The sequence below is a fragment of the Microcaecilia unicolor genome, unplaced genomic scaffold (genome assembly GCF_901765095.1).
Source record: "Microcaecilia unicolor unplaced genomic scaffold, aMicUni1.1, whole genome shotgun sequence".
Taxonomy (NCBI): domain Eukaryota; kingdom Metazoa; phylum Chordata; class Amphibia; order Gymnophiona; family Siphonopidae; genus Microcaecilia; species Microcaecilia unicolor.
The window spans coordinates 1-60,442 of record NW_021963093.1 but is presented as its reverse complement, the minus strand read 5'-3'; the positions used below and the strand labels follow the sequence as shown (position 1 = coordinate 60,442).

Sequence of the window (60,442 nt, the reverse complement as noted above, 5' to 3'; positions counted from 1 at the left end):
CAGTTCATAAATATGTCTTTTTCTCTTCCTTTGGAATGGAAAACTGACAAACCTGTTTGGGTAGAGCAGTGGCCGATTACCAGAGAAAAACTGTTGATTTTACATCAATTGGTGGAAGAACAATTACAATTAAATCACATTGAGCCTACCAATTCTCCATATAATACTCCGGTATTTGTGATCAAGAAAAAATCCGGAAAATGGAGATTTTTACATGACCTACGAGCTATTAATGCGATTTTAGAACCAATGGGCCCGTTACAATGTGGTATTCCAAATCCTAATTTGATTCCTTATGATTATCAATTAGCTATTATAGATCTGAAGGATTGTTTTTTTTCAATTCCTCTCCAGGAAAAAGATTATAAATACTTTGCTTTTACTGTACCTGTTTACAATAATGCACACCCTACTACTAGGTATTGTTGGAAAGTTTTGCCCCAGGGAATGTTAAATTCACCCACTATTTGTCAATACTATGTTCATCAAGCCTTGCAACCATTTCGTGCCTATTTCCCTCAACTTTTGGTATATCATTATATGGATGATATACTAATTGCAGGGATAACTCTTCCCCCTTCTTGGAAATCTACTTTAATTTCTATCTTGGCCTCCTCAGGATTAACAATTGCCTCAGAGAAGGTTCAAGAAAAGGAACCCTATTTATATCTAGGTTTCCGTATGACTAAAGCTGCAGCCCAACCTGTCGCTCCTCATCTCAATTTACAGTCTCCCACGACATTACATCAATTACAAGAGATTTTAGGAAATCTCAATTGGTTACGTCCCTACTTGAAACTTCCTACAGAATTTTTACAACCCCTGTTTCTCGCATTAAAAGGTCATAAAACACCTGCTGAATTAATTACACTCACTGCATCGCAACAAACAATTCTGTCACAATTGGATCAAATCTTACAAACAAAATGGACAGATAGACGAGATGCATTTGCCCTTTTTTGTTTTTGCGTTCTCAAAGACCCCACCCACCGACAACCGTTTGGTGTCTTATATCAAGATACAACTCCTCCGAAATTGATAGAATGGGTCTATTTACAGAATACTCTCCATTCTACTATTACACAATGGCCCCAGCAACTAGCCTTGCTGATTACTAAAGCTCGAGAGCGAGCAACATTCATGACTGGTTTCGACATTCTTAAACTCATCATTCCTCATTCTTTGTGGCAGTGGGAAAAAATGATTCAGTTCTCCGACGACTTGCAATTTATTTTAGCCACTTATGTTGGTATTATAGATTGCCACTATCCTAAAGACCCTCGCATACAGGGCACATCCATTTTGCCAATCACTCTTCATGATCCCATTTCTTTACGTCCACTCCCTACTGCTCTCACCGTCTTTACAGATGGTAGTCCCACTCGTGGGGTGGTTACTTGGTACAATCTGAACAAATGGCACGTCAAATTTACCTCTCCACAAACCTCTGCTCAACGTTCAGAGCTTGCTGCCATCATCCTGGCTCTTTCTTTATTTTCAGATCAACCACTGAATCTTATTGTTGACAGTCAATATTGTGCTAATCTTGTCCGTCGCATGCCCGACAGTTATGTATCATTCAAAATGGATGCCTCTTTTTATGCTTTACTGTTAACCCTCCAAGGTTACTTGGAGAATCGCCTTTCTTCTCTCTTTATAGGTCATATCCGCAGTCATCAACCTTTTCCTGGTGGTCTGTCTGAAGGGAATGCTCGAGCGGATCGCCATCTTCATTTTTTCTCCACAGCACACTGCAGTCATGAACTTCATCATCAAAATGCACCTAGCCTAGCTCGCCAGTTTCAAATTTCTTTAGAAGAAGCTAGAGCTATTATCAAAAATTGTCCACAATGTTCCTTTTCAGCTCCTACTACCTTTTTTCCTGGAGTTAATCCTCGTGGTCTGGAAGTTAATAGCCTCTGGCAAATGGACGTTACTCACTTTCCCCCTTTTGGTCAATGGTCTAAGCTTCATGTGGTTGTTGATACTCATTCTGGATTTTTGTGGGTCACTGCACAAAAAGGGGAAACTACATCTCATGTCCGCTCTCATCTTCTCCAAGCTTTTGCGGTCATGGGTGTTCCTAAAACTCTCAAGACAGACAATGCCCCTGCTTATACTTCCACCTCCTTACAGGAGTTCCTGACCCTCTGGCATATTGAGCACCTTTTTGGTATCCCCTATAACTCCACTGGTCAAGCTATTGTTGAACGTGCTAATCGCACACTGAAAACTGCTTTAAGTAATCTGACTACAAAAAAAGACGGTATTCTCCGTCATAGAGTAAGCATTGATGAATGCTTAGCACAAATCCTTTACACACTGAATCATCTCAATCTCATCAATAATCCTGCTACAAAAACTTTTTCTTCCAGATTTGAACAACATTTTCGTACTCCTGCCCCACCTTTATCTCGTCCTTTGGTCATATACCGACAACTACCTTCTGATCAGTGGAGTTCCCCTGTGCCTCTCCTTACCTGGGGTCGTGGTTACGCTGCTGTTCAAACAGATTCTGGCCCGGTGTGGATTCCAGCAAAGTGGGTGAAACCTCATGTCGTGGCATCAAGGTCTTCACAACCCAATTCCCAATTTCACACTCACCCTTCAAGGACCGCAGATGCAAACACGCAAACGGTCAGTGACTCGTCAACCTAATGCTCCTGTTACTTGGGGACAATTTAAAGCCTTGAGTCAACAAGCTACAGAGACTTTAGAAAAAGCTCATATTGAAAAGACTGATGATAACTTCGTAGTGGCTATTATTGCAGCGCTTAATGCTAATTCCATTACATTGCTTCTACTGTGTTGTTGTTTGTACATACCTTGTGGACAGTCACAATTACTTCCCACAAAAAATATTTGGGAAGCGTTTGCAATTTCACTGAACCAAACTGATTTCTGTCTTTCTCATCAAAAGGCAGTTGGAGAAGTTTTGGCAACTTGCCTGATTCCAGTATGTCATGATCCTAAAGATATGCAAAATGATACTTGGTTTTATTCACAGCTTCCTGTTAATTCATCCTATCGAAATGCTTCTTATGAATACCATAATTGGGGAACACAAACCCTGTTGCCGCCTACTTTGGCAATGCATGTGAGAACCAATCAAATAGCTAGTATCAATATGACATGTGCTCGTATGGTTAATTGTACCCGATCAAATTGTGTTAATTTTGGACCAACTTTGTTAAATTGTAGCTCCTACGAAAATGTTTCATATATTTATAAATTTACTCATTTACCCCCTGGCTGGTTTTGGTCATGTGGAATGTATACCTTTAATTATATTCCAGCTAATATATCTGATGGTACTACATGCTGTCTAAGTCGACTCACTATGGTACTTCCCAGTAAACATATTTTATTTTCTAACTCCTCACATATGCGATCCAAGCGTATGACCCTTGCTGCCAATTGCAATGATAATGTTAAATTTCTGAGTCAAACTGAATATCTGGCACTTGCATTTTCATTAATAGGTGTCCCTGCATTGGCAGCGGCAAATGCAAAAAATATTCGTGAATTAGCCTGTTGGGCAATTAAATCAATCAATGCAACCTCCACTGCTATTAGTTTACTTAATGCTGAGCAACAGCAATTACGTCATGGAGTTTTACAAAATCGAGCAGCCATTGATTATCTTTTATTACTTAACCATCATGGTTGCGAAGAGTTTCAGGACATGTGCTGTTTTAATTTATCTGACAATTCAAAGGCCATTGACAAACAATTAGCTTTCCTACGGAATTTAACTACTCATATTACTATTCATAATAACCTACTCTCTGATGTATGGGATCAATTGTGGCAATGGATCCCTTGGACCTGGCTCCGCCCTATTATCCAGTATTTAGTCATTGGTATTTTTGTTTTCACTATTTTTTGCTGTTGTATACAATGCATTCCTAACCTTTTTTCTTTATGTTTTCCTCGTCCATTCGCTCCAACACGTCACTCTGCTCAATATGTTTATAAGCTATTACAAACATCTCCACCTCCATCTCCAGCTGGCACACCACGGAGATTTCATTAAAAAAAAAAAAAAAAAAAAAAAAGGTGGAGATGTAGATAGAATGTATTTGGATACAGGCAGCAGATGATGTTTTGTATATTCCTGAGAATCTAGCATGTGATGTTTTTGTTCTTTCCTGAGAAAGTAGCAGAATAGCAGGTGATGTTTGTACATTCCTGAGCAGGTTCACGAGCTGTTCATGTAGAGTTGTTCTTGTAAGCAATGCATGATCATGGTTGTGTAAGCAAAATGTAACCAATAGTAATGATAATACATGTAATATCCATGAATATTCATAGAGTATATAAGAAGGGGATTGACTCCCAAATAAAGGGTTTTTTGCCCAGACACACGAGAGGAGAGTTATTTTGCAACAGAAAACAAAAACAGAAGTCATATAAAAATAAAAACAAAGCAATAATCTAATTTTCCTTTATTTGAAATGAGTTATTACACACCAGACTGCTACCCTCTAAGCTTGTAATCATGCAGCTATGGATAAACAGCAATCGCACCCTGCAATTACACACAAATATTTTCTGCTGGCAAGGATTTCATATAACATACAAGGCCCAACTAAAATGGAGAGAGACATTCATTATGAATAGCTGAGATTGTAGCGGTAGAGAATGTGAACTCTGTCCCCATCCACAGAAGCCTCAGTTGATTTTATATTTAAATCTTTTTATTACAGTATAAGACTGAACAATATTCTGAACTGGCATTTATAAAGCAAAAATAAAAGATACAACACTGCTTATTTCTAGGATAAACAGGATAGAATGTATTGTACTGTTTTGGGATCTTGTCAGGTAATTGTAACCTGTTAGGAGCAGAATGATGGGCTTGATGGACCTTCGATGTGTCCCAGTATGGCAACACTTATGTTCTTACGATTAATGGCAATAGCATTCCCAACTGGGCATTTAAAACAGTCTGTCCTTATGATGCAGCATCATACGTTCAGAAACAGGGCACAACAGGCATTCATATTCCATATACACAAACTTCAAAACTTAGTAAACAAACCAGCTTCTACAGAGACTCAGAGTACATCCAAAACTTAATTTTTACTTTCACATTTCCATCTTCCAAAATTCTAGACAGCAGATATACAGATCAGTAGGAGGGAGAAACCCAAAGCAGTCCAAAACATGTGAAGTCAGAAACAACACAGTTTATACCTAATTGTTTAACCATCCTTAAGATTTACCTTTGGGTTTAAAAAGCAAAACCATGTGCATGTAAGGACTGAATAAATGAGTTAAAATAAAGCTTAAAGCAAATGCCCTTAATATGTAATACACTTCAGCCTTGAAGATTTGTAAAAGCAAATCATATGACCATCTTGGGTACAGTGAATCCTGTTTGGAGGCAGCAAATGAATTAAATGACCGAAAGTTCCTTCAAGTCCTATTATTTATTTATTTATTTATTTATTTATTTATTGCATTTGTGTCCCACATTTTCCCACCTATTTGCAGGCTCAATGTGGCTTACATTGTTCCGTCATGGCGATTGCCATTTCCGGAGTGAGAGATACAAGTGGTATTACATTATTAAACAACTTGTTTAACATAGTAGATTCTGTTTTATAAACAGAAAAAAAATATCACTTACTTTCCCAATAATTATTTGTAAAGAATGCCGAACAGATAAACATTTTAGTTGGTATAAAATAAATCTCATTGTAGAGTTCGGAATTTGAATCCCTTAAAACATCTGTCACTCTGTGTTAAGCCCTGATGCATTACATTTTGGTGCAGCTACCACATGGCCCACGTTCCCAGTTGTGAATTTAATTTTATTTCCTATTAAGCACGCAAACTATTTGATTATTTTAGTTGTGAATTTTATGTTATTTCCTATTAAGCACGCAAACCATTCGATTATTTTAGTTACAGAAAGAAAGGGGAAAACAGGCCATATTTAAGTCAACCAGGGTCGGAGAGCTCAAAATTTAGTTTATATGCTACAGCTACTAAACATCCCCATGTGGAACCAAATTTAACTAAAACAGCACTTGTAATTAGGTGCCAGAAAGAAAAAATAAAATCACACACACAAACTATGTTCTTAATTTTCTAATCTTTCTTGCACTTAAAGTTCTCTTGGACACAGACATTGCAATAAGCAGCTTAGTGGCCTTCAGAAAGGGCTGCCTGTAAATACTGCATCTCCGATCTCCGGCTCCTGGCCTGGGCTCACGCACGCTAACTCCAGCTTCCGAGGACCTCCACCTCACTTGAGTCCTTGCAGTTGCTGAGCTGTTTGAGTCCTGCGCGAATGGGTTTGGGAATTAAAGTGGAAAACTCGAGAGGCCAATTGGGGATCCTCTCTTCTGGTGTAACGAGATGTACTAACCTTTTCCGATTGGTTTAACGCAGGAAAATCTAACAAAACACTGTGAAATCTAACGAGAGGTCTGGACCTCTCGTTGTGGCTGTGCGGGCTTGGAAAAACAAAAAAACAAACCTTATAGGATGGCAAGCTCGGGAGGGGGCAAAGGTGCTCGTCAGGAGCGTCCTTCACAGACGGCCTTGCCCCCCCCGCCCGAGTTCGCCGCTGCTCCCCGCTTCCCCCTGCATCAAAACAAAAATCAAAACAAGGCTGCCCCGGCCCCCCTCCCTTCCTCTCTTCCCCAGCTCCGCCTCCCTTCATCCTACGCCCTGTGCCCCGCCCCCACCCCCCCTGAGGTCATCGCCGCCGTTCCCCCCCCTCCACCAGGCCCCCCTCCTTCTTACCGGGCCCGCGCAGTGCCTCTCACCTCTGTGTGAAGGCGCTGCACGAGCAGAAAGAACAGCTGATGCCTCTTCGCCCAGTCTTCGCGTCTCTCCTTTCGTCTTGGGCCCATCCTTGTCTGACGTAATGATTGTTTATAAATAGGTATTGCTTCTTTTTAGTTATATAGCTAATCATTGTATATGTCTAAATCATTGTATATCTTAATCATTGTAGATTTTAGCACCTCTAATAAAGGTCTCATTTACCTAATACGAATCCAAAAGAATCCACAGTAATTATTGAGTAGTCTGTGTTAGTGAAGCAGGCTGTAAATCCATAGCAGTACACTCCTCAAACAATGCATTGACAAATGCACAGAGTTCCTGATTTTCGAAAAATGTTCTAAAACAAAGATTTTTAATAGAAATAAATGTGATGATGTCAGTGAGGGGGGGGGGGGGGTCTCTGTCAGATATGCCGGATAATCAGATTACCAAAGGTCAGATAGACTACTGTATTGCTGATGTCTTCTGTTGAGGTCTGCAGGTTTTGATAAAGGAAAATTCTAAAACACTTGGCTTCCGAATAGCAAAGAGTACTTTATCATCTGCATTAGAAGCCGTGCTGTATAATTCATCACTTTCACCTTCATTATCGTTGTCATGCTGACCAGTTACAGGAAGGCTTTCACAAAGTTGGAATCATTGTCATTCTAACAAATTTTCTTCTAATGACAAACTCTGAATATCTTTGAGAACTGATACAGGAATGTCAAATATGTGGAACCCTTCAGTCTTCAGGCCAGACAACAAGACTTCGTCTAATGTCTATCAAGCAAGTGGACAATCACCCCAATGTAAAATTTTCTATGGGATGACCAGTAGTCTGTTGTAATAGAGATACATGTCTCTTCCATAGCGTCCTACAGATCAATCCAGAGACTTATGGGTTATGTGCCTCTACCAGCAGGTGCAGATAGAAAGAACTTCAGAGGTTTGCTTTGTATGGTCATGTGCAGCCAAGCTAACCTCAGTATTCTCTCTATCTAGCAGGTGAAAGGTCATAGCTGTGCAGCTCTGGATTGATCCGGTTCCTAGCCCATCCCCCGTGCCCTGTTCAGCCTGGATTGAGGTTGAGGTTTCCTTTCTTAAGATTTTGTGGGTACACCTGGTTGTGCCAGGTTCCTCCCTCCAACGACCCCTCCGTTTTCTGGGCTCTGTGCCTCTGTTGTCTGGCTCCAGCTGTCTCTCTCCTGCTTCTCAGTTAAAAAAAAAAAAGACAAGTCAGACGGAGGAGCGCTTAGCAGGGGGGGGAGGGGCGAACCGCTTGGGGAACCCTGCCCTTTGATGTTGGCACCATTGGAAGCCATGAAATGCTGCTCCTGGTATGGGAGCTGGACAGCAGTGTCCGGGGGTTGTGATGCATGCATTAATCAAACTGTGCTGGAAAAGCCGCTTGCTGCGAATGCTCTGACTTCGGGAGACAGAAGTCCCGGTTCCCGCTTTAGCAGGAACCTCTGGCCCAACAGTGGTGCGTGCTCCTGCGGGCGCTATATTTTCTGTCTTGCTACATTCAGGGCAGCACGTGGTGGCGGGACAACACCAGGTGGAACAGTTTTCTCCAATGTCACATCCCAGCTTGCAGGGGGAGCCCTGGCAGGCTGCTTGGGGTGAGGAAGCTCCCTTCTCGACGGAGTTTGTGCTTTTAATGCACAAAGCCTTTCTGTTGAAATGGGCAGGGAGCCCTCAGGGCACTGACACCTCCCCCCCCCCCTCCGCCCCCAGGACTTCTTTCCTGTCAGCAGCTATTTAGGCCCAAGCAGCCCCGAGTGGAGGCTTTAGATTTGGATGATGTTTCAGTCGCATTGGATACAGAGGATGTCCTCATTCCTGGGAAATCCCCTCCGGGGTCCGTGGACCCTATGGAGTAGGGAGAATTGCCGCCAGAGAAGAGGATGACCCCACGGCAGCATGTCTATTTTGCAGGGATGAACTTCCTGTTTTGATAATCTGGGTGGAGATTTTGGGTCTCTCTTCACCTGAGTCTGCAGCTGGTCTACCGCCCACCCTCTCTATTATGTCTGGAACCAAGTACTCCACGAAATCGTTTCATATTCATGAGGCTATGAAGACCCTCATCTTGGCGCAGTGGGATACACTGGACATGAGGCTGAAAGTGGCAAAGGCGGAATGGACCAGAGTAACTGCAGATGAGTGGGTTTTGGAGGTCATCCGGGATAGCTACAAGATAAGAGTTCACGCAACTTGTGGAGGATTTTTTCCTAGAGTCGCCCTGCAAGACCGCCGCCACGATGGAGGCAGTTTGAGAAACCCTGGCAGACTTACGGTAGCTGGGGGCGTTACGTCCTGTACCCCCAGAGGAGTGCAGCCTAGGCTGTTACTCCATCTACTTCGTGGTCCCCAAAAAGGGGTGGCTCTCTTCGGCTTATCCTGGTGTTTGGGTCCATGGCGGCCACGTTGGATATGGTACTATGAACCAGGAGTTACATGCGTCCCCTTCAGTTATTCCTGTTCAGTTGTGGTCTCCCCTTTCGGAGGATTACATGGTCAAGGCGTCGTGGACTCCACGTGCCTAGTGAGTGACACGCTGGTGGCTGCTTCCACAGAATCTGCAATGGGGCTTTCCCCTAGCAGCACCAGACTGGTTGGTTGTCACCATGGATGCCTTTCTCACCAGCTGGTGAGTCCTTTGCCTCGGACATATGACCCAAGGGACCTGGTCCCCAGTGGAAGCGACCTGATCTATCAATTGGCTGGAGCTGCGAGCAATTCGCTTGGCACTGTGGGTTTTTTTTGATCCTACTGCGGGATCATCCGGTGCGGGTCCTATTGGACAATGCAACAGCAGTAGCCTACGTGAACAGGCAGGGAGGCACCAGGAGCATGACACTGGCAAGAGAAGCATACCTCATTTGCCACTGGGCGGAGGTGCACCTAGCCCTCCTTTCAGTGGCATACATCGTGGGGTTGGTGAACATACAGGTGGACTTCCTCAGTCGACACAAGCTGGACCCACAGGAATGGGAGCTCTCGCCTGAGGCTTTCGAACAGATCACAGATCGTTGGGGGATTCCTGTGATAGATCACATGGTGAGCAGGGCCAATGCCAAAGTGTCCCGCTTCTTCAGCAGGAGCAGGGAGGTCGGATCAGAAGGGATTGATGCCCTCCAACGTTGGCCCGTGGGTCTTCTCTACATTTTCCAGCCATGGCCCACGGAGAGGTGCATGGCGAGCCTCATCGCAAAGCATCTGAGTTGGGTGATACTAGTGTCTCTGGATTGCCCATGGCACCCGTGGTACGCGGATCTCATCTGACTCTTGGATGATGGTCCTCTATGCTTGGACAATCAACATGGCCTGCTCATTCAGGGGCCTGTCACGATGGAGGATCCCTCCCCCTTTGATCTTACAGCCTGGCCTTTGAAAGAGCACGTTTGAGGCAGAAAGGGTACCCTGACATGGTTATTGGTACTATGCTACGGGCGAAGAAGAGCTCTACTTCCACAGTGTATGCTCGAGTTTGGCGCACCTTTGAGTCTTGGTGCCCTCATCAGGAGTCTCGGCGGCTTCGGTTTCGGTGACGGCTATCCTGGCCTTTCTGCAGGAAGGTCTCAAAGTCTCTCTCCCTGAGCTCTTTGAAGGTTCTGGTGGTGACTTTGGCCTGTTTTCGAGGCCATCTTCATGGTGCCTCTCTTGCTGTGCACCCAGATGTGGTCCGTTTTCTCCAGGGGGTGAACCATCTTCGGCACCGCTTTTGCCAGTGGTTATGAATTGGAATTTGAACATCATTTTGCGGGCTATGCAGCGTCCCTCCTTTGAACCCTTGGATTGTTTGTCATTGAAGAACCTCAAATTGGAGACGGAGTTTCTAGTGGCTATTGCCTCAGCTAGACGCGTATCGGAACTGCAGGCTCTGTCCTGCAGGGATCCCTTTCTGCGGTTCATGGAGGTGGGAGTCTGTATTCACACAGTACCATTGTTTTTGCTCAAGGTAGTCTCACATTTTAATCTGAATAAGGCCTTAATACTGCCAGCCTTTTGCTGGGAAGACTAAGGGCACAGCGTCCTTATTTGTTACCTAGAAGTCACCAATAACTTCTGTCGCTCCAATTATCTTTTTATCCTTTTTGCTGATCACAGGAAAGGCGGCAAGGCCAAGGTGGCCTGCTGGTTGTGGGAGGCAATTGCTTCAGCTTATATAATCATGGGGATGTCTCCTCCCTTGCAGATTTGGGCCCATTCCAAGAGGGCACAAACAACTTCCCACACAGGGTCTCATTTGTTGTAATTGGAGGACGTTTGCAGAGCCACCACGTGGGTTTCGGTACACACCTTTGCTAGGCATTTACCTTGGTGGCTCATCAGGCTGTGGAGTTTGGCATATCAGTACTGTCTTCGGATTGGTTCTGTCCCATCCTACTTGAGGACTGCTTTGGTACATTGCACAAGTCTCTGGATTGATCTGTGGGACACTATGGAAGGAAAAATGTGACGTCTAGCCACCCGCCTGTGGTGACCCCGTAGCCACTTAGAGGGTCTATCCCCAGCACAGTTGAGGTACCCCGCAGTCACTTAGAGGGTCTTTCCCCAGCACAGCTGAGGTCCGCCTGCACCTGCCGCTTGTGCTCTACACTAGCACCCTCCTCACACCGTCTGGGTCCCAACCACCTCTGGGTGAGTCTCCCACTCTCAAACTATCCCCAGTGATTTATAGGTTACTGAGGCCACACTCCCAGTGGTTTCACAGTTCCCAGGTAACTGAAATATGGATCAATTATAACATTAATTGTTAATCTGCTCATGAGCCCTTGTGCCTATGCTGAGGCTTAGGAAGGACCTTGGCCAAGACCTAGGGTAGACCAAACAGGCACTAAGCAATACCACGGCCAAAAAACCCCACACACTCAGGTCAATCAACAAGCACCACCAGAAAAGGGAGACCACTCAGGCGGGCCTCATGGCTGAACCGCAACCCACTCGAACAGAGTCCAAGCGTACGGGCCTCACGGCCAAACTGGAACCGAGTCATACACTAGGGAAGGGAAAAGAACAACGAGGGGTCCCCAAAGGGACTGCAGCTCATGCAATGCACACAGCGCTAGCTACTGACACAAGGGAAGGGTGACAGACAAAAAGCTGGCAGATACAGACTACAACCAGAGGGAGAGAATGCAAACAAAGGCTACACAGAAACACAAGTAGCAGAGGGCAAAGCCCACAGGGAAAAAGGGAAAGCCGGGGATAGAATAGGACACTGTAGGCACAGACTCTACAAGAGCGAAGCTCCACAAGAATGGCTAAACAGGGGAAAACAGACTGAAGGAAAAAGGCTGCTCTTGAATAAAGACAGGAAAGAAGCTGGCACACAAGAGTACCGAAAGGGATAAGGCAGACACCAGAGAAAGGCTGCCTAACGGAGGCAGGGCTTACAGAGGGTAATACCAAGCTCTGCACATAAAGGGTTAACACTGAGGAAAGGGAAACTAAAACAAACAGGAACGATTACAACGGACAGAGAGGCTGCCTAACAAAGGCAGCACTTACAGAAGGCAAAGAGATTGGGTGAAGGCACATGTGAGTGAGAGAGAGGGACTGGATGTTCTTTGAGACTACTTCATTGTGTGATCCTCAAAAAGAAAGCGTGAGTGTGCATGTGTGCATATGTTTTGGCCCTCTGAGTGTTACAAATAAAAAAATGTGGCCCCCAATAGAAAAAGATTGGACAAGCCTCTGTTACTATATAGAGAGAGCAGTGTTGTTTAGTAACTAAGTAAATGTAACTAGTTACTGTACTTAAGTAAAAGTTTTGTCACTTTTACTTCTAAAGAAGTACAAGATAACATTTGTTACTTTTACTGAAGTAATTTGTAAACTTTGTACTACTTTTACTCAGTTACATCTGATGCTTGCAGTTAAAAAGCAGAAGTGAGATATAAATTGTCACGTCTGTGGCTGTGACCCCTCTCAGACTCACCTTATTTCTGGTGGTCAGCTTTTGAGCTGGCTCCTCCTATCTGTTCTTCCTGAGTTAGTTCTTTCTCTGTGTGCTGGCTGCTTCCAGCATGGCTCTGATTACTCCACTATACTGCACCTGTGTGTGTTAAGCCTCTCTGTGCTCCAGTATGCTTTCTGCCTGTGTTTTGGTTTGTGTTCCTCTTGCCCTCTGGTGGCTGCATTGGATTGTCTGTGTGCTGTTTCCTGTTCCAGACTTCAGCCTAGTCCAGTCCGGCTCTTCCGGCCTGCCAGACTTGCTTGGCTTCTTTGAGCCTACATAGCACCCGTAGCTGCCTTGTGATTGCTACAGCTGAATCTCAGCTGCTGCTGGGCTTATTAGCCATTTGGAAACTCTCTGCTTTGCCTTTGCATCACCTAAGGCCCTGGTTTGTTTTTGCTTGTTGCACTTCTGCCTAGTTTGGTTTTTATTCTAGTTAGTCTGTGTGTAGTTTAGCTTAGGGCTATTGTTTCCTAGTCTTGCTCCTTGTCTTTTTGTTTTGTTTCTGTTTCTTGTTCAGTGTCTGCTTGCAGCTTTCAGTTGTCTCTTGTCTGTTTGAGAGTCCTAGTCTAGTATTCTGCCTAGCCTCCCTGTGTGTTCTGGTGCCTGTGTGTATCCTGCTGGCCACCTGCACCCAGGGGCTCAATTCCTGGGGAAGGGTGGCTAGGTGCAGGTGAAGTCTAGCCGTCCCTGTCAGAGTTCTGTCTTATCCCTGTGTGGGGTAGTATTGCCTGCCACTGTCGCTCCTTGGCAGTGGCCCAAGGGCTCACGATCCTAGTTCCTGCGTTTTGGAAAAGCCTGACATAAATGACAATTCCTCAGTAAACCAAATGAAGCAGCAAAACCAGGAACAGGATTTTGCTATTGCAAACAATAGATCATCTCATCTTAAATTTTACTGTTCAGTGAATATAGTGGTTACTGGTCTCCAGCCATATAGAATAGTGATAAGTTGGGTCACTTTGAAGTGGGAAACTGGTTGCAATTCTCAGTGAATATTTATTTATTAAGAATTACCGCCTTTTTGAAGAAATTCAAAGAAAAATTAGTTCTTACATGACATTAGCCCCAACAGATCAATCCAGAGACTTGTGGGTTATGTCCCTCTACCAGCAGGTGGAGACAGAACTTCAGAGGTTTGCTATATGTGTTCATATGCAGCAAAGCTAACCTCAGTATTGTCGATACCAAAGCCGTGGAAGTAACAGAAATGCAAACAAGATGAACACACTCCTGCCTCCATGCAACCCAATAAGGAACCTGAACCGCACAAGCGGGAGTAGTAATTCAATTATTTGAGTGTCATTCTTCTACATCCTATGAAGACTTTTTTTTTTTAAACCAACTGAAGGAACCTGCACCGAAGTAGAGACTAAACAGAAACCTCGAACAACTGAAGACCAACAGGAACGTACAGAGCAGGCCTCTGGATTGATCCGTTGGGACTAATGGAAAGAAAATTATCAGGTAAAAACTAATTTTTTGTGAAGAAACAGTGTATTTTAAGCCTATAAAATGTACTAGATATTTTCCTGTTTTAATTATGTATGTCCTGAAGTGTATTTATTCTATTTGGCCAGCAGGTGGTGTTTCTTTGATATAACATTGTTATAGGGAACTGAATGTTCTTTTTCTTTTAACGCAAGCAGCTGTATACTTTTAAAACTTGTTGACTAGGCTCTGATTGGCCTGGAGTTTCAAAAATTACCCATAGTACTGGCTGTTGCTTCAGTTTCAGCCTGGGAGAAAAGAGAGATCTCTTTGCTGAAGCTCTGTGAACAGCTGTATGCCTTTATCTCCCCAGGTACTTTCTAGGAAGTAAGCAAATGTTTAGTTAGTGTTATGATTCTGCTGAGACAGGCACGGGAATGACTGGGACTCGCTTCTGATTGGCCTGTCGGGAATTGAGTTGACGTCTGAAGCAACAGATGTCGGAAGTCAGGTCTATTTAAACTTACCTCTCCCTACAACCTGTGCTCTAGCATTGATTTCCTGTCAGCTGAGCCTCATTCCCTCTCTGTCAGAGCTTGTAGCACAGTGTGTATTCTTTGGAGTTTGCTTGCTCTTCTCGTTGCTTGTGGTTTCTGTGTGTGCTGGTTGTTAACAGCGTGTGCTTGATTGCTTCACTACACTGCACCTGGGTCTGTTCTCTGCCTAGCTTTGGTGTTGTTTTGTCCGTGGTGAGCTCGTCCCTGCTTTGTTTGTTTAGTTCCCCTTTCCTCAGTATTAACCCTTTTTGTGCAGAGCTTGGTATTTGTCTTCTGTAAGTCCTGCCTCTGTTGGCAGCCTCTCTGTCTGTTGTAATCGTTCCTGTTTAAGTTTCCTTTTCCTCGGTGTTAACCCTTTATGTGCAGAGCTTGGTATTTGCCTTGGTAATACCTTATTGGACTAATTTAGGGGCCCTACTAAAGTGCACTTTCCCACGTGCTAAACCCAGATTTAACATGCCACCTTTTTAGGCCATTTTCTTTTCTTTTTTTGATTTGCAGGTCACATTAGCACATGGTACTTGGGAAAGGTTAACAGGGGAACACTTACCGCCTCCTATTTAGGAGGCGGTAAGTGCTCCTGCATTAGCACGCTAGCTGGTTAATGCTTCTGTGCCCATTCTCCACCAACATGTCCCCCCCCCCCCCCCCCCCAAAAAAAAAATATTTTTGAAAAATAGTTAACACGTGGTTAGCACTTTAACGTGTTTCGTAGTAGCCCATTTTCCTGTACTAACCACATTAAGGGCCTGACATGGTTTAGTAGAAGGGCCCCTTACTATATCTATCATTTTTTTTTTTTACTAGTTTCTAGAAACCAAAATCTCCTTCCTCAGTGCAAATTTTTGTAACAGACTTGAATTCCCCTTGTACGACAGGAATTATGTGTATTTTAAAAGTCTGCCCTCAGCATGCCCCCTTGAAATCAATCCTGCTGTGGATCTGCATATGTAAATGTAACCTTTTCTAACAACCGCTACTTACACAGGTATGCCCATTACACTTGAAAAATGCTGCCTAACCCTTCTATAAACTGTCTTCTAGTCTCACATACCATATAGAAATGTTGTTGATTTTTTTTTTTTTGGCAAAATAAAACAGCATTGCAGCACCTAGTATAACCAAGTTGATCAACATATTAAACTGAAAGGAACATAATTTCTTTTGAAACACAAAACACCTTTTGCTACCATCATATTTATTAATACAAAGTTGATATACTTTGTAGTGACAGATTAAAATCAAAACAATCTCAACCTGATTGAACCTTGTTTCACTAATATTTTTGATGTTATATAAAATATTCCTGTGGTATTTTAATCACTTAAATGAGTCCATTCTGTAAAGCAGGAAATACAGCTCGAATATGTAGAGGTAAGTTTTCAAAGACAGTTCTGTGGATAAATACTGATTTACCCAGGTACACTACCCTCTTCATAGCAGCTCGAAAGGACGTGAGGCGTTCACCGTAAGTGTACATTTATTTTCATTGAAGGAAGGAGTTTGAGCACTTTTAGGCCAGGGAGACAAAACAGCATTTGCATGTAAAATTTTCAAAAATATGTGATTTTACCCTTCCTACACTGCCTCCACAAATAGCAAATACAGAGAATGCAGGTGCTTTTAGCTTATGTACTTTATATAAAGTTAATTTTTAAAAGGCAGTTAACTGCAGTTTCCTCCTGAAAATTAGTTACAAAGTACATGCAGTTATAAAATATATCAATGCTTATACTATATGGGCTACTCCATTTTATCCCCTTGGAATCTGGTATGCATGCAATATGTTTTTATTCATTCAAACCCAAATTTTCAGGAGTAGAAACTGTTATAATTTGGAGGAAAAGTGAAATAGTCAAGTAATTATATATACGCAATGGTCATTACAAAATTGCAATCAATATTTTGACAAGGTAAACTAAGCTTTTATCTTAAAGCTAGTTTATGTAAATTTGGCCAACTTCCCATTTCAAATACACTTGTGTTCCTAAAACATAATGGCTCAGGACAACAATCACACAAAACATGTATGGAATGAATGATTACATTTGTTAACTGCCCTTTTCTAGTTTCTTCTCTAGCTAGGCAGAGTGAAGATTCAGTTCAAAGAAGCAGTAGCAGCAGTTACAAGGCCATGAATTGGGGACTTGGTCACTGCAAAAGCCCGACTCGTATGAGCAGTGTGTTCTGAGGATTTCAAGCTACATCCAAAACCAAGAGTATATGCTGACACTAAATAAAATAAAAGCAAATCGGGGAAAAACACGCATTAAAAAAAAAAAACAACCTTTGCACTTCAAGAATTTTATGATAGCAAGATGCATTATCCTGACCCCTGAATGTTTTTCAGTTATGTAGAATTTAGGTACAACTTGGAGCCTGTTTACTAAGCCGCGCTAGCATTTTTGCACGTGCTAATGCTAGAGACACCCAAAGGAATATATGGGTGTCTCTAGTGATAGCATGTGCAAAAAAACGCTAGTGCACCTTAGTAAAAAGGGCCCGTAGATTTGTCAGCTTGGCTAGGGAAATAAGTGGACCTGGTGTACTTGCTTGTAACTGTAGAAATATATTCATAACTCACCCTGAGCTTGGATATGGAGGAAGTAAGTAAATCTAAATCTAAAATTCAAATGCTAAAAGCAAGAGTGTTAGTTGATTTCCTTATATATGGACTGGACTATCTTTGCGCTTTCTTCCGTCTTGGCTTTTATCTCACTGGGAAGAAAAGATGTCCTAGGAATATATTTTACTCCTGCTTAAATGGTTTATTATGGCCAAACATCCATCTACTCCAGTTTTCATATTACATTCCCAGGTCACATGCATCACTGTGCAACCTGCATGGGCTCCAATACAGTTCAACACAAGGTACTTAGTTCCATAATAGTGTGAAATATGAAGAAGGAAGATCTTTGAAAAGGATAGCAATATAGCACTGAGAAATTATATAAATGAAAACAAATGAAGGACATCAACTGCAATTAACTATTTTTTATTATTATTATTTTGCTAGTGTTTCTACTTTAATCTGAAATGAAAACTGCGAAGTTGGATTTCCATTTCACACCTGCATCTGAGATGTAGACTTATAATAGTTCCAGGTGCTCTGAAATGTTTTTGGGGTTTCTGCATTATAGTGCTTGCTGGTCATCTTAGCTCCCTAGGTTTGTGTGTGTGTGGTGAGACTTCAAGAGATTGCAAAACATGGCTATTGTTCCCAGTGTGTGGGAGGAAGCGGAAGAGCAAGCGACAGTGATTCTCTTTGCTCCTAAGCTCTAGAGGTAATACAAAAGTCCCTAGGAGGAATATGCAGACAGGCAGCTAATTTTTTTTTTAGAAATTTCTCCCTTTATGAAACACGGCATATGCAGGACTAAGATCAAAATAGTTACATTAATTTATATGATTTCAGAATCTATTGAAGACTTGACTATTTAACAAGTACTTTAAATAAATTTATATATTATTTATTGTAATAGCTTTTTGTTGATTGCCTAAAGTAGAGTTGGTAAATAACACCTTTTTGGACACTGTCCAGATCTAAGGGTTGAGACAGTCTATAAAAATCTTGATGATGATGATTATTATTAGGGCTGTACTGAATATTCATATTCAATTTGGCCAAATAGTGATTTAAATTTGAATATGAATACCACTGTGCTAACTCCTAATGAAATAAACACCATCCTGGAGGTTCAGGACAAATATATTCCACGTATTAGAAAAAAGGGAAAAAAGACTAAACGTCAGCCGGCATGGCTAAACAGTAAGATAAAGGAAATCATTAGAGCCAAAAAACAATCCTTCAGAAAGTGGAGAAGAGAACCAACTGAAAGTAACAGGATAGATCATAAGGAATGCCAAGCCAAATGCAAAGCGGAGATAAGGAGGGCAAAAAAGGACTTTGAGAAGAAATTAGCGTTGGAAGCAAAAATACATAGTAAAAATTTTTTTAGATACATTAAAAGCAGGAAACCGGCCAAAGAGTCGGTTGGGCCGCTGGACGAAAATGGTGTTAAAGGGGCGATCAAGGAGGACAAAGCCGTAGCGGAGAAATTAAATGAATTCTTTGCTTCGGTCTTCACCGAGGAGGATTTGGGGGGGACACCGGTGCCGGAAAGAATATTTGAAGCGGGGGAGTCGGAGAAACTAAACAAATTCTCTGTAACCTTGGAGGATGTAATGGGTCAGTTCAGCAAGCTGAAGAGTAGTAAATCACCGGGACCTGATGGTATTCATCCCAGAGTATTAATAGAACTAAAAAATGAACCTGCGGAGCTACTGCTAGAAATATGCAATCTGTCCCTAAAATCGAGTGTAGTACCGGAAGACTGGAGGGTAGCCAATGTTACTCCGATTTTTAAGAAGGGTTCCAGAGGAGATCCGGGAAATTATAGACCGGTGAGTCTGACGTCGGTGCCGGGCAAGATGGTGGAGGCTATTATTAAGAATAAAATTGCAGAGCATATACAAAAACATGGACTGATGAGACAAAGTCAGCACGGATTTAGTGAAGGGAAGTCTTGCCTCACCAATCTAATGCATTTTTTTGAGGGGGTAAGCAAACATGTGGACAATGGGGAGCCGGTTGATATTGTATATCTGGATTTTCAGAAGGCGTTTGACAAAGTGCCGCACGAAAGACTCCTGAAGAAATTGCAGAGTCATGGAATCGGAGGTAGGGTATTATTATGGATTAAGAACTGGTTGAAAGATAGGAAGCAGAGAGTAGGATTGCGTGGCCAGTATTCTCAGTGGAGGAGGGTAGTTAGTGGGGTCCCGCAGGGGTCTGTGCTGGGTCCGTTGCTTTTTAATGTATTTATAAATGACCTAGAGATGGGAATAACTAGTGAGGTAATTAAATTCGCCGATGACACAAAATTATTCAGGGTCATCAAGTCGCAGGAGGAATGTGAACGATTACAGGAGGACCTTGCGAGACTGGGAGAATGGGCGTGCAAGTGGCAGATGAAGTTCAATGTTGACAAGTGCAAAGTGATGCATGTGGGTAAGAGGAACCCGAATTATAGCTACGTCTTGCAAGGTTCCGCGTTAGGAGTTACGGATCAAGAAAGGGATCTGGGTGTCGTCGTCGATGATACGCTGAAACCTTCTGCTCAGTGTGCTGCTGCGGCTAGGAAAGCGAATAGAATGTTGGGTGTTATTAGGAAGGGTATGGAGTCCAGGTGTGCGGATGTTATAATGCCGTTGTATCGCTCCATGGTGCAACCGCACCTGGAGTATTGTGTTCAGTACTGGTCTCCGTATCTCAAAAAAGATATAGTAGAATTGGAAAAGGTACAGCGAAGGGCGACGAAAATGATAGTGGGGATGGGACGACTTTCCTATGAAGAGAGGCTGAGAAGGCTAGGGCTTTTCAGCTTGGAGAAGAGACGGCTGAGGGGAGATATGATAGAAGTGTATAAAATAATGAGTGGAATGGATCGGGTGGATGTGAAGCGACTGTTCACGCTATCCAAAAATACTAGGACTAGAGGGCATGAGTTGAAGCTACAGTGTGGTAAATTTAAAACAAATCGGAGAAAATTTTTCTTCACCCAACGTGTAATTAGACTCTGGAATTCGTTGCCGGAGAACGTGGTACGGGCGGTTAGCTTGACGGAGTTTAAAAAGGGGTTAGATAGATTCCTAAAGGACAAGTCCATAGACCGCTATTAAATGGACTTGGAAAAATTCCGCATTTTTAGGTATAACTTGTCTGGAATGTTTTTACGTTTGGGGAGCGTGCCAGGTGCCCTTGACCTGGATTGGCCACTGTCGGTGACAGGATGCTGGGCTAGATGGACCTTTGGTCTTTCCCAGTATGGCACTACTTATGTACTTATGTACTATTTATGTTAAAACTCAAGGCCCGGTATTTGTATTCGACCAAATAGTAAAATATGCTATTTGGTACAGCTCTAATTATTGTCCAAGGAAAAATAAAAAGGAGCAAAGCGAGGGATTTTTCATCAGCTCACAGAAATGAGAACTTCAGCCCAATCTGCTGCAATTTCTTATTACTCTACTGTGAATCTGGTATCAGACATTTTCATGTCTCCTCTAGGGCACTGTTTCCCAGCCAGTGTACAATGACAGGCTGGTGTACCTTCAGGCCAGTTCAACAGAGTCATCACTGCCTGATGCTCGGTGCCAGCCCGGATCATGACTAGACTGATTTGGATGGGCTGGAGTAGGGCTTCGATGACAACTTCAGAAGCTGGCAAACAAGACTAGTGCCAGGCAGACTTCTACAGTTTGTGTCCTGAAAATGGCAAGGACAAATCAAGATCAGGTATACAGATGTAGTATCACACCATATCTTATGCTATGAGTTCATCTTGTTGGGCAGAGTGGATGGACCATACAAGTCTTTTTAACTGCCATCATCTGTGTAGCACATGAACTCTGTCTTCAGCAACAATACAAAGAAAAACAGAGAGGGGTTCACACTCTCCACAGCAATCAAACACAACAGAAAAAAAGGGGGTGGAGAGGGCCCAATGTCAAGAGATCAAGGGTAAGATGCTCCAGAAAAGCCTTTATTGGGACCCAACACAGTCCGTGTTTCGGCTGTGTCAGCCTTCTTCAGGGGTTAATCAATGGATGTTCTATAATATATTGATTGATGGAGCATTTACTGATCAATTAATAAGTCACATGAAGCCTTAACAAGCGCCTCGTGTATCGCTTGTTAAGGCTTCATGTGACTTTTATTAATTGCTTTCAGCAACAATACACCAGCAGTGGCGCTTGAACATGAAGGAACTCCTTTCTTTCTGCAGTTACACGTGCCTCTCTCCCTCCTATATACAGTCTGAACCCTGGAGTGTGATAATTAATAAGTAGAATGTAGGGCACAGATAGCTGAATCCCACTCCAAGTAGCACATAGCATTCCTCCTCTTTGCACTCCTGAGCCTCCTCCACATCCTTCCGACCTCTGCTCAGACTTAAAAATGTTTCCATAACTTTTCTTTTTGTCATACGAGTCCCCTCCCATATCCATACTCCCATCTCCACAGAGATATGGCATGCCATACAACATTTTTGAAAATATAGGCGTTTTAGTTTCAAAGGAGTTTTGTTGCTGTGGTATTATAGTACAAGTAAATGGCGGGGAGAGGGAAGAAAGTTGTTTGGAAAACTAAACCTTTGATGATAATGACCTAGCTGAAATCTGTTAGTTTTGAAATTGTAAGGATGTGGAATCTCTGTAATATATACATGATGTATTGAATGTATATCATCAATAAAAACTATTGAATATAATACAAGTAAATGTACTAACTTCACTGTGATAGACCTGTGGCTTTAGATTTATTTTATTTACAAAAACTCTTTGGAACCATTGCTCACCTTGAACTAACTATCTGGGTGAGGACTTCTTAATGACGAGAAGGTGTAACGGTGTCTATTACAGCTTTGGATCTGTGCTAAAAGGCAGTTGTGAGATCTCTTACAAAGAGGCCTAATCAGCCTTTTCCAGAGGCACTATTCACCATACTGGTCCACTACACCACTTACTCAACCACAACCATTTATAACCGAAGTGTCCATGTATACTGACTACCCCTAACAAAGAGGTACAGATAAAATGTTTAATAAAAAAAAATTTAAAAATTCCAAACTGACTTCAAACTAAACATAGTTTATGAAACAAATTGATTAACCTCCTCAAAAATATTTAAACAGAAATAAACAAAGTGCTTCTCAATATTGCACTTTACAGAATGCATTATAAACCAGACAAAAATTTCATGCTACGCTGAATGCATGCCCCAGTTTATGCATACTTCATGTGCTATATACAGATAAGAGTACAACAGAAAAGCACAACAATGCCCTATAATGGATACATGCTGGGTATCCCAAGGTACTCCAGCAGTTAATGTCCCACAAAAAACAACAGGTAAATCATAACCAATTACTGCTATATACAAAACTACAATCATCTGTGGCTTCAAAACTTTTTTTTTTTTTTTTTTAACTAAAGCAGCCCACTAACTCCTGTTTTAGTTGTGGTCATGGGGAGAGTTGTCGAAAGTGCTGAAAAAAAAAAGCATAATTAGTTTACATGTAACCACAATGTTTGGTAGACAGTGGGATAAAATCAGGCACAGCAGCAGTAGTGCCAGAACTCAGCTTTTCTGAGCAAGTGGAGGACTTCACACATAACTCACCTTCTTTTCAGTATGATACAGAGCTTAATCCTCAGCTTCTCGGGGAAGTGTGTGGGTATGTATGTTGGACTTATCGTACCAGCAACAGGGAGCCCTTGCTACAGATAAGCTACTATGCTTTCACAGTGAATAAACAGGACTAATCAGCCACAACAATGTGGAACTGCAAGCTAAGATTAGTCTTCTCTTCTCTGTATGCCATTTGGACACATACAGCAACCTGGTCAGTTGAATATCTAGGAAGACTGAATCCACTGTTTCTCCTAGACAAAATGTCTAAAGAAGTGACCATAATCACAGCTCCACACATCTCTCCCAGTGAATGCAGATGGGACAAACATGCCAGACCACAGCAGCAAAATGTGCACTGAAAACTCCTGTTTAGTTTGTGTCTCTTATCCGAATATGCTGAGGTCTGCACTATGTTGAGGGGATTTCTGATCTATTTATAAACCACTTCACTACAAATAGCATCCTGGATAAAAGTTCAACAAATGCAACAAAAATGTACAAAGAAAAATCAGATTAAAAATCTCGAGTGCAATAGTGGGTTTTTTTTTCCTCACTACGTATGCTATTGTTTTTTTCCACAGTCCAGTGTGTGGAAGGCCTGTTCATACTTATACATGAGGCATTGGAAAAAAAGAACGTGGTAAACACAATTGATTGGTGAATATGAAAAGCTGATTGCATCTTGAGTAAGAATTTTGAGCTAGTTTGAAAGACTACCTAATTGTGAAAAAATGGCAGACACGGAAAATAGGATACCAAAGCTTGAAGTTGACTTACTTCGACACTGAAGTAATTGCTCCTAAGAAGAGATTACTTCAGTGTCGAAGTAAGTCAACTTCAAGCTTTGGTATCCTATTTTCCGTGTCTGCCATTTTTTCACAATTAGGTAGTCTTTCAAACTAGCTCAAAATTCTTACTCAAGATGCTATCAGCTTTTCATATTCACCAATCAATTGTGTTTAAGGTATTTCAAGGTGAAATATTTTAATCCTGAAGACGTCACAGGTTCCCTGGGCTGAACTAGAACCATGCTTGTGGCCCAAAGGGACCAGTTGCTTTAGGTGCCACAACCCTTTCATTAACCTGAATACTAATGAAGTGATTACAGTGTTCCCATCTAGGTGTACCTTCACTGAAAAGACTGTTAGATTCAACAATAAAAAGGTAGAATAATTATTGTAACAGGCTTCATGGAGTGAATGTGAAAGTGTCCAACGCTCCCTTCAAACACTACAGAATAAATACTTTCTATTTAAAACTGTATGCTTTTCTACTTGATTACTTTCTCAATGGAAATCTCTTGAGCACCTGAAGCAAACCAATTGGTGAGTACTCGATATTCATGTTATAAAGGCTAGTGAATAGATTTTTTGAGTGAACACTTCTTAACCTTGAATTACTAGTGGTGAAGACTCCATCAGACATGATTGATGTACCTGTTGATAGGTGATACAGGCAAAGAAACCAAATTTGATGCAGCCAGGCTGGGGCTATGGGGATTCCCATTACCCTGTTCTGTGCTATTTTCAACAAAAAATATATAAATTAGAGAAATGGGTGGACAGACATAAACAACTCTTACTTCTCAGTGTACACTGAAGGAATCTACAGAAAAGCTGCATCAGAATGAAGGAGAAATGGGACTTGATATATTGCCTTGCTGTGGTTTTTGCAACTACATTCAAAGCGGTTTACATAGTATATACAGGTACTTATTTGTACCTGGGGCAATGGAGGGTTAAGTGACTTGCCCAGAGTCACAAGGAGCTGCAGTGGGAATCAAACCCAGTTCCCCAGATCAAAGTTCGCTGCAGTAACCACTTAGGCTACTCTTCCACTGATCAACTTTGTCACAAACAGATCTGTGGACTCCTTCAACATTTGAATATATTATTGGGTCTCTCTTAATTCAATGACTATTCATGTGGCTCAAGATATGGACTTAAGGGCCCTTTTACTAAACTGCATTACGCCTTTAATATGCATTTAGTGTGGGGAAAACAGGCTACCACATTCGAGTGTCTTGCAGCATTTTTCCCTTTCAAAATGCTAAGTGCACATTAACTATTTTGTATTTTTGAAGGGGGCATGTCATGGGTGAAAAATGGGCATGAAAGCATTAACCAGCTAGCGCATTCAGATTACTGTGCACTAACTGTTTAACACAGAGGTAACTTGGGAGTAACTTAAATAGGAGGTGCTAAGTGCTCCTGCATTAACCTTTTCCAGGTACCATGCGAACATTAGCATGTGACCTGAAAATAAAATTTAAATAAAAGGAAACGGCCTAAAAAAGTGCCATGGTACATCTAGTAAGCTTAGATTTCAGCATACTATAGTAGAAGGTGCCTTTAGTTTGTAAACATCTTTGATATTCCTGGTAAGATGAATTTTGCATTTGTCAGGTTGTTGCCCACTTCCATATCCTGTTTCCTTGCAGAGGAATTAAAATTTGCTCATCCCTTCATTATACAGTATAGAAAATAGCCATCCAGTTGTCTGTGCAGATGTTCTTACCTGACAGCACTTAGAACACTCTGAAAATAGTTTGACGTTCTATTGAATTGACCTGCTATAACGTATCTTCCCTTATTTATTTATCCTCTTTCCCTGTGCACAAAGTGGAAGCACATAGGTTCTTTAACCCATGATTAGCACATCAGTTACCTGAAATTCTTGAAATGGTATTTCTGTGAAAGTTTGGTGTATTGTTTCCACCATCATAGAGCTTGCACCATTGAGTTAGGTATGTGTAACTGGTATGACAAATGTCGATTTTTACAAGGTTCCACCGAAACTTGAAAGCCTTATGGAGGCATGTCAAGTTACGCATAAGTAGGCACATGTACTACTATAGCAACATAATCCATTAACAGCATGAGGGATTTTACTGAAGATTTCCTCCTGCTTGCGAGTCTTCCAGCAACATTCACAATATCATTTAGTTTAGTTCAGCAGAAATGTTTTTTCCCCACTTGAGTATCCAGGAAATAACCAATAAAATGAAGATAATGTAACTGCCTCAAATTTGCCTCTGTAGTTTATGATAAAAGCCACAACACACAAAATGCAAATGATCTCTGCAGGGCTCCCTAAGTATATCCCACAATCATCTAAGTATGGGAATGTGGAAAACCTCTCACAGATACTACCCACCAATAGGCAATTCGTGAAAACTCTTGCCATTAACGACAAATCGAAAGGCAGCACTTCAAACTGATAATGGAGAAACCATTTGTGAAATGGATGACTTGAGCTGTAGATATATATGAGGTAGATTGGAATAGAAGAGGCGCGGAGTATCTGTCTAGCAGCAACAGAAGAAAAAACAGAAAGAAGACACTGGAAGTCTAAACAGTTTCTTTATTCATACAGACCCGACGTGGCCACGTTTCGCCAATTAAGGCTGCAGGAGGGGTGGTAATATAGAATAACTAACCAGCGACAAAGAAAGGCTGCTCCACTTCTGTGACTGAACCATGCTGAAGTCATCTTGGATGATCAATTGTGCTATCCGGGCTAAGCCTTTCTTTGTCCCTGGTTAGTTGTTTTATATTACCACCCCTGATGCAGCCTTAATTGGTGAAATGTGGCCACATCAGGTCTGTATGAATAAAGAAACTGTTTGGTATATATGAAGTATAAAGAGCATAATCAGTTGTTCATGTCCAGTAGATGGAAGAATGATCTTTGAGGAACTGGATCTCCAGAACATAAATCTCCAAACCTGTTTACACTCCACTGTTAACTGGTTATAAAATCCATGCATGGCTCATAAATAGGCAACCTGCCCCTATTCTAGTACCAACCCTTCATAGTGTACCTATTTATTTGGTAACTCAATTTAAAATGTTTGGGGGTAATAATTGATCAACATCTTCCTTTTGAGCCTCAAATTAATGCCATGCTTAAAAAATGCTTCCCCCCCCCCCTCAAGACAGTTTTGTTGTCTCCGTTTATACTTGGATGTTTCTCAAAAGGCTCTACTTTAATAGCATCTCTAGGATATAGTATACACAGGTTTACCCAAGGAGTATTGATTAACAGGAGATGACATGATGTTGCAAAACTGAAGCCCCACCACCCAAGGTGGTTTTCATTCTCCCCAATGTAGCTGCCTCCATCCTGGTATACCAAACCAATGTAATTGATAAGGTGACAAGCTCCGCGCCTACTGCCCTCTCCTGTTAATCAAACCTCCTAAGGTTAATCGAACTCTACCCTTAGTGAACCGCAAACTGTACAAAACACACCTGTCACAACCATACCACTCCTCTGTTGCGGGAGAAATACTGGCTCCCTATCCAATATCAGATTCAATTCAAGATTTAAACTACTGCCCATAAGATGAATTATTATAATGATTCCTCCTATCTTGCTTCCAAGATCTCATTTCATGTTCTGTTTAGGGCTTTAAGATCATTATACAATAGCTGTTTAAATGTTTCATCGGTTTGGTCTGTGCGTTTGGATTCTACACAATAGTTTGCCATTTCCTACATTACTCCCCTATTATTATGGAATTTGTTGCCTCTCTCACTCTGAACTGAAGTTATTTTTTTTTTTAAGATGAAATTCAAAGCAGCTCTGAAGACACATTTACTTAAATTAGCTTTTTCTACTTTGAAAACGTCTGACGATGGGTTCGACCAAGACTGTGACAATCTGCGAAGGTTTTTTTTCCTTTTTTACCGTCTTTTTAATCTTTTCTTATTGCAAACTGGAGTTCTTGTTTATTGTTATTGATTTGTAAACTGCCTTGCTGTGCATTCAGGAAATGGTGGTATATTAAACCCAATAAATCAAACTCATCATGAAGTTTTCCCAAGCAAGAAATTAATTTAGGATTTGCAAGTCCAAGATTGGCTTCATAGCTCCTTATTTCTTGAGAATTAAGAAATACCTGTGGTAGAAGCCTTGTTGATCTCTTTCTCTGACACAGGCTCCACTGAATTTTCTGAAGAGAGAGCCTGTCTCTTCTTGCAACAAAGTAGTGTTTAGCAAGGGATGATTCAGAAGATATTCTGAAAATGGAGCCCACAATTCTGGCTCAAAGTTTTTCCTACCCATTTATATTTTGCTATTCAAGTCCAGGGTCTGCTGAAGGATTTAAGTTTACTCCCCTATAGCAAGGCTAGCTGGGTTGCTGAATGACTGGTTGTAGTCATTTTTCACTCAAAAACTGATCCATGGCTTGGGCTATACAGATGTCTGCAGTTTAGACTTTCTCCTGTGCATGGAATATCCACCAGTCTCATACAACCTTGAGGCCCTTAACCAACAGGAACTGCAGAGAAGCCTGATGACTCAAATGTTTCATAGGAAGATCTCACATGATGTTTTCTATGGAACTCAGCTGCTGCCATATACTGCATGAGTTTGTCCCTGCCCTCTTGTGCCAGAGCTACAAACAAATCATATTCTAGAAGTAAGAGTATATATACACTGCATCATGTAAAGCTGGCAGGCTTCAATTCTCAATGTTACCATAGTAACTTGGAAAACAATTTCTCCTCGCAAAATTAAGAGGCTTTTAATAGGAGTGTTGTTCAAGTGTTCTTTCAAAAACACTTCACTTTCTTTAATAAAAACTCAGCAACTACTGAGTGGTACAATACTAGGACTTTAATGAACCTTGGGCTTTGTTGCACCTTACACTTCAAAAGTCTAATTTTCTCACTACTGAAGTGCAAGAAATGGGGCATTGTCACATCTAATTTCAAGTTCTTATGGCAGTCAGTGTACCAGAACTGCACTGATCTCCTTCAGGGCATCCGTGAATCTCAATAGCCTACAAATGTCCACTCTGGTCCCCTGTTCCTTTTATAGAGCAAAGGGGACATTTCTAACCATTCTCTTTACGAACTGTGATAGAGGAAAAGAACTGTTCAATTGCCAAAACCTCACTGGAAATGAAAAGAGCATGAATTTTGCACCTGTAAAGGTACTAAACTGCTTCTCCGTTAAAAAAGGATATGACTGGCATAATCTATGAAGAAGTTTTTTTATGAAGAACTCAAACCATTTTTTAGATGTTCTCTTAGGAGCAATGTCTCCAAATGGGTTAAATTCTACACATACCATGATAATAATAAACCTCGCTCCTAAGCCAGGGTATGTGGAGTATAATCCTAGTTTCTCAAATTAACTGCAAGCAGGATTCCAGTTCTAGTATATATCTGCAGGGACGAATTGTCTGCTACACGGATGGCAGCAGAGAATTTCTGTATCAAAAGGATGTCTCAGCACAGAATGCCATCAAAGGAATTACTGAAGCTGAGAATAATTGGGGTACTAAAAGCTCCTATGATGAAGAATCTGTTGCACTGAAATTGAATGGTTGAAGTTCTAGTAACAGAATCAGCATCTACTGCCTTGGATGGTGAAATTTCCTGTACGGACAATCCCTTATCGAACTTGGCATCAGAAGACGAGTTGTTCCATGAAGTGAAACTCTATTATCTGGACTCCTCTTTTCTTGATGGCACCATGGCAGCTAAGCTACCATGATCATCCTGCTTCATGCTTTTCCAACAGGGCACATTCACTTCAGTCCAATCCCTTATTTAGTTTTTGCTTCGCTTAATCCTTTTCTGTACCCCGAGGGCAGAACGTCTTGTGCTACAGCTTCTCACACGTCTGCCAAGACATCTTTGCATCCCACAATTTAATGGGTGTCTACGGGGGGGGGGGGGGGGGGGGGGGGAGGGAATTTGAGCTGCCTAATAAAGCTTGCTTTTCTTTTTTCTAGAAATGAGAAAAACAGCGAGACTTGAGGATAAGGGCGTAAGAGAAAAGAACCCACAAACAAAAACAGAATATATCTCAGGATGCAAAAAGTATTAATGATGAGAGAGAGCAAAGAGCTGCATCCATATCACAAGAACATACCTGAAAAGACAGTTGTGTGAAGCCCTCGCCTACTCAGAAAAACCTAGGATTTTCTGAGGTTTGGAAATTGCTGTGGCAGCACTGTCAGATTTTGTCACTCACTGGAATGTGATGTTTGTAGAGAGCTAGAATGTCATGTGACCTTCAGGCTAACACTGTTTAAAAAAAAATAATAATGCTCATTCCTTTCAAAGGCTCGTAACAATCGGTCCCTTTGCTGCAAGATGCAATTTAACTTCTTGGGGTTTTTTTTAAACCAATTTGTCTGTACAGTTTGAAATGCGCTGATCCCCCAACATCACTTTCTTTTCCCGTTTACTGGCAAATCCAAAAGGAGGAGGATTTAGGAGCAGCCAATCTTTCTAATTATTAGAAGTATATATGTTACCTTATAGAAGGCTCCTGCCTAAAGTCTTTACTCCTGCAGTCTGCCCTGTTTAAATTCAGCCACCTGAACCTGACTTATAAATGGCAGAGCTATCCTCAGAGTGTAATGGAATCAGCACAGACCTACAAATCCATGTTCCCAGCAGCAACATGAAAATAAAAGCCAGTAAACCTGAAGACAACAGGGGATAGCTTTTAAGCATTAAAATGTGGTCCCCTTAAGGGAAAAAGAGTTCTCACTATGGGTAAAGCAGATGCACAATAAATATAAGAAGAATGTGCTAGTTACCATAAATCAGCTAAAGAATTAATACTTCTTTTTGCTGGATTTATGAAGCTTTGGTGTTACCTTTACAGCAGTTCTATTCCACTAGAAGTATTGTTCAGATGAAGAGACCTAAAATAAGTAGACATCACTGATTTTTAAACTTTTCATGTGGTAAACTAAAGAATGTTCAAAAACAAAAAGTTCACAAATGTAAAAACCTGTAAAACATTCAATTTATAGAAAATATTTCTTCTCCTTAAAAATGTTTAAAGCTTAGAAAAGTCAGAAGTTACCTTAAAAATAGAATTTTGAGCACCTGTTTTCTTCTCATAACAGCATATAAGATCATGGTGAAATAACAGCATAAGTGATAGCCTTCCATAGGTATCAGTTGCACTTATGCTCCCATTTTCTACGTATTATTATATTTCCAATTATGGTCATAGATTTCTAATTTTCTGTAGATTATAGGTTATTCTTGGGGACCAAGATAGATTCAATGGTAAAACACCTTAAGTAACTTAACAGTCAATTTGAAGTGCTTCGCCTGCATTTCCATGAAGATGAATCTTCATCCTGGAGCCTTGTAAATTTTGGGCCCAGAAAGAACCACCAACCAAAACCAAGGAGAACACAAACAACAGATTCCACGTAATAGCCATCCAGTGTAGTAACACAAGTGCCACCCAGCTGTGTACAAAGCTGTAGGAATGCAAAACAAAAGAAAAAAAAAACTGTGTTACACACTTGTGATGCGAAATATATTTTACACATTATTCAGTTAGGCCACTATATTCTGATCTGTCTTTCTGTTCAAACATCAGACCTAGTCCCTGGCAATTTTTCTCATGCACTCAAAAGATATGACTACAGTCTCTGCCCCTCAAATCAAACAGTGCTTACATGGTTATATTTTGCAGGATTAGAGGCCTTAGTAGAGGAGTAGCCTAGTGGTTAGTGCAGTGGACTTTGACCCTGGGGAACTGAGTTCGATTTCCACTGCAGCTCCTTGTGACTCTGGGCAAGTCATTTAACCCTCCATTGCCCCTAGTACAAAATAAGTACCTGTACATATGTAAACCGCTTTGAATGTAGTTGCAAAAACCTCAGAAATGCGGTATATCAAGTCCCATTTCCCTTTCCCATTATAATGTGAACATCAGGTTACAATGATAAGAAAAAAAAAAGTTATTACCTGCTAATTTTCTTTCTTTGAGTCCTCCAGACTAGTCCAGATGCTTGTGTTTGAGCTGTCCTGTCAGCAGGGGTTCTGGACTGGTCTGGAGGAGCTGAAGGAAAGAAATTAGCAGGTAAAAACTAACTTTCCCTTTCCTTATCATCGCACCAGACCAGACCTTACTGAAGGTGGGATATTAAAATCCCTGCTGTTAACACTTTGGCCACATCACTTCAAGCTCGAACATCTAATCTGTAGTGCATAGCTTTCCAGGTTGCTGCTTTGCAAATTTCATGAGGAGGAACTAAGGAGTGCTCTGTCCAAGAAGCAGATTGACCTCTTGTAAAATGAGCTTTCAAAAATTTCTCGAACTTCATCATGTGTCCCACATCTAATTTGTACTACCCTGATTTTTAAGATCCTGAAAAACAGATAAGAAGATGGTCTAACTCAGATGGAAGGCAATATCATTTTGGGAAGGAAGAATGGAACCAGTTTAAGCACCATTTTATCTTTTTTAAAGACCTAAAAAGGGTCTCTACGGGACAAGGCCTGCAATTCTGAAATTTGCCTAGACGAACAAATAGCTACAAGAAAAACATCTTAAGTGTGATATCTTAAAGTTATGGCATCCAGAGGTTTGAAAGGAAGCTGAACTAAGGTAGATAAAACCAAGTTTAAATCCCAGTAAACAATCAATGGACCACATAATGGATTGATAAGTTTAACTGTGCAGAAAAACATTATAACATCTGGATGTGAAGCCAAGATCTTTCCCTTTACTAGATCTCAAAAACAGGACAACCAGTTGTACCTTCAATAATGTGGATGGCAGTCTCTTGTCCAAACTATCTTATAAGAACACAAAATATCTGTAACAGAAGAATGCAGAGGAATACACATACATATCTTGACACCAATTCTCAAAAATCCTCCAGACTAAATATAAACTTTTCTGGAATGTAAGAAGGTGCTATCACCTTACTCAAATAGCCTTTCTTCGACTTCCCCCTCTCAAGAGCCAAGCTGTAAGACAAAACTGAGATGTATCTGGCATGCTGATCCTCTACTTTCAGATACATCAAGTCCCCATATCATGGCGTTCTTGGCCAGTCCAAAAGTAATCAACACTTCTAGACCCTGATGCTTCTTTGTTCCTTGAATGACTGCCTATGAGTAGCCACAGCAGAAATACATACAGAAGATCCAGCTGTGGCCATGGTTGCATTAAGGTATCTAGTCCTTTTGATTTCCAATCCTTTCTCCAACTGAAAAAGGTTGGCAACAGGACATGTGAAGGTTCCATCAGGTCCATAGATTTGATAGCCCCAACATGTACCACTTCTAAGAAGATGGACTCAATTCTCTTGGATCCACAAATTCCTGCCGAGACAATCCATCCAGATATTTTGGGTCTCAGCCACATGTGCCACTGAGATGTTTTTCCAGATTCTCCTCAACCCAATCCATCAACATCTCTTCTGCCACTTGCAGTCTTCTTGCTTCTCTTTGTTGACATAGGCTAACTCCATCACATTGTGAGGAGAGAATCTTTACTGCTATATTTTGAAGTTGCTGACTAAACTCCAGGCAAGTGGATTGCCCGTGCTTCCAGATGGTAGATTGACCAATGAGCTTCCACTGAGGACCATCGGACCTTGTGCCCATTTGTCGAGACAATGTGTTCACCAAACTACGAGTCTTTTATCCATCATCACAAGGATCCAATTTGAGGTTTCCAAACTCTTTCCTCTGGACAGATTGTTGCTATGTAGCACTAGTCGAGACTGTCCTCTAGTGCTAGTGATAGACAAGGTGGAAATCTTGACTAAGGAGATCATTGATAAAGGCCTCGTGTATCCCTGCCCACGGCACTAACTCTAAGGTCACAGCCATTGATCCTAACACAAAGGTAATGCCAAACCATGTGAGGTTTCTGATCTGAGACTGTAGCTTTTCCCTTCTCACTGAGGGAAGAAACATTTTTAGACTTGGAAAGTGTTTAACTTGCTCACAAATATTCCAAAATTTGGCTCATGAAGAAATTGACAACCCAACCCTTGTGAGAAATGCACCACTCGCTGTGTGACTATTTCGCTTTCCTTACTAACCAAGTCATCTAAATTATGGTGGCCCAAAATTCCCTTTTTGCTTAAGGCGGCTACCACCACCATCATCCCCTTGTAAATGTACACAGTGCCGTGGCCAGTCAAAGGTAAAGCACAAAACTGGAAATGCTGTCCTAAGATTGTATACCTCAGGTAATGTTGATGAGACTTCCTTATGGGGATGTGTAAGTAAGCTTCTGTTACTTTTTTAGATTTAAGAAACCATCCTTGCTGCACAGCCACAATAGCTGATCTTAAAAGTTTCCATTTGAGAACTTGGAACCTTGAAAATCTGTTGACTGCTTTGAGAGAAGAATCAGACAGAAGGCTGAGTGGAGGAGCAGCCTAATGTTTAGTACAGTGGCCAGAAAATCAGGAAAGTGGGTTTGATTTCCACTGCAGCTCCTTGAAACTCTGGGCAAGTCACTTAGATCTCCATTGCCCCAGGTACAAAATAAATACATATATATAATATGTAAACCGCTTTGATTGTAACCACAAAAAGGCAGTATATCAAAAACCCATCCCCCCCTCTATGGAAATATTCAATTTATTTTGTAAGGTCCTGTTCTCTCTTCTGGAGGCAAATTAGAACTACCATTTCTAACTGAAATAATCTGAATAAGGTCTGTCAGACTGCTGCCACTTTTAGGCAAGAACAGAGAATTCCAGAAAAACGTCGAGAAGAAGCCAAGCAAACTCCAGAGCACAACTGTCCCAAATAAAGATCTGTGGTAATCTGGGTCCAGCTCTGATAAAATGAATTTAGTTGATCTCCTACCAAAAGGCACCACAGAGCAGGCCCACAAACCTTCATTGTGAACTCTTGGTAGTACCCAACATTGTTACAGAGAAATCTCAGCCTTATCTACAGCTACTTTGAAAGGACTGACCTCAGAAAGGCCAAAGCAAGGTAGCAGACCAGATGGAAGTAGTCTGTAAATTAATTTATTAGGTAACTACAACACATGGAAGAGAGAAAAAATGGTCATTACATTAGTGGAGAATCCATTTTCAGACACTATTTTGGTTTTAATTGTCCCTGACATAGCCCACGTGGAGGGCGAAACATGGCTGCATCGGGTATTGTTTTTTAATCCTTCCACGTGTCGTATTTATCTAATAAATTAAATTTAAAGGTCAGTTATCTTGCTTCCACCTTGGTGTTTGGGGACCAACTGCCTTGTTGCTTTCTTGGACTGAACTCTGAAGGGAAATCTACTGTGCTGAGCAGCACCCACTCTTCCTGATCTCTAACTCCTGGACTCCCTTAATGCGTCTTACAAAAACATCATTAAAACCTCTAAAAGAAAGTTTGGGGTGATCTTTTGGAAGCTTGGGAAACGTGGACTCAGACTTTTAGACAATTTTTCTAAACGCTCACTAAAAAGCAAACCTCCTTTAAAAGGTAATTTACTGAGATGCGTTTTAGAAGTAACATCTGCAGACCATACATATATCTGAGCCAGAGATAGCACTAAGAATCTACAAGGGAGTGCCTTTTTTTTTTTTTTGCTGAATCTCTGATTAAATCATATAAAAGCATCCACTAAATAGGTCAAGCTCAAATCTAAAAAGGTGGTACCTGGATCATCCCCTGCTGACGTCTGCATAGCTTTTTCTACCAATTGCTCTATCACCTAATATATGCCCAAGCTACCTAGCCTTTACAAACAGCTGTCTGCAAAGATAATGCAGAGACTTCAAACACTTGCTACAAAATAGAACATTCTGTGGTCCTGAAGATGGTAAAATTATGTATAATCATACCTGATAATTTTCTTTCCATTAATCATAGCTGATCAATCCATAGACTGGTGGGTTGTGTCCATCTACCAGCAGGTGGAGATAGAGAGCAAACTTTTGCCTCCCTATATGTGGTCATGTGCTGCCGGAAACTCCTCAGTATGTCGATATCAAAGCTCCATCCGCAGGACTCAGCACTTAGAGAATTACACCCACGAAGGGACACTCTGCCCAGCTCACCACCGCCGAAACGGGGGAGGGGAATTAACCCAGCTCATCCCCACACAAGTGGGGGAGGGGAATCCGTCCAGCTCATCCCCGCGGAGCGGGGGAGGGACACCACACCCGCCGATGCGGGGGGATCTGGCTTATCCTGCAACCGCAACCGCGGGAGGAGCTGACTGACCCTAACACCGCCGAAGCGGGAGGGGTACAAAGCTGCCCTACAGCCGCACGAAGCGGGAGGGAGTGCCGGCAGAATTTATGTCTCAATCCAGCCCCGTAAAACGGGGGGGAGAGGAATGCAGCAGCTCACTGTAACACAAACTCGTCTCAACTCTTGAAGAATCCAAGTGAAAAAACTTGAACACGAAGTCTTTCTGAAGTAACTGAAGACTAAACTTGAACCTGAAATGCAACCAGAATAAAAACAGTACAGATATCTGGGAGGGGCTATGGATTGATCAGCTATGATTAATGGAAAGAAAATTATCAGGTATGATTATACATAATTTTACCTTCCATATCATCAAGCTGATCAATCCATAGACTGGTGGGATGTACCGAAGCAGTACTCACCCAGGGCGGGACATTGAAATCCCTGACCTCAACACTGAAGCTCCAAACCGGGCCTCCGCCCGTGCAGCCACCGCCAAACGGTAAGCTTGGAGAATGTATGAGCCGAAGCCCAAGTTGCCGCCTTGCATATCTCTTCCAAGGAGACGGATCCGGCCTCTGCCATCGAGGCCGCCTGAGCTCTCATGGAGAGAGCCTTCAGCTGGATAGGCGGCACCTTCCTTGCGGCCACATAAGCCGCTGCAATGGCTTCCTTGACCCATCTTGCCACTGTAGGCTTAGCAGCCTGCAGACCCTTACGAGGACCTGCAAACAGGACAAACAGATGATCCGATTTCCGGAAATCATTGGTCACTTCCAAGTATCTGATGATGACTCGCCTCACATCCAGATATTTAAGAGCAGAGTACTCCTCTGGGTAGTCCTCCCTACGAAAGGAAGGGAGACAGAGCTGCTGATTCACATGGAAGCGAGAAACAATCTTAGCCAGAAAGGAAGGCACTGTGCGAATAGTCACTCCTGCCTCAGTGAACTGCAGAAAAGGCTCTCGACATGAGAGCGCCTGGAGCTCGGAAACTCTTCTGGCTGAAGTGATAGCCACCAAAAAAGACTGCTTTCCACGTCAGGTCTTTCAGAGATGCCCTTGATAAGGGTTCAAAAGGCGGCTTCTGCAATGCTCTTAGCACCAGGTTGAGATTCCACGCAGGCACCACTGAGTGCCAAGGAAGGCGCAGGTGATTAACTCCCTTGAGAAAGCGCACCACATCTGGCTGCGAAGCCAGGGAAGCACCCTTCAGGCGGCCCCTGAAGCAAGCCAGAGCCGCTACCTGGACTTTAAGGGAACTGAGCGACAGGCCTTTCTCCAGACCTTCTAGCAGGAACGCCAACACTGAAGAAATTGGAGCAGTGAAGGGAGAAAGTGAGCCTGCTTCACACCACGCTGCAAAAATACGCCAAACCCTGGCGTAAGCAGTAGAAGTAGAGCGCTTCCTCGCTCTCAGCATAGTGGCGATGACCTTGTCTGAGAAGCCCTTCTTCCTCAGACGCTGCCGCTCAATAGCCAGGCCGTAAGACCAAAGGGGGAGGGATCCTCCATCACCACGGGACCCTGATGTAACAGGCCCTGCTCCACTGGCAGCCGCAGAGGATCGTCGACTGAGAGCCTGATCAAGTCCGCATACCAGGGACGTCTGGGCCAATCCAGACCCACCAGGATTACCCTGCCGGGATGCTTTGCCACCCGGTCTAGCACCCTGCCCAACATGGGCCAGGGCGGGAACACATAGAGGAGCTCTTGTGTCGGCCACTGTTGGAGAAGAACATCTACTCCCAGGGATCGAGGGTCCCGTCCTCTGCTGAAAAAGCGCGGCACTTGGCAATTGGCCGATGACGCCATCAGATCTAGGCTCGGCTGGCCCCAGCGCTTCGTGATGTCCAAGAACGCCTGAGCAGATAGCTGCCACTCTCCGGGCTCCAAGGTATGGCGACTGAGAAAGTCCGCCTTGACATTCATGACTCCGGCAATGTGGGCCGCTGAAAGCTGCTCCAGGTTCGCTTCCCCCCACTGGCAAAGATTCATAGCCTCCTTGGCTAGAGGGGCGCTCTTGGTACCTCCCTGGCGGTTGACATAGGCCACAGCCGTGGCATTGTCCGACAGGACCCGTACAGGCTTCAACACCAGTACCGGGATGAACTCCAAAAGCGCCAACCGAATGGCTCTGAGTTCCAGGAGGTTGATAGACCACTTTGCCTCTGCAGGAGACCAGAGCCCCTGCGCTGTCCTTCCCAAGCAGTGGGCTCCCCAGCCCGACAAAGAGGCGTCCGTCGTGACGACAATCCACTCTGGGGTCACCAGAGGCATTCCCGCAGACAACTTGTCTGTCTGCATCCACCAGCTCAGCGCCTTGCGCACTGCTGGGACCAAGGGAAGGCGCACAGCATAATCCTCCGACATCGGAGTCCAGCGCTGCAGCAAAGAGTGTTGAAGTGGTCTCATATGAGCCCTGGCCCAGGGCACTACTTCCATCGTGGCCGTCATAGAGCCCAACAGCTGCACATAGTCCCAAGCCCGAAGAGGAGAGGCTACTAGGAACTGGTCCACCTGAGCCTGAAGTTTGACAATCCGATTGTCTGGCAGGAACACTCTGCCCACTTGGGTGTCGAATCGAACTCCCAGGTACTCCAGGGACTGAGTCGGGCGCAGCTGGCTCTTCTCCCAGTTGATGATCCATCCCAGGGAGCTCAAAAGAGCAACTACCCGGTCCACAGCTTAGCCGCACTCTGCATAAGAGGGGGCTCGGATCAACCAGTCGTCCAGATAAGGATGGACTTGTACCCCTTCCTTTCGTAGGAAGGCCGCGATGACCACCATTACTTTGGAAAAGGTCCGCGGAGCAGTAGCCAACCCGAATGGGAGGGCTCTGAACTGGAAGTGTCGTCCCAGGACTGCAAAACGCAGAAAGCGTTGATGAGGAGGCCAGATGGGAATATGCAGGTACGCTTCCTTGATGTCCAAGGAGGCCAAGAACTCTCCTGCCTTCACTGCCGCTATAACAGAGCGGAGAGTCTCCATGCGAAAGTGCCGCACTTTCAAGGCCCGATTGATCCCTTTGAGGTCGAGGATAGGCCGGACAGAACCTCCTTTCTTTGGTACCACAAAGTAAATGGAGTAACGTCCCTTGCCAAGCTGACTTTCTGGCACCGGAACGACCGCGCCCAGGCGGATCAGATTGTCCAAGGTCTGCTGCACTGCCACAGCTTTGACCGGAGACTTGCAGGGAGAGAGTACGAACCCGTCTCTTAAGGGTCGGCAGAACTCTAGCTTGTAGCCGTCTCTGATGACTTCCAGCACCCACGCGTCTGAAGTTATTGTGGTCCACTTGCCCCGAAACGAGGACAGCCGTCCTCCAATCTGCACTGGGGCGTGGACCAAGGCCCCGTCATTGGGTACGAGACCCTGGGGGAGGACCGGAGGGAGCACCTCCGGGACGGCGGTCTCTGCGAAAGGAATGCTGCTTGGGGGAGAATTCCTCTTGAAGGAAGAGGGGGCAGAGGAACCCGACTTGCCCGGGCGGTACCGACGGGCTTCCTGCAACCGTCCTCTGGAGGTACCGGGACGAGTACTAGCCCGAGCCCTGACCTCTGGTAATTTCTTGCCCTTAGACGTGCCGAGATCGGTCACGATTTTGTCCAGCTCGACCCCAAAGAGCAGCTTGCCTTTAAAAGGCAATCTAGCCAGGCGGGATTTAGAGGCGTGGTCAGCAGACCAATGTTTCAGCCAAAGCCACCGCCGCGCAGAGACTGTCTGAGCCATGCCTTTAGCTGAGGCTCTCAAGACATCATACAGCAAGTCTGCCAAATAGGCTAAGCCCGATTCCAGGGCCGGCCAATCAGCCCTCAAGGAATGATCCGAGGGGGAAGCCCGCTGCACCATAGTCAGGCACGCCCTGGCCACATAGGAGCCGCAAACTGAGGCCTGCAAACTTAAAGCAGCTGCCTCAAAGGACGACCTTAAGGCCGCCTCCAATCTTCTGTCTTGGACGTCCTTTAGGGCCGTGCCACCTTCCACCGGCAACGCCGTTTTCTTAGTCACCGCAGTGATTAAAGAATCCACGGTAGACCACAGATAGGCCTCACGTTCACTCACAGCCAAAGGATAGAGGCGGGACATAGCCCTAGCCACTTTAAGGCTCGCTTCCGGGACATCCCATTGAGCCGAAATTAAGGTGTGCATGGCATCATGCACGTGGAAGGTTCTAGGCGGGCGCTTCGTCCCCAGCATAATGGCAGAGCCAACAGGGGCTGAGGGAGAGACGTCCTCCGGAGAGGAAATCTTCAAAGTGTCCATGGCCTGTAACAACAGGTTGGGCAAATCCTCTGGGCTAAAAAGCCGCGCTGAAGAGGGGTCATCCGCTCCATCCGAGCGGGGATCTATCTCCTCCAAGGAATCCGCAAGGACCGTTGGGAGACCTCAGACACGCTGCCCTCATCTACATCGGAGGAGACAAAGTCCTCCAAGGCCTGGGAATCAACCCGAGGGCGTTACCTCTGGGAACCTCAACCTCTTTACCAGACGAGGGAGCAGGGGCAGCGTTTTGCATGAGGAAAGCCTGATGCAGCAGCAAAACAAACTCGGGGGAGAAACCCCTCAGACTGTGCACTTCCGCAGCCTGGGCAACAGCCCTAGACGCACCCTCAACCGGCGCTCACACGAGCGGGGGAGAGACATGCTGCGCATCCAAAATGGCGTCCGGCGCGACACTCCGCGAAGGAGCCGTGCGGGGAAAAAACGGCGCTTAACTTTAGCCGCTTTTGTGCCGTCGCCCAAATTAAGGGCGTTCATGGCATTAATGTCTCCAACCTCAAGGGCGGCCCACGAAGAAGCCGTCCGAGCCGCGTGGCCGGCCAAGATGGCGGAGGCGAAGAGCGGGGGATGGGCGTTTATGGCGGGAAAAACTGCCACGCCGGAGGAAGGACCGGGACATTCATCGGTCACTAAACTGTCACCCATCAAGGGCGAATCAGACTGTAAAACCCCCGCATCCCCTTTAGAAGCGCTCCAGCGATCCGGGGAGCGACCCTTTGCGCCCTCGCCCTCCGACGCCATATGCCACGAGGAGAAGAATCGGGGAACCCCCTGCCCGCTATAAAAAGGTAAAATTACCTGCTTGCCGCTCCGAGCTGTAACGAACTGGTGTCCCAGTGAGTAGCTGCAATGAACGTTTAAATAAACGTCGAAATAAATGCCTTTAAGGACGTTTAAAATTTTTTTTTTTTTTTTTTTAACGGAGCCAGCGGGAGGGGGGAGAAAAGGAGGGACCTGGCACCACCAGGTTTGCACTTGCTCAAAAGAGCCCTCAACCCCAGGCCTCAACAAAACCTAAGGATTAGGCTTGGAGGCCTAGCCAGAGCTGCTGCTGTGTGTGACCACCACCTGCTGAGATAGAGAACATACTGAGGAGTTTCCGGCAGCACATGACCACATATAGGGAGGCAAAAGTTTGCTCTCTATCTCCACCTGCTGGTAGATGGACACAACCCACCAGTCTATGGATTGATCAGCTTGATGATATGGAACTTTCAATACTGTCTCTCACTCAACCATAGCAGTCTTCTTTGTCACAGTCAAAAAACCACCACATCTGCCTTAAACAGTTTGAATTTTTCAGACTGCTGAGAGGATACCAGGTAAAGAAAAGCCATAGACCGCTTAACATAAAAAACTGGCATCTGGAACCTCCCATTCTACAGAAATATCATCTTTCGCCTGAAGAATAGGGAATGCTATGGAAGGCTTTCCGATACCAAAGAAAAGGGGGTCCAAGGAACCAGAACTAAAATGGGGCTTATTCATTGAAATCTTAAGGGTGGACAAAATCCAGGAAATTAAAGTCCTCCTTACCAAAATATAGATCACAGAAAGATCCTCTTCTTGCGAAACTTCAACTCTCTCGGAGAGGATGTTTTCCTCTAGTCCAAACTACTGCTCTGCCAATTTAAATTTAGTTCCTCCTCTACTCCAGAGTCTACATAATCCTAATCTTCTTCCCTTCCCAACTGGGGCAATTATCCAGGGTTGTGGAGTCGGAAGCAATTTTGTGAGGAGTCTGAGTCAAAGTTGGTAAAAATGCACTGACTCCAGATTCAAAATAAAAACTTGCAACATTATAATATATGGTAAATGTAAGCTATAATTACCATTACTTTAGATTCAGCACAAAAAAAAATTAAAACCTAAATATCAGTAGGAGCTGGAGTCTGAATCAGACAGTAGGAAAATAGAGGAGCGAGTTGGAGTCAAAGGTTTGGTGTACCATTTCTACAACCCCGTGCTTAACAGCTAGGAGAAGCAGCAACATAAGGTAAAGCAAAACTAGTAGAGTAAATCTCTACCCATACAAAATGCACTATATAAGAAGAAAATACATTCAGGTGAGGAAACTTTGACAACACCTAAGTCCTGGGAACTACCAGCAAGAGAAGGCTCTATCTTTGCCAGCGAGGAGGGAGACAACTGAAGAGGCTCCTCTTTGACAACGGCCATGGGCACTGCAAACTTAGCAGTGATTCCTGCCAAAATTGTGTCTGCCACCACTTTAGCCATTAATTAGCAGCTGTGCTAGGCCAGATGAACCAGAGCACTGCTTATCCCTTTGACACCAAGAGAATTCTCCCATCACAAAAGGAAAATCACAGCTTTTCTCCCATCACAATGCATTTCCCACCCCCACAGTAGCTGACCCTCACAATCCAGTTGTTTTTATCTTGCAGCACTACTATAGTGAAAACACATCAGCAACCCTGCACAGAGGCTAGTCTGATAAAGAAAACCAATGGAGCCAAAAACAAAAGCCTTTCCATAGCAGATTCCCCCCGATAAACCACATTGGGTAAATAAAAATCAAAAAAACAACCGATAGAGGCAACTGCTAATCAAGCTGTCTATTGAGCAGCAATTACATTCAGGCACTCAAGGCTTTCTCTCCAAGGGAAAGGTCCAAGGCACAAAATAAACTTAGTCCCTTAAGAAAAGTGTTGGTTTGCTTTGGTTGAGGGACCTGGAATCCCCTTCACTTTTTTTTTTTTTTTTTTTTGATTACAAATAAGACTGACCAAGAGAAAAAGGAAATAAAGTCCTACCAAACTATACATGGAAAGCCTACCACCTGCTGGAGACAGAGAAATACTAACTGGCCAAGTGGTTGCACAGGGTTCTTAAGTGATGACATCATAGCTCAGTAGTTCTCAGTTTCCACCTGCTGGCTGGACAGCACAAACCCAAGTATCTGGTCTAATCTTGAGGGACAAGGAGAAATTAGATCTTACCTGCTAATTTGCTTTCCTTTAGTCCCTCCGGACCGGACCAGGATTGGACTGATGGGTTGTGCTCGCCTACCAGCAGGTGGAGACTGAGAAAAAACTCTGACTCTAGAGAGCCAATAGGAGCCCTGGCCATGTGACCTTAGCCTCAGTATTTGAATAACAAAGCAGGAAAGAGAGAAAGACCTTCTGTGCCGTATGGAATCCTAGCAGCCACAAAGCACTCGGCAATGCCAAGTATCAGAGCTCACCAGCAACTCTCACCAGAGAAGTGGTATGGCCCGATATGTATTACAGCTCACCAGCAACTCTCACTAGAGAAGTGGTATGGCTCACTTGTACTATAGCTCACCAGCAACTCTCACCAGAGAAGCGATATGGCTCACATGTAATATAGCTCACCAGCAACTCTCCCCAGAGAAGTGGTATGGCTCACGCATAATATAGCTCACCCGCAACTCTCCCCAGAAAGTGGTATGGCTCACGCATAATATAGCTCACCCGCAACTCTCACCAGAGAAGTGGTATGGCTCACTTGTCTTATAGCTCACCAGCAACTCTCACCAGAGAAGTGGTATGGCCCACTTAAGATTTTATATATATTCCATCAACTGAGCTTACCAGCAACTCTCACCAGAAAAGTGGTAAATCATATTTAAGGTTTTATAGATATTCCAGCAACTGAGCTCAGCCACAACTCTCACCAGAGAAGTGGTATGGCGTATTTAAGGTTTTATAGATAGATTCCAGCAATTGAGCTCACCAGCAACCACCAGAGAAGTGGTATAGACCACGTAAAGTTCTGTATATATATAGTATTGTTCCACGAATCGTAAAGGAATGAATACACTTCCTACTGAATACACTTCCTACTTAATAAAAGAAGCTAAAGAGTAGAGAGAACATGGGAGGGGCCTGGTCCGGTCCGGAGGGACTAAAGGAAAGCAAATTAGCAGGTAAGATCTAATTTCTCCTTCCTTAGCGTCCCTCCGGACCGGACCAGGATTGGACTGATGGGAAGTACCAAAGCAGTAATCTGAAGGGAGGGACCCTATGAAAACTGCAGAGAAATGTTCATGCTGCATAGGCCACCTGGCGACAACTAACATGTAGTGTGTCCCAATGAGCAAAATAAAATGAAACTAGGACTAAGTTGCCAACTTACCAATGTGCACCGAGAGCACCAAAAATCGCCGTAGTAAGAATAGAGCCCGCTTCTGAAGTTGTGGAATATGTTGTAATACGCTGTGGAACTGCCCTCTCAGCGAGAAGAGAAATAGACATTCTCATTTCCTTGATCCTTCGCGATATAGCGGGTTAGAAACAATGAAAAACTTTTACGCCTACTGGCTAGAAGGACAAAACCAATAAGAAAAAACCGATTGGGAAAGGTGAAAACTTTAAACTACAGCAGACCGAAAAGAAGTTACCAACCGTAGAAGTATTCCACACATAGATCTACTTGCTGCAATGGCTACTGGGAAACACTGCTTGAAGAGGAAAACTTTATAGAAAAAGTTATGGCTACTAGAAAACAGAACTTTAAGAGTCTGTTCACCTAGTTCACCTAGCTGGTGGACGAAGCGGGAGGTACAGGTGCAGGACTCCTTTAAGAAACCGCTTTGACAGTGGATGCTGCATAAGCGTGCGGTTGTCAACAGTATCATGCATCACTGATAGAGCTGCCAAATGAACTCTAATGGATGAGTAAGACAGACAAGATTTCGCAAGATGCAGAAGATATTCCAAAACATGCAAAATGGATACTATTTGTGGAATGAAGTGGCGAGAGGAGTACCACAGAGTGAACCGTCGCCACTTTGATTCATAGGACTTTAATGTAGATTTCTGTCTGGAAGCAATTAAAACTTGAAGTACTTCCTGCGAAAATATCAAAGATGTTGCAGACCCAGTAACCACGCCATAAGTTTGAGTGACTGGGGGTCCGGATGTAGAAGGGTGCCTTGGTTCTGCGTAAACACCTAGTGAGATGATGGAAGAAACGCATAAAGAAGGCTGAAAAACCCCTGCTGGACGTTGGCATCTGTCCCTGTCTCCGTCAAGACTGTTGCTGAACGGAAGAAGCAAGAAATGTTCGTGAGCCTGAAGGCAAAAAGAGATAGCCCTGAAGTGTCGCAGTGAGGAAGTAAGGCTGAAAAAATGAGAGTCCATTCACCTAAATGCAGGGTGACACAACTAAGAAAAAATGAGTACAAACTCAAGAGTATACTCTTAACTCCTCCTTGGCGGATGACATAACCCATTGCCATGGCAAGGACCAACATAGCTCTCTCCGCCTTGTTTGTCAGTAGGGAAAACAAAATTCACCCGAAGGTAAAACGAATTGCTGAGGTCCCCCAGAAAAAAAATATATACAAACAAGCTTCTGCCAAAAAGTGTACTGCACGAAGCATCCCAATGACAGAACTAAGGTTCTTGAGATAACTAGATGACACTTAAATAGTGCGATTGATGACCATGAGATTCGCAATAGGATGAAGGAAAATTCCTTCTTGGGCATTAGAAAGTAAAATTGCATTCTGCAGAATAGAGCGAGGAAATGGCCGAAGGCCCAAGGTCACCAAGAAAAATATAAACTGGGATGTTTGCAGAGGAGACAAAAGACTGTGCGCCAACCTGACTAAACAAAGAGAAAATCAGAGATATCTGATGAGAGATCAAATGAGAGATCAAATGAGAGGCCTGGCTACAATCACCACCCAACCTAGAGACTGTAAGAAATGCAACACCCGGTGCGTGACCTGAGAACTCTGCTGATAAGACTTTCTCCAATTAGGCAGTCGTCTAGGTAAGAATGAAATGACCCTAAGAGCGCAATGAACATCCTCTTAGATCTATAAAAGAACGGAAGAGAGAGTACTGCTGAAAATGACCGGTTAATGCATAAGCAAAAAACTAGCCATTCTCTGGATCCTGAGGAGAAGAGGAAGGGTGACCAAGGACACCAGTTAAATAGGGCTACAAACTCCAACCCTATCTCTATGGCGTTCCATAGTTGGGTAAGTTCTGAATATAGAACGTTCTGAATATAGGAGTCCACCAGCTATGGTAGTACGCTCCGGACAGAAAAAAATTGTCCCAGTATGAACGTCTGATTCACCGGCCTGTAATTTCTTGGATCTCCCTAATCCACATACCACTAATCCACGTACCACGGTCATGCGTCCTCCCTCACTGAGATGTAGATTGTAAGCTCCTTTGAGCAGGGAACGTCCTTCTTTGTTAATTTGTACAGCGCTGCGTAACCCTAGTAGCGCTCTAGAAATGTTAAGTAGTAGTAGTAGTACCAGACTCACACCCAATAGATATGAATGTTGAGCTTGTTTCAGGTTAAAACACCGAACCTAGGCCCAGGGTCCCCGGTGTTCCTAGTGGTGAACAGCCATGGCAAATATTGTATGCGTTAGTTTGCAGAATTACTGCAAAGCCTTGCTTTTGGAGCAGAGATTTCTGTTCGATACTCTCGTGAGAGGTTTTTTTTTTTTTTTTTTCTTTTCTTTAATGCTGTTCTGGCTGTAGAAAGGTGGACATTTGAGCTTCCCCAGAATGGCAAAACTTATGTACCTATGCCCATTAGATATGAATGCTGGACTTGATGGACTTTAGGCCTTACCCAGCATAACCATACTTATGTACCTATGGTATAAATACACAGGAAGTGAGTGAATCCCCTTCCAATTGAAAGAACACTCTGGAGTGAAGGCGCATAGAATGAAAATGAAAAAGGACAAACTTGGAAATTACCTGTAACGAAAAAAGTGAAGTTGTGCCACAGCCACTTGGTGAAGGCAGTGTAGACAAGACTGTATCTGAATTCAAGAAAGCTTGATATAACATCAGGTCTCTAAGGAAGAGGAAGAGATAGCAGATGGTATGTATAGGCATACTGGACCAAACCAGGATGTTTATAATCTGCCAATGCTGCACTGATAGAGTAGAGACAAACACGAGTAGATGGTTTGAGGACCGTCCACTATCTTTAAGTGAAAGGATGACTTTATTCTCTAAGTGACCATATGTCCTGTAAAAACCAGAAGAAAGCTAAAATGAAAAATGAGAGGCTTCAAGGCAGTTGGAAAAGAAGGGAAGACATGAATAAAGCATGCCTGCTAAGGCAGCTGAGTGATTGGGAGCTTGGTAGACAGGACTGTCCCTCAGAGAATATGAAAGAGCTGATATATCCCCATGGCATCTGAAAAATATAGTGTATGCCTCTAGAGAAGGCTTCTTAAAGTCGGAAAAAGAAAACACTGTATAACACTACAGCCATTGAGAGTGTCTGTTAAGTTCTTAAAACACTATATAACATCATAGGCATGGAGTAAAATGCTTGAAAGGAACTAATATATTATGGTCAGAATTGCAAAGTACCAATCAATTGACTCTTAGACAATGTAGTCCTATTCACCAGGGAATGAGAAAGACAGAAATTTACTCTATGCCTATAGAGAAAGTTTCTAAAGTTCTTAAAACACTGTATAATACTACAGCTATTGAGGAAAATGCTTGAAATGAATTATGATATTATGATAAGATGTAGATTTTCCACCAGGCAATGAAAAATGACTGAGCACCAGAAAAAACTAGTGTTAACAGCCCCGTGATACATAGAAATTTAAAAGAAGAAAAGCTTGTTATATATTCATATATGAAAGGAGCCCCCTTTCAACCAAATATTGCCTGCTGATGTGAAGAGCATTTTAGAATACGCCGTTCAGCACATACAAAAGTGTACACATCTTGGAGCCGAACTGCTCTATGAACTGCAGCCTTACCTTCAGCAGAGAGATCCCCGACTGATAAGATGGAGGGAGAAACAAAATGGCCGCCGTTCGCTCCACTGGCCCTGTAGCGATCGTCGACAGCGCGCCCGACACCTCCGAACAAGCGGAGCCCAGTGGAACGGCGAAGAAACAACAGCCGGCGAAAAAGGCCCCGAAAAAACTGGAGGCAGCACCGGACCCGAAGAAACCTTGAAGGGAGAGCAAAATTTACACGTTCCGGCTGCGTGAACTGCGCGACGCTGACCGACAGCAGCTGTTTGAACTTTTAAGCCATATCGGAAAAAACAGGTGGCCGCGCTTACGCGGTTCGCACATTTCTTTTTTTTTTTTTTTTTCTTCATTTGTTTAAACTGCCGCCGCCAAAACGCAAGAAAATGGAGGAAATTAAATCTGATGAGAAAAATCGCTGTTTAAAGTCACAGATACTGAATTATTTTCTTTTGTTTGTTTTTTTTGTTTTTTTTTTATAACCCCTCAATCATAATAAAACAATGGAGCTGCCTGCTCGTTAGAAGTCTGGGGAAAGAAAGGCTGCTTCTTTGAATTTCCTTTTATTTGATTTAATTCTTTTAAAGCAGCTACCTGTTAAAAGTGGCTGCCTCTCCTAAAGACGGTACACCTTTCCAGAGAAAGGGACGGCCCTTCCCTGCTAAGCCAGGGAGATGGGGAGGAAGGGGGGTGGACTCGAGACACCCGAGTTTAACACCCCCGAGGCTGTCAAAGAAAGAAGAGAAAGGAAACCCTGTCAAGCCTCTAAATAAGATTCCAGGCACAGAAGAATTATCACAAATATCTGTAATATCTAAAGAGAAAAGGAGAGAGACTAATGGGCTCACTTCCTACCTGCTGGGAGACTGAGAAAATACTGGGGCTAAGGTCACATGGCCAGGGCTCCTATTGGCTCTCTAGAGTCAGAGTTTTTTCTCAGTCTCCACCTGCTGGTAGGCGAGCACAACCCATCAGTCCAATCCTGGTCCGGTCCGGAGGGACGCTAAGGAATAACGAATTAACAATTCTTTAACATAGAAATAAAAACAAATGCTACATTTAAGAAGCAGAGCTCAACAAATCCTTTTATACAATGGATGTTCCTTGGATTCTATTGTGCTCATTTTATTATTTTTTGCAACAGATGACTAAATCAAAAAGTTAAACCTCAACCTTTCGTATGCTGCCCAAAGATGAGAACACGATTTATAAAATGGGAGGGATTGAGGAACTACCTTAGAACATCCTTCAACCTTTATATCACAAGTTTGGGCCTTGTTTTGAGTCCTTCTCATCTTGTATAGCCATAAGTTTGAAAACGAAAAGATTTATTGATTAAAGCAGTTGTCAATCAAAACAATGTTCCAAAGCACCTTTAATCTTAAAAAGCTAACCCTTAAGCTGTATTGTGGATGATTACAAAGCATGCATCATAACATTGAGCAAAAACATTTAAAATTGAAACTGTGCTATATAGCTCGACTAAACAGTTGTTGTTTTTTTTTTTTGAGTGAAAAGATTCTATATTCTCCTTGCAATGACATACAGGAAAGACTGCCCCTTGATAATGAAAGAATCATATTAGTAGTTAGCACTTTCAAATTATCTGTGCAAATGAAATAAAAAAATAGAAGGCAGGTTGGTAGTTAAAGTTACTGTTAATCTATTCATCTACAACATCATCTATATAAATAATTCTCACCGCCAACGTTCTGAACCTCACTGTGTGGCAGGGAAACACTGAAGCCCTGTAGTCTTCTAGGCTGTCAGCACCACTCACTTTCACTCATAGACCCGCCCTCAGCCACGCCCCATCCACACATAATTCACAACCCCAACATTCTAAATGCAAATTTGTAGTTGCAAGATCCCATGAGTGTATGCCCCGCCCTCGCGTCACAACGTGATGCCGTGGAGGGCGGGGCTATGACACTCAGCCAATCGCAAGTTCCACCGCCCTCCGACGCTACCCCCCCATGCACTGCGAGAAACACTGGCCTACGCAGGGCCTCCCCCCCTCCGCACAGCGACAAACACCGAGCTAAACAGGGGGAGGAGTGCCGTCCGAACACCTGATCCGCCGGGACCCCGACGCTGCCGCCCACAAAAAAAAAAAAAATTACCCACCTGTACCCTCCCCATGCTGCCGTCCTGCGCCCTCCCGACGCTGCCGCAGGTAAAGCTTGCTAGCGCCCGTTTCATTGCTCACAGAAACGGGCCTTTTTTACTAGTTTATACTACTGCTTAAAAGTGCTATTAATTAATTCTATGGTGCTAGTAGATACATGTAACACTGTACAGGCTGTAAAGTCCATGGGCCAGGGGCTATCTTGTAAAGAGGAATATACACAGGATAAACAAGAGGTAACAAGAAATGTATGTATTATAGAAAAAGTAATTTGTATCTAAAATTTATTTAATTAAAAAACAAATACGATATTTAAGAAAAAGAAAAGCAAATTCAACCCCATGACTTAATGGTAGCACTATGAGCTCTGATACAAGAGACACCATTGGCTCGATAACAATTAATTCCAAGCATGCCGTGACATATCAGCTTACATATTATACCTTACAAACTCCAGGAAGCAGCTCTCTGGCACACTGCAAGTACCGAGACAATCACTAGCAGTAAATTAAGAAAAACAAGATCATCCCTAACATACTCTCGTTTAGGGGTAAGGTTCATTCTAGTCATGGTTCGCACAAAACCAATCCATTTGTAAAGTGACATAAATAAAACTAAATGTCAGCATTCTGCAGTGAATAGAGCACAGATCCAACTATAAAACAGGGATGCTGGTCTTTCAATCTGAAAAAGAAGCATTACAGACAAACTAATTTTAGAAAGAAAATTGTCATCCCAAACACTTACTTCTGCAGCATTAGCAGTTCCACAGCTCTGACCCTGGGCTCCTACACATTCTTTCACTGTCAGAGGATCTACAAGCCAGAGAGCTACTGTGGCAGGCCAGTTTCCTCCAAGATTTGACACCGTATTTAGAAGAGTCATGTATGTTCCTCCTATTAAAGGATCACTAATTTTGGCATTGAAAGCCATAACAGCAACATACATGCTATATACAGTGACCTGTGGGGTAAAGAAAAAAAAAAGTTTGAAAACAGATAATGGAATAAGTCTATTGTTTACCATAAACCAGTTAAAACCTTGTATATCCTCAGAGTTCTAACATGCACTTTCCCTAATTTCAATTTATACTACAGGAGAGACATCTAGGTGCATAGTCTATTTTGAAGCAGAAGATGATTAAAAGAATGCTAATAGCTAGATAAGATTGCACAGTGAAATGCTAGGTATGCTAGGTAGGTAATGCTAGGTAGCAGACACAGGATAAGAAACAATACTAAGCAAGTTACAGTGATCTAAAAAAAAAAAAAAAAGTGTATACTATGGGCCCATGTCACAGAAGTACTGTAATCAATGGTTTCTTTGTAAACTAATCTGATCATAATATTTTTTTTCTTATGTAGTCACACTATTCTACTTCATTGAACCCAAAGATTCATACAACTCGGAACACACATGACCATGACAATTGCTACTCTGACATTGGTCAGTAAGTTGATGACCTACCAATATGTAAAGCTATGAATCTGCATTCCCACATAGATGGCACCACAGATAAAAGAAGGTAAAAGGGCAAAGTTACCATATAGCTTCATGTTCAAGGCGAGAAGCTGAGCCAGTCCTAGCTTTTACTCTACAGCATTCAGGGAGATATAATCATGTTTTTCTAAGGAACTCAGGGCCCGATGCACAAAGGCAGACATAAAATACAGCTGCCTCAGTAAAATTTAGCGACTCGCTGAGCAATGTACAAAGGGGATTACATGCAAATGAGCTGCATGGATCCCCCTTTGTGTATCGCTCGCTGTTTGCGAGTCTGAGTTGTCAAATCCATTTGAGAGCTCTGATGAGCAGGACCTCCTCGATTCCACAGTTTTTTTTCTCTCTTTGTTTTTCTTTTTTAATTTTCCCTGGTGGTTCAGTGGATCCTGACCCCTCCCCTCCCTGATGCCCTCCCCACGAATCTTTTTTTTCAAATGTTCCATGGTGGTCCAGTGAACCAGACCCCTTCCCCAGCGATGCACACACTTCCCTCCAGGTCCCAACCCCACTGCGCCCCTCCCTGTATCTATACAAGGTGGAGCAGGAAGGAAGGAGCAACAGCTCCTCCCTCGGGCCCGCCTAGAACACAATGGCGGTGCCCAGGCACTGCCCAGTGCATTCTGGGATGCACAGAACAGGGCTAAACCCATTTAAGGAGTTTCTTTCCTTGTTATCTTGTTTTCTGCTATATTATGTAAGCCACATTGAACCTGCTAATAAGTGGGAAAGCGCGGGGTATAAGTGTTACAAATAAATAAATAATAATATATGGTGCTTAGCCCTGCCCAGTACATCCCAGAAAGCACTGGGTAGGGCATGGGCACTGCCATTGTGTTCCAGGCAGCCCAAGGCAGGAGCTGTTGTTCCTACCCTCATGCCTATGTCTTGTAAAGGTACATGGAGGGGTGTGTGTGAATGTACGGGGGAAAGGCGTCCGGTTCACTGGACACCAGGGGAAATTTAAAAAAAAAAAAAAAAAAAAAAAAAAAGATTGGTGGGGGGGGGGGGGGGGGGGGGGGGGGGGTTCAGGCACCAGGGAACTTTAAAAAAATAAATTGGAGGGGAGCACCGGAGCTGCTTCTCTCCTCTCCGACAGCTCCAGAGCAGCCGTAAAATTTGCTCCTTAACTTACTGCTGCACATTAGAATACTAATGAGCTCACTAGAATTCATTTGTATGTGGTTCTCAGCAGCTGCAAATGGCACACATTAGAGCCATGGAAAACCCCTTTGTGCGTTACTAGCTACATAATCTCTTGCTTTAGTCTGGCTAGAACCAACCTAAAGCAAATGTTAATAGCACTTTAAGCTTTGTGCATCTGGCCATCATTAGGAAAATCAGAACACTCTCTCTCCATATATATGATGAGAAAACCAGAATCGACTGAGCTTGTTTGCCTGGACATGGAACAATACAGTCACCCTACACATGAACATGCATGGTAAGGTCTATAAATCATTATGTGGCCCTCTCTTTAGAGCTTTACATGACCATTTGCATCATGACATATTTCTGTAAGGGAACGAGAAGTGAAAAATACAGGTTCTGTAAGTAAAATATAGCAATACCTGATGCAAGGCATAACTCAGCAACACAACAATATAGTAGTAAATAGGGAATCCTCCTTCATGTGCTACTTTAGGAGTCCACCAAACAAGTATAGCAAATTCCAAGCCCATTAGAAGCCTGCATGGGGATGAGGACAAAATGGATCAGAACAGAGAAAATTATAACCAGAAAAATGAGAGTTTGTACATATTTACAAATGTCTCTTGGTGTCATTCGAGTGATTTTGTTTTTCAAATTTATCCAGCCTTCCCAGGACCCTCTTAATTAACTGTTCACATGCATTTCACTGCAAAGTGATCTAGCATGATTTCTGGTCCTTTGTTTTCTCCTATACTGCCACCCATATATTTGGGTGAGTACTGCTGCAGAATTCTATAACAAGCATTCTCAGAATACAATTTTTGGTGGTTTTGGGAGTACTGCTACCATCTTTTGCTAGTGGCCGCATGTAGCAAAATGGTGAATTTTCCAGCATGAGAATTATAAGAATATTTCATGAAGTGTTTTTCTCTAATTTGGCTAGCAGTTGATGCATGTTTATGTTTAAAGACGTTACACAAAAACAAATGACGGTTCCTTCTTTAGTTTAGCACAGAGAGAGAAAGTACCCTGCAGTGGATGTGACCAGCTACTTTTACAAACTTGTTTTGGGCTCTGATTGGCCCAGTAGCTCAAATTCAGCCTGGAAATACTAGATTTCTCTTAGTCTCAGATAGGGAGAGGAGAAAGAAAGATCTCTTCACTGAGGCCCTGTGAGCAGTTATATTCTGTGAGCAGTTATATTCTGTAACCAGTTATATTCTGTAACCTATGAGCAACTATATTTCCTGTACTCCCTGGGCATTATTCAGGTAGTCAATAAGTGTTACATAGCTTTAAAATTGATTCCTGTTTGTTTTAACTGTTATTGGTTTGCTGTACTTTTCCATCTGTTTTATATAGTTCACTGTTCAACTGCGACAATAAAACCTGTTAGTTTTTTGGCTCTGATGTCTTGGACTGGCTAAAAATCCTAGTGTTTTGTGTGTTGGGTATGTGGGTGCTTTCCAGGACTTGTGGGACCCCTGAAAATGTGGCCCGTGTCCCAGAAATCACCCAGGAATAAATTGTGAGTGGGAGACTGGCCCAGAGGCAAATGGAGCCTAGTGCGTGGGGGTGGAGGGTTGACTAGTGTACAGAACGTCTGGTGCAGGTGGGCCCGAGCAATGCTGGAGATAGACCCTCCAGGTGGCTGGAGGGTTAGTCCCAGGTGGGTGCTTGGTGTTCCGTGACACTGCATTGATGATTTTTCTACATTACTTGTTATTAGTGAACATCATTTGCAAAGGCTACAAAAAGTATGTTAGTTAGTGGCTACCTTTAAGAAATGCTGTTTTATCAGATGGTAAAGCCTATATGAGTGTTCTGATGCTAATAGAATTCTGCAATGTGTGGGACAGCAAAGAGGGGCAGAGCCACTCCTATAGCCAAGATTGTGTATAGCCCCCCCTCCCCTTGCCTCTAAGGGGGGAACTGAACAACTTAAGAAGAGACTGAAAGAAAGCCCTTCTGTCAAAGGAAAAACACTCCAGAGTTTAGTTTTGTTACAATAAAAATTATTTTATCCCAGTGTTACAGAAAATTGAATTCTTATTTGTATCAATCTAAATTTCAGTATAAGGAAAATAAAATCTCTCTCTGGTCTTTCTGTGTATTTCCCTGGAAGCTTAACAAATCTGACTGCCACAAGATGTGCTTGTCAGATTACTGAAGCTTAATTTTGTCCAATCACTTAATGCCTTATATTTTCTCTTTTACTTATCTGGTATTCTTCAACTCTGACCTCTAAGGTCACCTTCACATAATTCTGCTTCTTTGGTATTTTTCCCCAATTATCCATCATTTGCCCTTTGCAACCCCAAATCTCCCTGAATACCAACACTCATATTTCCTTCACTGAAAATGCTTCTCTGTGTTAGTTCAGGGTTTGTTCGAAGGGAAAAATCAACTAACAGCAATGAAACAATTCAAATCATAAAGTGTTTCCTTTGAGTTTTTGAAAAGTAAGAATTTTTTATTATTATTATTTACGTCAATATACTGCCCTTCCAAAGTCATATCACAGCAGTTTACAGAATAAAAAGATCATATTGGAACCTCTATTAATTACCAACATAAAGGGGCACAAATGAGAAAAATGCATAACACAACAATAATTAATCAGCAGACCAATAAATGCAGTAACAGAGTGAGTGTAAAAACAATTTATCGGACAATTAAAATATCTACATTCCTTACTAACCATATACAATTTTATAAAACAATTGCCATTTACTATGCCGCATTGATTAAGGGAGAGCTTGAATTTGGAGAGGTACTATGTTAGGTAGGGGGGGTTTCGGGTTGGGAATGGGGGGAGTAAAAGAAAAACTAGGTGGGACATTCCTTACTCTGTTATTATTCAGTTTGTACTGGTTTCTCTTGTTGTAAATTGAATTACTGCTTGTTAATCTTGCTGTCCCATCAATAAAGATTGTTGAAACATAAAACTATTGTCCTGGAACTTCAGTTCTTCCTTTATAGGTATGATTAATTTTCTATATGCAGGAGAACAATGGGTGGACAGAAAACCAGCAAAGGAATTGGGGCACATCTCAGCCTCAAACCTTGCTAAAGTGCTATGATCTCACCTCTGTTAGTGCAGAAAAGTTAACAGGAATGTGTGCTCCCAAAACAAGAAGATATGTTAACTCAGTTCTTTTCTTTGAACAGTGCTACATATCTGTTTGGTTACTGGGAAGAGTTAAAGAGCAATCTGATTGTACACCTTGCTTTCAAGCAAAGGAGGGGCATTTTCAAACCAGAAAATAATCCAACTTTTTGTTTCAAAAACAGCCATTTGCCAGTTGTTTTTGTGCTCAGTCCAGCCGATCTTCAGTGCTATTTAACTGGCTAGAAATGGTTCCTGGCCAGTTAAATAGCACTTAATCGGTTAAGAACTAACATTCAGTGCAAGATAGCCGGTTATCTCCGCTGAATATTACTGCTTAGTGCAAAGCGGCTTACAGGCTATATCATGCGATATAACCAGCTTGCTGCAAATATTCAGCATATCGCCAGCTAAGTTTAGCAGCCAAACAGGACCACCTACAGAGCAGTCCTATCTTTGGCCGCTATAAATTTAACCGACCAGAGCTGAATATTAACTTGGCTTGTTATGTTTAATCCGGCCGAAAAAACCCCAGATATTCAATGCTGTCACAGGAAACGGCCCGGTATGGAATATCTGGGTATGGCGCCGATATGGGACTTAGCTGCCAAAGTGTCTATCTTTTAGGACAATTTTTGAAAAAAAAAAAAAAAAAAAGTTCAAGAGAAAAACAACAAAAACAAGCCAATGGAATGTGGGGGGCCAGCATTCTTAGTAGACTAGCCACACAGACATCAAAGCAGAGCAGTGGGGCACCCTAGGAGGCACTGCTGTGGACTTCACATAAAAGGTCCCAGGTACACATCTCACCGTTACCCCCTTATATTGTATATTGAGCCCTCCAAACCCCACCAAAAACCTACTCTACCCAACTGTACACCACTACAATAGCCCTTAAGCCTTCAGGTATCGCCTATATGTAGGTACAGTAGACGTTTGGTGGGTTTTGAGGGCTTACTCTTTCCACCACAAGTGTAACAGCTAGAATGGGACATGGGCCTGGGTCTCTTTCTCTACAGTGCATTGCACTGACCACTAGGCTACTCCAGGAGCCTGCTTGCTGCTTTAATAGGACTGGCCATAACATCTGAAGCAGTCATACAGGCTGGTATGTACTGTTTCTTTCATAGTTTTGGAGAGGAGAAAGGGGGGTCAGTGACCACTGGGGTAGTGAGGAGGTTTATACCTTAATCCCTCCAGTGGTCATTTAGGGCACCTTTTGGGTCACTTACAAGCTCATTTTCAAAGCACTTAGCCTCCCAAAGTTCCATAGAAACCTATGGAACTTAGCCTCCCAAAGTGCTTTGAAAATATGCCTCATAGTCATGACTGAAACAAATCTAGCTAAAAATGACTTAATTTTGGCCCTAGATGTTTTAATTTTTTTCCATTATTGAAGAAAAACATCTAACTTTTGGTGCTGCCCATATCCTGCCTACGTCCCACCAAAACCATGCCCCCACATACACCCTCTTGAAATCTAGACAAACAGTGAAGCAAAATGTGAAGCAAAATGTCTAAAGTCGGGGTGGCAAAAATTACAAATTGGATGTTTTTAATGGAAAAAAAAAAAATCCTTCTACCATCTTATGATGTTTATTGAACATTTTTGTGTTTTGAAAATGAACCCCAAATTTTCTTATCAGACACCACTACAAGTGTAGAGCCATACTTACTAACATGTGCTAATACACACAAAGGTGCATTAATTTGAGTTAAGAACATACCTTCTCCCCCTCCCCCCAAATTCAAAACCATTTAACCAGCCAGGAACGGAACCCGGCCAATTAAATGGCACTTAACCGGCTATCCAGAAATATTCAGCAGGGGATAGCTGGTTATCCCCGGCTGAATATTCTCGGTTAGCACCTAGGAGATAACCGACTATATCCTTTGATATAGCTGGCTATCCCTGAATAAGTAATTCTTATCTAGCTATTGTAAGCAGCCACACTGGGCCAATTATATCTTTAGACTGTTTAAAGTTAACCGGCTACCTTTGATTATTGACTTAGCTGGTTAACTTAAACTGGCTACAAATAAACCAGATATTCAATGCCGGTCACCAGAAATGGCCCAGCATTCAATATCCGGGCTGACCGCCGATTGCGGGAGTTAGCTGGGCTCCCTCCTACGATCTGAATGTCAGCCCCATAGTTAGTACATAGGCCCCACTCAGAATAACGGGGCTTGGGACACCTAATAAAAAATTCTCTCATCTTTGGGATGCAGAGTAGATGTAGCATTTCAGTCTGCTAAAAGGTTTCTCCAATTGCTCTCACAAGGAAGACAATCTGATTTAGTCATATTTCCATGAGTTATAATTTTTACATAAATATTTCTTCTTTTACTTACCTAAATGGCATAGCTTTATACATGACATTCAGAGGCCGTGGGCCTGCAGTGTATTTGCTGATCAGCAGAGGCAGAAGTATCTGTAGAGGTACCATTGGAACTGCTAGTAGGGCTAAATGTTCTTTAGGAACACCTTGTTCTACCATCTTCAGTCCTGTCACTGCATCTGCTGCTGAAAACCCAATCTGTGATAGAAAGGATACACAATTTGGAAAATTCACAGGACAGGTTTGTAAAGAAAATGCTCACAAACCCTCTAGTGGAAATAGATAATTGTCAAAATCTATATATATAAAAGGCACTTTGAAGCCTCAAGCCGGAAACTTGAGGCGCCCGAGATATCCGGTTTGGCCTGCAGGCTCCAGTCACTGTAGCTCCGCCCTCGTGTCAAAACGCGATGATGTTGAGGGCGGGGCGGCCCTCGCGTCAAAACGCGATGACGCTGAGGGCGGGGCGGCCCTCGCAACCACGTCACTGAGGGACGAAGGGATGAAGAGGAGAGGTGTGCAACTCGGAACGGAGGCACAGAGGGGATGTCTGCAACTTGGGAGGGAGGGAGGACGGGGGGGGGGGGGGGGGGGATTACCCTGCTAGCGCCCGTTTCATTTTTGCCAGAAACGGGCATTTCTTACTAGTGTTGTAATATTTATGTTTATGTATACTGAAAAGCTTATATACTGCCTTTCAGGGTACAATCAAGGTGGTTTACAATAAAACTGTAATAGAAAGGAACTACGTCAGATAGTGCAGCACAAATAAAACAAGATGAAAACAAACAAAATAAAAAAAAAAGCATGCTTGCAACTGCCAGAAAATAACCCGAACCTCAGGTATCCACAGTGAACACTTAAGAAAAACATGGGCCTTCAGAAGACTTTGAAACCGAAGATAGGATCTGCATGATGTCAGTGGGAATTCCAGAGAGAAGGTGAAATAGAAAAGAAAGCCGAATGATGGGTGGATTCAAGTCTGTACAAAGGGTGTGGGGGGGGGGGGGGGGGGGGGGGGAAGAAAGATGGTGACCAGAAAGGATGTAAGGGTGCGGGAGGGCCTATAGGGAGTTATGAAACTGCAAGGTAAAGAGTTTTGGAAAGCCAACATGAGAATCTTCTCTTTACAGAATGTCAATGACGTTGCATCAGCAGAAGGATTACATGATCATAACGGTGAGCATAAGTAAGCCTATGTGTCACAGTATTCTGTATCTCTAAGACAGCGAAGGTGACTCAATAAAACAATGATCCTGTACTGGTCTAGAAGATTTACTGATCAACAACATTGATCTACACAGCCGTGTTTCTGCCCAATGGCCTGCCTCAGGAGTCTACTATTTTAATGTTTTTATATGTATAAAACTACAAAGGTAGAAATAAAATACATAAAAATTAAAACAATAAATAAAACCATTAAATGACCATGACCAAGTAAATTACATGATGATATGGAAAAAAAACTTGAAAACACATGTAAATTATATAAAGAAGGATATATAAAGTGACAGTAAAAACATGACAGTTAACAAGCAATCCACAATAAAATTATACGCTGTGGTCAACTTTACAAGCAATCCACAATTAAAATTATAGTACTATCATTATAAATAGGATCACAAAATTATATTGTTGGTATACGATATTGAACAGAGAATCCAAAATTTAAAACATAAATGTACCTTCTAATGTTGATTGGATTGGTCTATCTGTATTACTTGCTGTTGTGGAATATGTCAAATTCTGTCTAGTACTATGATAGTACTATAATTTTAATTGTGGATTTCTTGTAAAGTTGACAACAGCACTACAATTTTATTGTGGATTACTTGTTAAGTTAACTATGTTTTTACTGTGTCACTGTATATATATATATATATATCTTTCTTTATATAATTTACATGTATTTTCCATATTATCATGTAATTTACTTGGTCACGGTCATTTAATGGTTTTATTTATTGTTTTATTTCTACCTTTGTAGTTTACTACTTTAAGGCCCTGTTTACTAAGGTACTTTTTTAACGCGCCTACAATTAGCACATGCTGTTTAGGCGCTTATAGGGATATTGTAGGCACGTACACGGTTAATGTTAAAAAGTGTGTCTATCCACCTGCTGGAGATAGAAAATACTGAGGAGTGGACTAAATGCCAAGAGAGATGTGTCTCAGTTCAGTTTTCAGTTCTTTATCTCCACCTGCTGGTTGATGGGTACAACTATCCCACAGGTTCTGGAATAGTGGGAAGCTACATAATGGAAACACTAAATACCTACTGTACCTACATA

At 42.8% G+C, this 60,442-nt stretch overlaps 1 protein-coding gene across 1 annotated transcript; it reads right to left on the bottom strand.

Moving 5' to 3' along the window:
• Positions 1-29,659: 29,659 nt before the first annotated feature.
• LOC115458926 (acetyl-coenzyme A transporter 1-like) lies at positions 29,660-58,349 on the bottom strand (the record flags this gene model as incomplete). Its single annotated transcript, XM_030188782.1, is given in 4 exon segments — positions 29,660-31,184; positions 50,796-51,011; positions 53,120-53,237; positions 58,165-58,349. Coding segments are annotated over 4 exon segments (693 nt in total), but the record flags the coding sequence as incomplete, so codon positions are not given.
• Between the last annotated feature and the right edge of the window lie 2,093 nt (positions 58,350-60,442).